Source organism: Malus domestica, chromosome 07, assembly GCF_042453785.1.
Source record: "Malus domestica chromosome 07, GDT2T_hap1".
Lineage (NCBI taxonomy): Eukaryota > Viridiplantae > Streptophyta > Magnoliopsida > Rosales > Rosaceae > Malus > Malus domestica.
The window spans coordinates 13,722,423-13,794,511 of record NC_091667.1 but is presented as its reverse complement, the minus strand read 5'-3'; the positions used below and the strand labels follow the sequence as shown (position 1 = coordinate 13,794,511).

The 72,089-nt window shown below is 37.0% G+C and overlaps 1 protein-coding gene and 2 long non-coding RNA genes across 12 annotated transcripts; 2 read left to right on the top strand and 1 right to left on the bottom strand.

Moving 5' to 3' along the window:
• Positions 1–13,701: 13,701 nt before the first annotated feature.
• On the bottom strand, positions 13,702–16,933 carry LOC103417075 (autophagy-related protein 8f-like). 9 transcript variants are annotated; one of them, XR_003774862.2, is made up of 8 exons: positions 16,733–16,873; positions 16,594–16,611; positions 16,339–16,434; positions 16,141–16,196; positions 15,067–15,119; positions 14,336–14,454; positions 13,887–14,087; positions 13,702–13,779 (listed from the first exon to the last, which is right to left on the bottom strand). XR_003774862.2 is itself a non-coding variant. In XM_070825223.1 (8 exons), exons 3-7 carry the CDS (start codon positions 16,373–16,375, stop codon positions 13,999–14,001), a joined length of 354 nt encoding a protein of 117 aa, XP_070681324.1. In that variant the 5' UTR covers positions 16,376–16,434; positions 16,594–16,611; positions 16,733–16,873; the 3' UTR covers positions 13,702–13,870; positions 13,951–13,998. The 9 variants fall into 9 exon arrangements, 5 of the variants coding, with proteins under 5 accessions (XP_070681324.1, XP_028961457.2, XP_028961459.2 ...); XR_011583030.1 differs by having other exon boundaries at positions 16,339–16,389; positions 16,733–16,856; XM_070825223.1 differs by having other exon boundaries at positions 13,702–13,870; positions 13,951–14,087.
• Positions 16,934–25,671: 8,738 nt separating this feature from the next.
• LOC139197380 (uncharacterized) lies at positions 25,672–26,302 on the top strand. The gene is made up of 3 exons (XR_011582750.1): positions 25,672–25,729; positions 25,886–26,069; positions 26,161–26,302. It is a non-coding gene; the product is annotated as an uncharacterized lncRNA (long non-coding RNA).
• Positions 26,303–46,493: 20,191 nt separating this feature from the next.
• Positions 46,494–54,770, top strand: LOC139197379 (uncharacterized). Of its 2 annotated transcripts, XR_011582749.1 has the most exons (5): positions 46,494–47,964; positions 51,300–51,381; positions 51,641–51,730; positions 52,391–52,441; positions 54,392–54,770. It is a non-coding gene; the product is annotated as an uncharacterized lncRNA (long non-coding RNA). The 2 variants fall into 2 exon arrangements; XR_011582748.1 differs by having other exon boundaries at positions 46,494–51,381.
• The last annotated feature ends 17,319 nt before the right edge of the window (positions 54,771–72,089 follow it).

Below are 72,089 nucleotides of genomic sequence, written 5' to 3'. Positions count from 1 at the left end.
TTTTTTAAAAACATTAATATTATATTTCATTTCGAATAGCATTTATAACCAATCTTGTCACGTCACGTGTTATTATCCGAAATTACAATCCCGTCCTAGTCACCCGACGCTTCATATTTCTATACCTTTTATGATTTTAAAGATTTTTTTATTAGCTGAATTAATATAGACTGTTGGATGACATTTTTATGCAACCCAAGAGTCCAGGCTGTGCCACGTGTTCACAAAATCTTTTTCAGATATTTCTTTTTTTTTTTTCAATTTTTTTTTTCAATCCAATAGCCCTGGTTCGCAATCCTAATTGCCTGCAGCGTGGGCCCCATCGCCTGCATTTTTTCGGACGGTTGGTCATGGGCCCATTGGATTGTCCGACCATTGGGAGTGGGTTGGAGAGGTTTAGGTGTGTTTTGGCAGATTTAATCAATAGGCAATTAGATGGGTGGAAATGTTCTCAGGAATAAAAAAATGAGGGAGTCTCACTTTAAGATCCTCTACGCTCGAATCCTAATCAGTCTGGCTACAATGGAAGGAAGCAGAGCTCGACTGCTCAATCAGGCAGGAATAACCCAACTCAACGACTGAGTGGATCTAATGTCAATCACGTTTTATTTATTTTTACATCAGGCATGTGAATCACATGCGTGCAGCTAAGCGAGTGAGCCAACAAGTTTGTTGCGCTAGGGCCCACATTGCAGCCATCTACGCACACAAACTGTTGAATTACCCAAATCCGACGGTCTATGTTAATCTGACATATTTTTTTAAATTCAAACAAAATAAAAAAATGGAAAATATCTAAAAAAATCGTTGTGGCCACATTGCACAACGTGGGTTGTTGGATTGCAAAAAAAAAAAAAATATTAATTCAACGGTCTATATGAATTCTGTAAAATTCCATTCTCAGATTTCACTATTATAATTTACGTATTTCGTATTTGTAGGATATTATATTATTTCTTTTCATTATTTTGAGAGCTTTAGTTAACTAGTTGCAAAGTTTGAATTCACATAGTTAGTTATTGAAAATTCGTAAACCATTTGATGTTGTTCTTAATATCTTTAGATGGAGCTCTATCCCACGAATGAGCAGGTAAAAACCGTTCGCAGAACAGAATTGTAACGAAGGAGAAATAAGTGAGCAAACATAGGGGCAATATGGTCATTTGGAGCTCTATAAATAGAAGGCCCCAATTTGTTGGAGTAACCTTCCCGATTTGGAAAAGGGACAGCCAGGTTGACTCAACGAATCGGATTCTTGCAACTCGACTCACGATCTTGGTGAGTTTTCTAGGCCGGTCTCCAGTGAACTAAGGCGACGAAAAAGGTGAAAGATGTGGAAAAATAAGTGGAAGAGGAAGGAGAAGAAGAAGAAGTGGAAAAACAAGTGGAGGAGGAGGAACTTCAACCCAAGCACAACTTCAATCCACATGAAATTGAGCCCTCACATGCTTTACCAACTCCCTCTCTCTGCCTCTTGTTCCCGGTGAAGACAACCTTATGTTGGAACTTTACAATTAACAAGAACCCTAAATCACAATCCACATACATGTATCTGAACAAGAGTTTGGTTATCATTTCAACCTAAATGCATTTGATAGAAAGAAATAAATAACTTCTCACCTTTAGTTGTTGTATGTCTAATAAAGCCGTGAAACGGTGAATAAAGAAGAATCTTCTATTCAATGGGGACCTTATATTCTCACTAGAATAGGGCTAGTTTCTGTATAGAACATTTTCCTCTTGAGCAGGGACCGTTCCATATATAGCTGTTAATCCAAACTGCATTCCACCTATTATGGACAGCAGTTGGTAACTGAAAGCACTACTCAATCCTTATAGACGTGGGGCTTTCCATCACTTCAACATGTTTGCCTTAAGGTCATACTTTAAAGGAAGGAAGTTAACATAATAATTAGCTCTAACTAATTATAATTATAATGTGACAATTAATCCTTATCATGATTTGTAGAGTCCAAAAAAGATTCCAACACCTTAATCTTTGCCTCTCTCGATGAGAAAAACACATCCAATGAACAGAAAAAAAAAATTAAAGGCATAAGATTACTGCGTCATAGTTGCAACGCACCCTTAATCCTACTGAAATCGATTCCTCACCCCATCTCCCTCTCTCCACCTCTCTTTCCTTCTTCAATGCGCTGGTAATTCCTTAGTTCCTCGTCTTCCCTTTTCTCTTTGACAAAAAGACACCATTGAATAAAAAAAATTCAAATTTTTTTATTTACACTGAGCCACAACAACCCAATTTTACTGTGAGCTCAACAAATCAAGACTGCCCAATTTCCGTCCGCATGCAGAACCTTATACTAAGGTCTGCACCTTAGAAACGCCCATAGTATTGCCATTTCATATACGCTTTCCATATGATCATGGCATATAGTTTGAAACAATGTAACATGGCCCCATTCGGGGTCTACAAAAATTTTGTATGGTGCGGGGACAGCAGACAAGAGCAGCGTTGACCATCCCTCCTTTTGTTCCCCTAGCAATGAACACGACAAAATATCCTAACCGTCAATACCGGCCAACCTTGACACGTGGTGAGTAGCCATGTGAGGTAGTTAATCACCAGGTGGGTCGTTGGCTCCAGAGTGTCGACTGTAGCTGCCATTGCTAAGGGGTTCGTACTACTGTTTTTTTTTTTTTGGAAACTGCCAAGGGGTTCGGACTTAATTAGGAAGAGGAATGCACAAATTATGCCATTGAAACCTCTTAAATATTGGAGGGGAAAACCATCACCCAAACATCTTAAATATATTGTGCAAATACTTATACTACATACCTATATATTCATTCATTCACTTACTATTTATTTATTTGTTACTATATATTCATTTATTCACTTACGAACAAATATATTCCTAGTACAACACATGTACAAACAATAATTCTTTCAACATTATTTTCCCTTTTATAAAAATGGTAGGGTACAACAAAATTAATCATTTGTATATTCGCAAGTTGACGAACATGACATATAACATACACATAATATGTAAATGGATCAATACACATACTATGTAAATGGATCACACAGCTAGTGGCGAAGCCAAAATTTTACCCCAATGGGAACATGTTTATGTCATACTTTTAATCTTGACCCTTCACAAACATTAAATATGATGCCAAGATTCAACATCAATCTTAGATATCTATTGTTTTGCTAATTCTCTAGTATCTTATAGAAAAATGTCATCTTATTGGTTCTGGGATGTGAAGCACTTATATGGAGGAGGGTGGAGTGTCTTGGGGTAGGATGGAGAGTGATATCTAAGATTGATGTTACTTTTGGGGGTCAAGATTGCATCCATTGCTATGGACTGGTTCGGTTTCAATTAGTTCCTTTTTTTTTTCGAAATTGAAAACCAAACCAAAATTACTATTCGGTTTAGTTTGATTGCAGTTCGGTTTGAGTTCGGTTCAATTTTTTTTACCTAAAAATTGTTTTTAACTAATCAGCTCGTACTTCTTAGTATGCTTGTAAATTTTTTTTTATAACAAACGATATTATATACACTAAGGGGGTGGGGGAGTGGGTTAAGCCTCACGACGAGCTAGCAATAATGAGGTTCAAATTCATATTTGGCGAGAATTAAACCTAATACCTCTCTGTATTAGACATAGTTCCTTTGCATCCTTCAGTCTTTCATTCAAAGACAACTTCTCTGCAAGAAGTGCATATTTCTTATCCTTCTTCTTTGAGTATGAACCTTCTTTTTTATTTGATTCAAGATTTTCAAAACCTTTCTTTATAAGTTCCCAAAGCCCATGAGATTTGAAGATGATTTTCATCCTAATAGTCCAAAACTCATAGTTGTCACCATTGAAGATTGGTGTTCTCAGCTCACAACTCCTGCAACCTGCTACATGCCTGTTGATGAAGTCCTGATCCAAGAACCAAAAACTCACCATTTGAATATGCTGTATATGATCTAAATTATAACAAAAAACCAGAACCCATACCACTGCAACCAAAAACCCAGCACATCCATTAACCTGCCATCATCATATCACAAATCTGTACCCGCATGATAACCCACTCCTGCAAATCCCCGGAATCACGCCTACACCGTTGTGCAACAATTTGAGATCCAATCATCCAATCATTCATGCGCCTTTGTTGTCCGACGAACATAGTTCCATTTATGTTTCACACCACCATTTGCAAATGCTGCTACATGTTTGCCTGTTGAATATTTGAACGTAGATTGACCCAAAACCACCACCTTTGTGTTGAAATGTAAATGTGTTCACTGATTTATGTTGAATTTCCAGGTGTAATATTGTTATTGGAGAGTGTTGGTCAAGTAGCTCCTAAGCTAGAGGAATGACAGATGTAATTAGCTCATAAGCTAGATTAAATGGAGGCTGAGATTGATTGATATGTGTAGCTCTCTCTCTCTCTCATCCAACAGTAATATACTGGTATTGTTGTGAGCTTACAAGCCTAGCATGTGAATGGTCAATCAAGCATCACCAGAGCAACATTCTCTTAGTGAAGGAATTTCTAGATTTTATTCTTCCAATTTTGTGCTTCCATTTGTTCTTTCATTTTTCTACACTCATCACAGAGCATTTAGCTACAAATTATAATATGGCCTCAAAGCCGGTTTCGATCTAATATATGGGCGTTTAATTATGTGAAGAATCACAAGTTGTTTCAAGGCGATCTTTCCTTGATTCGAACTTCGATTCTTAGATATCCAAGTCTAACATGGCTGGCTCTAGTGGGAGTGATCTAAAAGCACCTGTGTTCAATGGTCAGAATTTCGATTTTTGGCAGATTAAGGTGAAAACCATCTTCCGTTCCTATGAACTATGGAGTTTGGTTGAAAATTGGGTTGAATCATCAACGAAGGAAGAAGAACTCACAGCTAATGAGCTGAAACTCAGAATGGAGAATGTTGTGAAAGATGTAAGAGCCTTGGGTATCATACAAAATGCAGTCTCTAATCAGATTTTTCCCAAAATCTCTAATCAAGAATTAGCCAAGGTGGCCTAGGATATCTTGAAGCAAGAGTTCATTGAAGATAAGTAAGTGAGGTTAGCTAAATTACAAGGTCTTAGATGTGAATTCGAGTATACTAGATTGGCTGATAATGAATCTCTCTTTGTGCTTTTCGATAAAGTGTTTGATTTTATTAATCAAATGAAAACTAATGGTGAAGAAATTAGCAATCAATGGATAGTTAAAAAAACTATTGATTAGCTTGCCTAAATCCTATGATATTATAACATTTGTGATTGAAAATACCAAAGATCTGGAGGTTATTGATGCACAAGGTGTTGTTTCCATCTTGAAAGACTATGAGCAATGCTTGAGTAGGTACAAAGAATGTAGCACAAAGAAGGCCTTTGCTAGTATTGATATCCCCCAAACATGCTAACAAGTTTGGTGGTCAAGCTGCAAGTTCCAGATTTCATAAGGGTTTTAAGAACAAAAGGAAACATTGGTCAAATAAGGTGAATAATCTTGTGAAACCATGGCCGGGTAACAATTTTGCTAAAATCCCTTTGTAAGATTTGTGATAAGCTCCATTGTGGTGAATGTTGGAACAAGGGGAAACCCAAATGTCATAAATGCAGTAGTTTAGGCATATTGCGAAGGATTGTAATCTCAACAAACCTTTGCAGCAAGTCAATTATGCTACGCAGATTAAAGATGTTGGGAATCTTTTTCTATGCTAGTTATGATTCAAATGGAAAGAAGCTGAGTGATGTATGGTACATAGACAATAGATGCATCAACCATATGACTTCTAGAAAGGATTTACTGGCTGATATCAACATAAATGTTAATGCTAAAGTTCAAGTTGGCACTGGTGTTTTGGTTGGTAAAGGGTCACTTATGATTGAGAGAATGAGGGGAAATAAATACATAAGGGAAGTTATGTTGGTTCTTGAAATTGTAGAAAATCTTCTAAGTGTAGGGCAAATGACTGAACATGGTTATTTCCTATTATTTTGAGATTACAAGGTGGAAGTCTATGAAGATAGAGAGTTGACAAATCTGGTTGTGAGTGTTCAACAGAAAGCAACAGATGCTTTGCTTTGAAGTTTAATTTTGAGAAACAGTTTGCACTAAAGACAAATATTGTGCAGGACTTAGTTACTTGGATCAAAAGATTTGGCCATTTGAACTACAAGAGTCTGAAAATGTTTGAAGAGAAGAACATGGTTATCGGACTACCTGAAATACAAGAGAAAAGTAATGTATGCCAAGGTTGTGCTATGAGAAAACATCATAGGGATGCATTCTAAAAAAAAACAGGCATAGATAGCTAAAGAACCATTGGAACTGGTTCACTTAGATGTTTGTGGTCCAATGAAGATTCAAACATTGGGTGGCAACAAGTACTTCCTAACATTCGTTGATGACTACTTTCGGATGTGTTGGGTTTATTTCTTGAGGAACAAGTTTGAAGTATTTTGTGTCTTCAAGAAATTCAAATCAATGGTTGAATTAAAAAGTGGATACTCACTGAAGAAAATGAAAACTGATAGAGATGAGAGTTCATTTCTAATGAGTTCCATAAGTTTTGTGAAGATCTAGGGATGGAAAGACAATTGACCGTGGCTTACACTCCACAACAAAATGGAGTGGCAAAAAGAAAGAACATGACAATTGTAGAAATGACAAAGTGTCTATTGCATGAGAAATAGTTGCCCTATTAACGATGGGGTTAAACGGTGCATACCTCCGTATACTTATTGAATAGGTGCCCCACAAAACCTCTAGATAGCATTACTCTATTTAAGACTTTTAGTGGAAGAAAGCCAAGAGTGAAACACTTGAAAATATTTAGTTTTGTATGCTACTCACTGATACTAAGTCACCTGAGACATAAATTGCAACCTACAAGAACAAGTGGCATATTTGTCGGTTATGGTACATGTGAAAAAGGGTACACGATTTATAACCTTAGCACAAGATAAATCATGGTATCTAGAGATGTGCTTTTCAATGAAGATGAGAAATGGAATTGGGCGACTAGCATAACTACAAATGTCAGAATTTCACTGATTGACTCATAAAGTGAAGCATCGACTGAGAATGGTACTGAGAATGTTCCCTTGTCTCAGTAGCTATCAAGTAGTACTCATTCTGGTATTCTGGCATTCTAGAATCTGAAACTTATGATATGACACCTCTGAAGTGGAAGAAAGTGAGTGAAGTGTATGAGCACTATAATTTGTGCATTATGGAACCTGAAAGTTATACTGAAGCAACAACTGATGTGTCATGGAATAAAGCTATGGAAGATGAGCTGAGCATGATTGACAAAAACAATACATGACAGTTAGTTAATAGGTCATCAGATAAGCCTGTCATTGGAGTAAGCTTGGTGTATAAAACTATATTGAATCTTGATGGATCAATGTCAAAGAACAAAGCTAGATTGGTGGCTAAGGGTGTCACGCCCCGATCCCGACATACGTTCAGGATTAACACGTGACGTCAACAAATACCCGTATCTCTGACATACCCCGCCTCCGGGATATGTACAAAGCCTAATTCAATACTAGAATTGCTTTACAATTTTTGTATACTTTATGGCTACATCTAACCTCCTCGTTAAACTGCCTACGTACCCTCATTTAGGATCAAGCCATTTGTAGTTCGTCGCTCACAAAATCAAACATGTATCACACTGAGTTCAAGCAGAAAAGCATAGCTTTCCTCAATCATTTATTAGAACCTGATCAACATAAAATTTCTGGACTCAGGGTTACATAGTAAACCCCCATGAAGAATCACGATTTCTCTTCCATACAACAAATAACGCATTATGTCTCAACATGATATCGCAATTCATAACATATAACATATGAAAGAACTGACAAAGCACAAACCGTTCTCTAGCCACATTAATTAACTAATTTGATCAAAATACTAACAATCATTTCCATATCTTCTAAATTCATACTTTATTAAATCATAATCTAATCGTAGAAAATCCCGAATGAGTCACCCAGACGTCCAACATCTTTTCTGACTCAATTCACAAGATTCTCGAAACCATTGTCACAATATATATAAAATTAAGGCTAGAGTAACATAGTTAGGCCAAGCCTACTTCTCCAAATAATGAGATTTTAGACCACTCCACGAAATCCCACAACCTCGGGCTTCTGACCACTCAACGGAACCAAACTAAATATGATCGCCTATCAAATGTACCAAGTAAAACTAATCATCATCACCTCTAGAATGTGTATGGTCCCCCATCGTTGATATATCAAGCAGAACCATAAACATAATCTCATCATGCAGACAGTGATCACCTATCGCGGATATACCAAGCATGATCACCCTTAGCATATTTATGGTCCCCCATCGCAGGTATACCAAGCAGGACCATCCATGTACCACTACTACATGGTACGATCTCATCATCTCACATTATACCCAATTATACGTATGCACGCTATCGATTCTACATATCAACCAGCATCTAGTCATATGGAGCACAACACAAGGAATTCCCCTAATTACTATTTCTACTAAAAATCTAATAAAGTACCTAACTCATCTCCTGACTTTCATCCCTATCACATACTAGGTAGTAATGCCAAGTTCAAATAGGTATTCAGTTGGCAATCATATCCAAAATATTATCAAACAATTTTTAAATCCCATAATTGTCATAACATTCATTATAATTATCAATCACATTATTAAAAAGATAGTTAAACACATATATATCACAACCTTCATCAGTGCACAAGCCAAATCCTATTTAATAAGCATAGGATGGCTAAATATATATAAATCACATTTCAATAGAAATCATATTTATAAAACCAATTCATTTTCACAATTGATACCAATATAAGAAATTAAGATATAAGAAATTAAGATAATAAGCATATCTCATATATCCAAGTCACTATCTAACCAACATAGGTCCAATGGTCACACGTCGTCGCATGAGCCGCCGCGGGTGGCAGTCGGCTGCCCCGACTCGCTGGAAAAATTCAACTATTTTTAAAAAATTACCAAAAATTACAGAAATGAAGATCTCAAGGAGTAGAACAAGCTTTATACTTATGGCCAAGTCCAATTTGGCCGGGAAGGCCCTCAAATTGGCTCGCACCTGTCGAAACCCTAAAGTGGGTGTCTTTCAATTCGGCTCCCTTGGTGTTTCAACGCCCCAACCACCAATTGGGTCTTGTTCCTGGGTCTAAAGGAAGTTGATTAAGGATGATGGTGAATGGTGATACTTACCTGAATGACGAATCGCCGTCGAGAACCCCCGGTTCTCCGATGGAGTTCTACCCGAATTATACCTTAAAAACCCTTGATTTTTGGTGGAGATGGAAGGAGGAAGGTAGCTGAGTAGGTTGCAGGTGATGAATGGGTGCAAAACACCTGAAAAATGAAGGATTTTGGCTTGAAATTGGCCGGGTTGAAACCCTTTCTTTTTGTGAGTGCATGGATTGACAAAAATTTACCCGGGGGGGGGGATCCTTTCCCTCTTTTTCTTTTCTTCTCTCGCCACTCCCATGGCTTTCTTTTTTTTTTTTTTTAAGCAACACGACTTCAAACATCTGTAACTATACCCTTATAATCCGGACTCACAAACAGCTTTCGCCTATGCATTCGTGACTTCGAGACCTATTCGAAAACGTTTTGTGACCTCGAAAGGTCAACGAGTAATAATGATTTTCCAAACTTCACTCTTCGTAATTAGTTTAATTGAAATCTAATTTCAAATAAATTAATATAATTTCTCGAAAATAATATAAATCTCAATAATACAAATATATAGATTATAACAGTGAAATCCAAGAATGGGATTTCACAAAAGGATATGCTCAAAAGCCTGGAATTGATTACAATGCGACTTTTGCACCAGTTGCTAGGCTTGACAATGTCAAGACACTATTGCTTTTGCTGCTCAGAAAAGTTGGAAATTGTTCCAATTGGATGTTAAATCAGCCTTTCTAACCAGAAGGCTATGTGATTGAAGGAAAGGAAGATAAGGTGTACAAATTGCATAAGGCTCTCTATGGTTTAAAACAAGCTCCCAGAGCTTGGTATGGGGAGATTGATTCATACTTTACAGAGTGGATTTCAGAAAAGCTCAAGTGAGGCAACACTCTATACAAAGTGCAATGCAAATGGAGGAATCATTATTGTCTCCATTTATGTAGATGACATACTCTACACAGGGAATGATTTTGAAATGATTCAGAAATTCAAAGAAGATATGATGATCAAGTATGAGATGTCTGATCTTGGTTTGTTGCACCATTTTCTGGAATGGGAATTATGCAAACTGATACCAGCATATTCATTCACCAGAAGAAGTATGCAACTCCCTTGCTTAGCATGTTTAGATTGTAGGATTGCAAAACAGTGAGCACACCATTGGTTCCAAATGAAAAATAGAGAAATGAGGATAGGAGTGGACTTGCAGATGAGTCAAAGTACAAACAAATTGTTGGAAGCTTGTTGTATCTCACAGGAACTAGGCTGAATTTGATGTATGCAACTAGTTTGTTAGTAAGATTCATGCACACTCCTTGCAACAAATATCTTGGTGCAGCAAGAAGAGTCTTAAGATATGTGCAAAGAACTTTGGAGTATGGTTTAAAGTATGAAAAGGAGAAAGGGGCAGTCCTAATAGGATACTGTGACAGTGATTGGAGTGGCTCATGAGAAGCACATTAGGCTATGCATTCTCATTTGGGAGTGGAATGTTTTCTTGGGCCTCAGTAAAACAAAGTTGTGTTGCATTATCCATAGCAGAAACTAAATATTATCAATGCATCAGAGGCAACCACTCAAGCTATTTGGCTTCGATTTGTTTTGGAAGACTTTGGTGAAATGCAAACCTAAGCAACACCACTATGGTGTGACAATACATTTTCCATTGCAATCACTAAGAACCCTATTTTCCATCAACGAACAAAGCACATTGATAGAAGGTACCATTTTATCAAGGATGCACTGTAGCAAGGAAAATTTGACTTAAAGTATTGTTCTAGAAATGACCAAGTAGCTTGACATCTTTACTAAGTCTTTGTCAAGAAAAAGTAACTACTATTTGAGAAGTATGCTTGGAGTAAAATCAGTGCACAATTTAAAGAGGAGTGTTGAAATGTAAATGTGTTCACTGATTTATGTTGAATGTCGAGGTGTAATATAGTTATTGGAGAGTGTTGGTTAAGTAGCTCATGAGCTAGAGGAATGGCAGTTGTAATTAGCTCATAGGTTATATTAAATAGAGAGTTGACATTGATTGATATCTGTAGCTCTCTCTCCTCTAACGATAATATGCTTGTACTGTTGTGAGCTCACAAGCATAGTGTACGAATGATCAATGAAGCATCACCAGAGTAACATTCTTAGAGTGAAGGAATTTCCAGATTTTGTTCTTCCAATTTTGTGCTTCCATTTGTTCTTTCATTTTTTTACACTCATCACAGAGCATTTAGCTACAAATTTTAACACTTTGCACCCCTTGGCCGCTTGCAAATCTCTAACGCCTATCATGAATTGCCCACATCCAGTGCACCTGATCCATCGTCATCCTTGTTGAACCGTCAATGTACCTGTATGAACCCTGGAACTCGCCCGTACCCAGAAGTTACCATCTACACCTGTTGTCTGACGAAGTCGTAATGCTTGCACCACTTTTGCTGCTGCAATTTTTCAACCTTGCTTGAAACCCAGAAGAAGAAAAAAAAAAAAACTAATTGCTACACTTGCATGTTTGTGCTTTTTAATTTTTTTTTTTTGGAGAAGAGAGGAAAAAACTGAAGAAAAAAAAAAGAGAAAATGAAGAAAAACAACTAGGCCACTAGTTGTTTTGTTTTGAGGGTCACATGGGCTGTTGTGATTTATTTGAAGCTTGTTGTTGGGCCCTAAGTTTTTCAGAATGATTGTTGTGGAGTTTGCTTGCCCGTCAATGCCGTCACTCAAGTCTTGGACTGGTGAGCATTTGAATGACAGTTTTTGGAGTTTCTGAAGGTGTTTTGTTTGTTTGTTGCCGTAGTTGGGATATGGGAATTATGTTCCTTTAGTAACGGGCCATTCATACGCCTTCTTTCCATACTCCCAACATCCGTTCGTTGAATCTGTTTGCTAGAATATGCTTGCATTTTTGCCTATTGGAATCTGCATGCCTGAATCTGTCTGTCATCTGCCATCTAAATCTATATTCATTAGCCACCAATCTGAATATGGAATCTACCTGTCCGCCTAACGGAGCTTGCCTGTCTAGGCCAAACTTAGGTTCATTTTTAATGTTTGGGTTTGGGATGGTTTCTTAGTTTTAGCTCTCTATAAATATAAGTTGTAGTTTAGTATGAGAACAAGTCAGTCACAATGCAATTCTCGAAGTTGTAGTCGTTTCGACAATCTTGTTTATTTATTTTGCATTAATAAAATAATGTTCATAGCCATATTTCGTTTGTCCATTTTTATTTTCAACTTTATGCATTTGTAGAGTAAGAGAAATCTCTCTTTGTAAGAAAAAAATGAGCCTATTTTGCTCCCCACCATTAATTGAGAGTAATGGTTACCACCTCTTTGATTACCGTTAGATGAGTTTGATTTAACTTATTTACGATACAAATATCAAAATTTAAATTCATATAACTACAATCAATAGGGTGGTGAGGCGAAAATATTTCCTAAATGAGACAACATGATCACGTTCACCACACAATTTGATAGGTGAAATGATTTCACACATCTTTTTATTTCTTTTGCAGATTCAGGTTTTCTTTCATGTCCATTCATATTTGATTTATTCAATTTTATAAACAAACTGAAATGCACAGGAAAAAGAAAATGTGCGAAAATCATTTCTTAGCAAGTCACTTTTGAATGGTCTTAAATACTTTCTTTTTTCTCAACCAATAGCAGGTGTATGTGGAGTTACATTTCCATAATCATTCTTAAAAAAAAAAGAAGTTATTTAGCCAAATCACAAAGCGTTTCTCCAATTTGTTATCGTCACCATTATTTGAAGGGAACTTTAACGAAAAGCACCCGGTACTGTTCACTTTTCGTTAAAACTCTCTTTAAATAACTTATCACTTTAGTTTATGACAATGAAATGAATAAAAGTAATCCCTGAATTTGTCCACCATTGTCATCCTATGAAAAATTTGTCAATTTCCTGATTAAATTGTCACGTGAACGACCACGTGACCACCTTTGAAGGTATTTTAGTCAAACCAACTCCACTTAACAAGAATATTGACTAGTTTTTCACAGATAGACCAACATAATTTAAGGTAAACAAACTTATGAACCACTTATATCGATTTTTATTGTCAAAGACAAAGTAAAAAATATCAATCTCAAAACCATTTTAGCTCAAAAACCAAGAAAATGGTTATGAATAGAATGGGTCAGATTCGTACTTCTCGTACCGCAGAATTAGATGATTAAGAGAGAATTATCAATTTAGTTGTTACATAAATCTATGTGTATATTGGCTTTTTGTATAGATGAACCTCAAATATTAGGGACTTAAAAATTGAGACGATCAAGATCACGTTGTTAAAATAACCAAAATATATAACACGATATAAAATGAATGCTCTTAACCATTTGAACTATAAGTTCTTATGGCTCGCCATATATTTGGCAAAGAACATGATCGTAAAGTTGCATTCGACAATGTTTTACTTGTACTGTTCCAGACTCCTAAGACCATGATAGATAAAAAGCATATGATTAGGAATTATTCATTAGATTGGGATCATATAAGTTGCTGAAAAGCTGTATACAAACCATTCCTGTACAGAAACAGAGAAAGCACTTACATGTCATGCAGATTGCGATATTGTAGAAGATAACGTGTTAACAGACATGGGTAAATATAACGATAAAAAAAAGGTCGTACCCAGTGCACAAGGCTCCCGCTTTACGCAGGGTCTGGAAGAGGTGACATGGGTAAATATAACGATGATAGAGAAAAAAAAAATGATAGAGATAAGGCAATATCTGATCATCCGCTACCCAAATGTGTTCTCGCCACTGTATGTAACATAAAGAAATCCATCTGCATCCTTCTTTTCATCATATATGGTAGACATTATTGCTCCTGCAAAAAATATGAAATATAGTCCTCATAATCTTTGAGAAAAAAGTGGGCACGATGTCATAACTTCTACAGATCCAAATATTATTGAAAAATTTAAGATTATCTCTCACAATCTTACTGAACATCTTTCCAATTGACTGTACAGGAATAACACACTTTACCATGACCAATTGACCATAATCCATGATTGGTCATGGATTAAACACAAATCAGAGGGAGGGAGACGGAGTGAAGTGACCACTAGATACCTGTGGCTGGGAGGACATTGTCTACAAATATGAAGATTGCCTTTTCTGCACTCAGTTTAATTCTCTTGCGGATGACATGGACAAATTGACCCACAGTCAAATCAGCTGGAACTAGGTATCTGCTACGTACCAAATGAAGTTATTAATATATTAAAAGCAGTTTAGCATTAAGTACCGAATACAACATATAGATTTGTACTGATAATAATAGAGAGAGCTTTAGAGCAAGTCCACCCATTTGTAAAGGGAAAAGGCACTATTCACAAATATATTTTTTTAATCTTTTTATGCTTTGTAAGTTTGTTCCATGAAAATAAAATGATTGTCTAATTTCAATAATATATTTCAAATCAAAGGAATGAAGAAGATGGTTAGGGTATTTTTTGTTTTTTCAAAACTTTTACCCTTAGAATAATCCTAGCTGTTGAATTTCAAAATTATTTGTTGGATGCCCCAGTTTGCACCACGTGGGACGTGTAAAAAAATAAAAAATTCAACGGTCAACAGTCCATACCACCAACTGACGGTTGGAAATCCAACGGCTCAATTTGGAGGAAAAAGGGGCCACTTGGCCCAATTGCCCTTTGATTTTGCAACCGGTGGAGATGATTTTTTTTGGGTTGGGGGCAATTCAACCCACATGCCAAGGCTTCCATAGCACCGGTGGAGTTGCTCTTAGCCAACTAAGAATATTCATTACAAATAGGAAGTAATGTGAAACTGGTGCTTACTTTTTCCTGTCAATGTTGGGAATATCGCTTCTCTCTGCCTTTTCCACAATCACCTTCAAAGAACAAAAGATATAATTAAATAGAAGCAACGATTGGCATACCACGAGTGTGTTGATGCATTTGAACCGATATTACTAGTCATGTACAATGGTACTATTTAGAAAGAGATGAAGAAGTTCCATAATCTTGAGGGCTAACATTTGCAGACAACTCATATTTTCATACAATGCATCCTGGTAATGTTACTGATCTAAGTGGATGATAGTTCTATGATTTTCAATGACAATTCATGATTCAGCCATTCCCTTTGATATACCAAATGAACATATAAATTTAAATTATAATAAATCCTCACAATTTCCATTACATGCGTTATTAATCCTCTACACTCCAACATTCCATGAAACAAAGCACAATAAGCCCAACATATACCAAAGCAGACCATTTTTGTTATACCACCCTCGATGGCAAAATCGCAACAATATTTATGAATTTTCAAGCTCGCTCATAACAGACCAAGGTATCATCAACATACTACTTTCAGTCTAAAACTTAATCGAGTATGAAGGCACCTCGACACCCTAGTTCTGCTACTCATCATATCCAGGAAATGAAGTAAATAACATGAAAAAAATAATAAATATCCATAACAGGTACAAATACACCATTTAAGTGTTGAGAAAACTACTCAAACAATGACCTTCAGCAGAATTTGTGCATCTTGCTTGAGACTACAATACCTAGAATTTTATGCGGAAGCAAGCACCAAGAAACCTACAGTGCTATCCCACATTTTGATAGGCACGTTGCTAATTGAAGTTTTTACTTGAAACACGAATTCCTTCAATGCAGTGTGAAACTGATTACTATGCGGGTTACAAAATTATAAAACATGATTGGAGCTATGAAATGTCAATATACACCCAACTAAGTGTTTAAGAGGCGGAAAAGAGAACTTATATGATAGAGAAACACTAGACATTAAAAAATAGCAAGGTAATAGCAAAATTCGGTACACAAAGAGAACTGTGAACGAGAATATGTCAAATGAAAAGATAAAAGCTTGGTCCTTACTGGAATTCTGTCTGAATATTTCTCTCTAATCCTTGAGGCCTCAGCCTGTCTCTTCTCTGCATATAAAAGATACAGCACAATTAGCAACTGATTCCGCAGACTTGTAAACATCACAATTATAAATTCTGAAACTGATAAAAATGAATAGACTATACACAAGGCATAAACAAATTCAGCATATGAACACCAAAAACTTACCAAATTCATGTGCTTGCTTGAAGCTGCTTTTGGTCATAATTCTACAATCCACTGCATAAAAGGGACCAAACAATAACGGCAAACTATATATATAATCTGCTCAAGAAACCCAAAAAATAAAATCAAATTAAAAATTGAGTAGAAGTCATGATCAAAGTGGTAAAATTCAAGAAAACATCCAAACCCCAGGAAAAAAGAACAAATTCTTTCAGAAAAATCAAAGAAATTCAATCAGGTAAACAATCAATTAAGTACCTGATTCCCTTGGATGCCCTGAATAAATATAACAATCCAAGATAAACATTAACAGTCCAAAGTTATAATTTTCCAGTTTCTTTCTTCTTATTCTCGGGAAACAAACATATCCAAAAACAAATAATTGAAGAAAACTTACAGAAAATATTGGGGAGGAGTGACAGACAATCTGCTGAGTTCTTCGCTTTGCAGACAAGAGACGGTGCCTTCTCATCGAGTTCATGTAAGTATTGCCCCGCAATTTAATAATCGGTTTTGTCTTCTCTTTCTTCGGTGAGGTTTGGTCCACCGGGTGGCGACCAATGAGATCTTGGCATATCAGACTAGGACCGGCTTCTCTGCCCTCCCATTTTCCATGCACTATCTTTTCCTATATCTTTTTCTATTTTGTGCGGTCACGGTTAAGCGACGTCAACATTTTATATTGATTTTTTTTATAGAGATAATAAGACAAAAAAATAGTAATATAAAATATTAACGTGACTTAACCGTGACAGCATAAATATGAGAGAATGATAATTTATAGGAAGTGGGGGCAGAGAAGTCACGTCCATCAGACTAAGAGATTGGTCCCATTGAAGGCAATATTGGCTATGTGTATTGGCATTTTAATACTACGACTTAGGTGATTTCTAACCGGGCCGTCCATAGGATCATAAATCAAAGGATAGTTTTTTTTTTTTTTTTTTTTACACAAAATTTATATCCAATAAAGGTTTGGGTAAAAAACTCTTGGGACCTACGTTGATGCAATGCACGACATTAAATATAGTTTTTATGTTAAATTTGATTGTTTGTGGCTTTTCATATTTCAAATATATGTTTTATTAGGTTTCTAGTAACTATAATAGTTAGTAATAGGTATTTATCCTACCAATGTTTGCAATCTCTCTATTTAAAGGACTCCATATGTATATTTTGCTTTGTGCAATTGAAGTGAGTGATTTCTCCTTCCCCAATCAAGCATTTGGCTTGATCATGTGAGCAAATCCACGATTAGCGACGTGAGATAGCTCTGTTGCCCCTGGTTGAGTGATTCTCAGGTTATCTATCCCTCGTCTTTTCGAGACCCTTGGTCTTTCCTACATGGTACCAAAATCCAGCCATATGCCCAGCGGACTGGCCATCTTTAGCCAGCTAGCCCCTTCAGTTGGGCCTAGTTAGAATTTTTATTTTTAAAATGAAATTAAAAATTCTAATTTTTTCCTATAAATACCTAAAACATTTATACACCATTTCTCACATCTTTTTTACCGTTTCATACACCATCTTTCTTACTTATTTTATTTCAATTCTTCGCATTCTATCCACTTCAAACACTCTTTTCATACACACCCCTACCTCTTCCAATAATCTTTCCTTTAATTTTTTCAATAATTTTCAAACGGCGACATCTTCAACTGGTACTTAAAATATGTCCGGAACTCTATTTTAATATGATAGTTTAATTCAATTAATCAATAAAATTAAAGAACAAACTTAAAATAATAAATTATTGAGGGGGCAAAAATAGAGACCCCTCCAGTTGGAGATGGTATATAAATATGACATGACACTGTTTATTAAAAAAATATTTTTTTTTATTTTGTAGGGCTATAATCTGGATGGGGACAAAATATTGCTCCTTTGGTTGAAGATGACCTTAGTATTACGATTTGAGCACTTAAGTTTGAATTTTGTGGATCGAGAGTTCTTAATTAAATCTCACCCCTTAGTTTAAATATCTAATTGGTGTGTGTGTGTCTATATATATATATTACGATTTGAGCACTTAAGTTTGAATTTTGTGGATCGAGAGTTCTTAATTAAATCTCACCCCTTAGTTTAAATATCTAATTGGTGTGTGTGTGTGTGCCTATATATATATATATATATAATTGGTGGAAGTTTCAAGTTGTGTCTAATTTTAAGATCGAAATATTTTGCAGAGAAGGTTTTAGTGTGAGGCACTCGAGGAATAGGTAAGTAACATTTAGAGATTGTTTGATAATTATTTTATTTTTAACTTTTCATTTTCATTTTTTTTAAATTTAAATAGTTACTAAAAAAGTTTTTTTTTTGTTAAATTGGAATTACTCCAAAGCAAAGCTAAAATACACCAAAAAAACCCACACTCATATACCACCCTGGGCCTCACCACATCCCGAGCTCAACTCCATCGTAGCATGATATTGTCCGCTTTGGGCCCCGACCACGCCCTCACGGTTTTGTTTCTGGGAACTCAGATGATAATCTCCCAGTGGGTCACCCATCATGGGATTGCTCTCGCACGAACTCGCTTAACTTCGAAGTCCTAATGAAACTCGAAGCCAGTAAGCTCCCAAAAGTCTTCGTGCTAGGTAGAGATGAGAATATACATATAAGGCTTATAGGATCCACTCCCCTGGACGATGTGGGATGTTACAATTCACCCCCCTCAGGGGCCCGACGTTCTCGTCGGCACAGATCCGACCAGGGATTGGCTTTGATACCAAATTGTCACATCCCGACCCGAGCCCCTACCACAGCTCAGGCTTGACTCCATCTTAGCATGATATTGTCCGCTTTGGGCCCTGACCACGCCCTCATGGTTTTGCTTATGGGAACTTAGACGAGAACTTCCCAGTGGGTCACCCATCATGGGATTACTTTCTCTCAAACTCGCTTAACTTCGGAGTTCCAATGGAATCCGAAGCCAGTGAACTCCCAAAATGCCTCGTGCTATGTAGAGATGAGAATATACATATAAGGCTTACAGGATCCACTCCTCTGACCGATGTATGATGTTACACACATAGAGGACAAACAACGCTACAAACCAGAAAAATAACATACAACATAGTGATACAGGGTTAAAGACTGACACAGTCAACAAATACATGTCATCCTAAATCACTCCAACACTGACTCTAATTAATGTGGACAAGGTAGACCATCTTTGTTCAAAATATGTACAATCGAAGATGGGGGTCTTTCGACCCAAGTATAATTGCTCATCGCCGAGTACTTCGCATAAGCTAATATGTGAGCCACCATATTGGCAGATCGAGGAACCCAATACCATCTACACTGTTGGAATGACCCCTTAAGCTGCATAGCTTTCCAAAGCATTGGAACTGCCTCCCACCTTCCCTAATAAATGGAATTGCATAAGCTAGAGACAACTTTCCTTGAATCTGATTCAATTATAACCTTCCCTAACTCCAAATGATTAGCAAGCTTGCACCTTTCCAAAATAGCTTTTGCCTCAACTTCTTGCACTCCCTCTGCCAAAATACTTTGCTTCCTAGCAGCAATAAATTTGACATTAGAGTCTCTGATCACCGTGGCCACATATCATTTTTTCGTTGTCGAGATCCAACTTGTATCAACATTTATTTTGTACCATAAAATCTTAGGTGGAGACCAAACCGAGATTGATTGAAAATCTCGAATCAAATTTGCTTGATTACCTGGAGAAGTTCCCGATCCCAAAGCAACCATGTTCGACCTTTTGTTAGCCTCCATGCAGGCAACACGGCCACAATTAATTTTATGAATTACCTGCAAAGACAAAATAGTTTTCTGATTGAAAATAGCATTACATCTCTCCTTCCATATATTCCAACATGTGAAAGCCACTTGTGATAAAATTCGGTTCTTATCTTGCTTACTTCTCATATTAGCATTAATTAAAGAATATAACCAATTTTCAAAAGTGTCAATTTCATTTCGATTCACCTTGTAATTAAGTTGACCTCCAAACCAGACAGGCTGAACCCATTGACACAACAAGAACAAATGCTCCACCTATTCCTCTTCCTCATTACATATAGGGCAAGTAGGAGAGAGAGCAACATGTCATTTAAAGAGATCCAACCTGGTTACCAGAGCTCTATGAAGGATTTGCCACATGAAAATTTTGATCTTTGGAGGGACCTCCAGCTTCCAAATACTCTTCCAAACTTGTTTGTTTATCGAAACAAGTAAAGATGATCTCCTATGCCGAATAGGAACCTCCCTGCTATGAATCCAATGATAACCAGACTTAACCGTATACTTAGCCTCTTCTCTGAGGCCAAGTGAATCAATCATACAGGAATGGTCTCCAATTTGTACCTCTTTTATCTGTTCCATCTCATGTTAAGCCACACAATAACTAATGGGTTGGAGGTCCCATTCATGAGAAGATGGCTTAATTATGGAAGTAAAAGTTTCAGTTTCCAATTTTAACAAAAAGTAAAAAATGATGACGAAATGGCTCCTAAGCAAATTGTTTTAACTGGCTATATGTTTTGAAAGCAAATTTAGGATTAAACACTTGGAGGTGAAATTCTATGGTAGCCTTTAATAAATATTAGGTATCAATATCATTTAAGTTAAACGATGATAGTGTAATGCAATCACGTCAAGTATTTATAATATTTTACCTTTACAATGTAATAGGATTATGGTAAGGTTCTCATTACTAAAACCTCATGACATTACTTTACTTTAGTCTAAAGAAGGGATTCTAATTGCACTGGTCAAATGAACAGTGTTTTGTGATGGATTTTGAGTTATTTACAAAATTGCCATCGCTTCTACACTTCAGATTGGAAATTTCAATTTATTTACGAAATTGCCACCACTTCTCCCATGCACGTGTCGGCCATCGTAGAAAGGGTGTTCCGTCGGTCTCATCAGAGTGGGTTGAGGGCAGGCAGAGTGACAGAGGGTAGGTCTAGGGTTTATCTCTCTCCCATCATCTTCTTCTTCTCCATCAAAACCCTGATTTTCCCTATCCGATTTTTCCTATTTCTCAACACACCCACCTCCCCTCTCAAGTCTCTAGCTTTAGCCGGCCGCAACTCGACCAAACTAACCCAAACCCTCAAATGGGCAGCCCACCCGAACCCATCACTGTCCATCCCCATCATCACCGCTTACTCCACCGACCCACCGTCCCTCCACCACCTCTGCACCCAAACCAACGTCCAAATGCATTCTCTTGCTTTGTTTTTGGAATTCGTTTTTAAATTTGATATCTTTTTTGAAGCGGCTGGAAAGAGGTCGCATGAAAATTTCTCTTCTGGGAGTTATGGAGGAGTTGAGAAGGAAGAACAGAGTCTTCAGCAAAGATTCAAAGCTGCTTCGCTTTCTTTCTCAAGTGTTTCATCAAGGAAGAAGATGGTCAGTTAGTTCTCTATTTTTCAAAAAAAAAAAAAAAAAAAAAATCATGATTTGAAGAATTTTTGGGAAAGTTTTGAGAGTTTGAGCTTATGAATTCATGTTTTGCAGAAACCAAATGAACCCAAGATCCGGATTCCCAAAACTTCAGGACCCGTAGAAGAGGAATAGGCCATTGAGATTATTCTTAATGCATGCTGAAACAGAATCTCAACAAGACATTACTCTGCTGATTTAATCATCAACTATAGTATTGTGGCCTGAATTTTTTCTTATTAAATTCAGCTGATATTTTACCCATCTTGGGAGCAGCCTCTCCATAAATGGGGGTAAGGCTAGCCGACATTCACCTCTCCCAGACCCTGCGTAAAGCGGGAGCCTTGTTCACTGGGTACGACCTTTTTTTTTTTTTAATTTTACCCATATTAAAATCTGTATGTGCAGCATTCGTTTTTGAGGTCTCTAATCCCAGAGTCTTTTTTGTCAAATCCTTTCAGTAAATTAGCATGTCGAATCACGTTTGTTGATCTTTTTTCGAAAGCATGTTCACTGAGTACACTACCTGCATAATTCAGGCTTATATAATACAAGCTTAAAAAGATATCAGAATTTATGTTTGGGAATGAGCTTCCTGCCAAAAGAGAGGTAATTGTCTTATATCTTCTTCTTTCTTTGTGTTTATATTTATTTTTCCTGAGTTGTGTTCAAAATTGACAAACAAGAACTACAAAGGCAGCTAAGAATATCCAGCAATCCATTAGCGGTTGAAGAATTAATTGGCTGTATATCTTGGATTTGTAGCGTTTTCGTTTCAGAAACATGTGAGACTTTATTCACCATGTATATCTGTGCAATGTATATCCCTTATATATTTATTGTACAAAATATTAGTTCACTTACAATTTAATTCTATTTATCGTTGTCGTGTCTTTTCAGGGTAAACAGTTAATGTTGAAGTCTATTGATACTGCAATTTTTAGTTCTATTCAATAATACTTTTAGTTATGCCTGCTCAAATTTTGGTTTCTAGAAACGCTTTTAGCCTTACCAAAGCATTCCCAAACACACTCTTTAAGTTGATCAATCATTTGTTTTGTTCAACATGGCACGTTGCTCTTTAATATTTATGTGTATTTGTTAAAAATTGAATCACTTGATTAGGATGAGAACTTCAGTTTTGGGTTTTGTTCCATAGGGACCCTGGTTGTTCATTTATATCTTTGTGAATTTTGCAGTGAAATTAAGGAGAGGATTAAGAAGACCAAGTAAAGAAGAGGTGTGGTTTTGGCGTGGTTTTGCAATCTATGACTGCAGCTGTGACAAAGCTTTTCGTAGTGGTTAGGATGGTAAAAGTTTAAAAATGTCTAATTTTATTCACATGTGTATTCTTTTTCATGTGCATAAGCAAATGTACGTGCATAAGCAAATGTACGTCCATAAGCAAATGTACATGCATAGGCATGGTGTGTCTGTTTTTCTTCTTTGATTTGCCTTTATTTTTATTGAGATTTGGTCAGTATTAATTGGATATTTGTATTTTAGACTTTACTCCTTATGTGGTTTTAGGAACCCAACATGTGAAGGGTTAATTCTATTTTTAGATTGAAGTAATATAAAGGGTGTATAATTTGGGAAGTGCCTTCAATTCTACTCTCATCTCTAATATGAATATATATTACAACCTTGGCCCTGAGTAATCCAAAAGCTAAAATCACACCCTCTCAATCTGAACTTCATCGTAGATGTACTCTTTTTCCCTCTTAATTGCTTCTTAGGGCTTCTCTGTTTTGATTTTCATCATCCAATTTGTTAAATTTGTTGTTAATTTCAGGGTACTACCAGTTTGCTGTTGACTCCGATTCCACACTTCAGAAAGGTACGCCTCTAATTTATGATAAATTTTGCTAATTTTCTTCTATTGATTTGGAAAGGTATGACTCCAATTACTTTGTTTTCAACAGCCATCTTAACATCTGCATCCCCAATTGTAGAACAAAAGCTAATCCAATTGCTAATCTTAGCATTTACATCACCACCATTATCTTTCGATTTTGAGTGCCTTTATTGAATAGAGGACAACTACACAGATTTATATCTTCAATATACAAATATCAGCACTGATTTCTTTTGTTTACTAAATACGTGTATAATCTGTGGTTCGTTTGAATTTTGATATATGTCAAACTTATAATACAGGTACTGTTGTGAATTAAGCTGCATACTAGCTTAAATTCAACCTGCAAATGGCAATCATGCAAAATGGAATTGAAGAGAATGAAGAAATCGAAGGAATAAAGAACTTGCTAATTTTAGAAATAGCCGTTAGACTTAAAATTGCAATGGCTAGTTTAGTTTCTACTTTTAGTAATTAGAGCTATTATTCTTATCTGTTTTTGGATTGTACTGTGCCATTCGATCCTCTCCCAAATGGAGAGGATCCTAGCCTCCAGTGGCGTGAATGGCTGGAGATGTGTCCTTTCTCCCTGAAATGTAGGATCTGGGCATTTGATTGTTTTTGGGGTTATAGACTTGTATTTTCTTCTTCGATTTCAATTTAAGAAAATCTACTGAGCATTCACTACTCTCTGTGTTCATCCTTCTCTACCATTTTATCTACCATAAAGCTTCAACCTTTATTTAGACTTGGCATTCGTGTCGTTTTCGTGTTATACCCAATATCTTAACGGGTTGTGTCGTGTAACAACCGTTAAAATAAACGGGTAAAATGACTCGATCCGAAATCGACCCGATAATATTAACATGTAATATGATCCGATCCGTTACCCGTTAAGGAAAATATATTTTAAACCAATAAATAATCAAATGAAAAACATAATACTAAATAAGTATATACATATCATATTGTCACATCTAAAACATAAAACACATTTTTCTTTTAAGTATATTTTCATTTACCTAAAGTCTTTAATAGTTTATTGAAACGTGATATCAAAGATCTGAACCGTTTATCTTCTAACATTTGCCATATGATCATGTTTTCAAAAAATAAAATTTAAAAAATAAAATTCAGTAAGAAGAATAAAAGCGTAAATGGCAATCAACGGTTAAATATAAATTTAAGGTTTATGAATTATAGTGTTGGATTTCGAAGTTGACCCCTTCATGAAAGTTGTAAAGTTTGTCACTATGAGTGATTGTATATTTTTTTTTTACATTTTTTACACTTCTACAATAATTATTATTAATTTTATTATTTCCCTCAAATAAAAAACATTATTCATGAAGGTTTGGAGGATTTTAAAAATCTAAACGATAATATAAGTGTAAATCATGAGTGTTTATATATTCTTTCACATTTTTCATACTTGTATGTATGTCTTCTTAATTCTTGCCTATACAAATACTATATTAGTTTATTTTAATTTTGGACAATAACAAGTTAAGTAAAATTTATCCTAGTAATGATAATAAAGAACTCTCATAATAAAAATAAATAATGACTAAAACTTTTTTTTTAAACTTATATAGAATAATTATACAAAACTATATATTTAATATAGAATATATTATATATATTAATATGGCTATTTTATTTTATAAGAAATCTTTTAGTAATTAAACTTTAAAATTATCAAAATAAATTTTTTCTTAACGGGTCAAAACAGGTTACCCATGTGTTACCCACGTGTATACCCGTTAAGAACCCGTTATTAACGGGTTCTTTATGGGTCACCCGATAATGACCCGATAAGTTATCCTGTTGACCCGAAACCTGTTATTTTCGTGTCTTGTCAGAAACTGCTGGGTCTACCTTTATCTGTTAAACAACCTAAGAAACCATGCCTGATACCATTTGAACAGGTACTAGGACGTTGTTTGGAACAGAGTTGGAGGTGACGATGTGGTGGAAAAGTAAGTCCTCTTACTTTCCTCTCTACCTAGCATATTACATAATCTTTCCAACTTTGACTAAAATTCATATCCGCAACTCATTTGCAGGCTACAAGGACTGGATATAGAGTAATGGTCCAATAAAGGTTTTAGAATGGTAAATGATTGCAAAAGCAACATGGAATTCAATAGTTGATATTTTGACTATAAGATGATTTTCATCCCTGCCTTAAAATTTCATGCCTCTTTTTGTTCTGATTCTGAGAGTTTGGGATGGATTGTGGTTTAAATTTTTGCTTTGATATGCCTCTAGACAGCCACCACCACCACTGGTCCAAATCTGACGGCTCGCGCTGTAGCATCTGCGTGAATGTCCCCGCACAACTGGACTCCGGGACGTTTTCCAAATAAACTCCAGACTCCAAAGGGTGCGGCTGAAAGGGTTGAATCTGAGGCAATCAAATCCAATCCAGGGAAGAAATTGGATAGTTTCTGAGGTGTGGCTTTCTATTTTTAATCAAGTTTTTCTTTTTACGAAATTGTAAAACCACTTCAATTTTTCAGCAATGGTGCTTGCAAACTGCGCAGGCTAATCCGGAGAATACAGTTGGGGTATTGACAATGGCAGGCATAGGGGTTCGGGTTTTGGCTACTCCAACCTCTGATCTTGGCAGGATTTTGGCATGCACGCAAGGTATAGTTCTCAATTCATAACTAATTTGTTTGTGTGATTCGATTTGAATTCGAAAGTTTATATGTTTATCTTATTTGTAGAGTTAAATAGCTGATGAATCTTTATCAATGAAGCAGTGTGAATGATCATTGTCTAGGGGGAACATTATAATCCAAAGCTGTAACTTGAGTTTTGGAGTGAAACTCAAAAAACCTTTAGTACTAAACTAGAAATTGTAACCGCGCGTTGCTGCGGGATTGAAAATTATATGAAATGTTATACAGCTTTATTCTTCTCATAAAACAAATATAACATAAGTAAGTTTTTGATAATTAGATAACGGAAACTGGGTGTAAAAGTGGCAAAGTAAATGTAAGCGGTGCTATCCTAATTATGTCCCTAATCATCTTTATTCAACACGGCCTTGAACAAAGAAGCAAACATTTCAACTTTGGTGATTGAGCATGAACTTCAGCACGGTAATTAGAAACTGAGGGCCATTTCCTTGAGTTGGCTACCTACAAAATCTCCAACTTAAAAATAAATGACATGATACAGCAACGTACTTTCTAGGTGACACCATATAAACGTTGCTAGTCCAAACGCAATAGTATAATATTACAGTATAGAATATGAATTTAAAATGTTCAGTTTACCCCCCAACCCATTGTCAGTCTTCCTTTCGCGTATATGTCCTTCCCAAAGTTTCCCATATTATGATCTCAAACTACTGCATCAGCGTATGGCGTATCTTTCTAATTTCTAGACCATCTTCTAAATTCATGAAAAAAAATAGATACATAAATAGAAACACTTAAAAGAGGGTAAGTAAAAATTTTAATGAAGATGAAACGCAGAAGTAGAACCAAATAAGCCACATTCCAACTTTCACAATTTTACGTTAGAAAAATAATCATATAATCATGAATGGAAAGCTTAAATTTAGAAATGGTGCAGAATTAACACTTCAAAATATTCATTAAAGAAACTCAACAAAGGGTAGAATGTTTCTAATATTTATATTTTATACCAAAAATTAGTCTTCTGGAAAAGCGAAAAAACACAGATCGGGACATGAAATATATAAAATTTGAGTAATAGGTACGCAGAAGAGTCATTTAATGGTGATTGTTCGACCAAATTTTGTTAAGCAATCACATGGATTATGCATGTGATAATAAGTATCATGTAGAGCAATGTCTATCCCATAATTTCCTAGGACTATTCTAGTGAGTCTTCCTATGGCGAACAAAAAGATGAACCCTAAGCCAAAGCTAGATGATTGTAACAGTCAGATAATATACTCACTGGAATGTTGAACTTCAATGATTCAACTATACGCCAAATACTTAAACAAATATATATATATATTTACTGAATACAAATATAAAAAGGCAAGTAAAAGAATCCATGAATATCCATATTGTGTACCAAGTTAGTAAAAATATACTCTAACATGACCAACTCAAAAGAAAGAGATTGCTTCACTCAATATGTTAGTAGAGAAACAATTTCTTACATATTTCAATAAATCCAGAAAAATGGTTCATACATTGATTCAAAACCTTAGATCATCACTGTAAAGGACCAGTGGTATTATGTGTGTAGATGTAGAGACTAACCCAAAATTAAGACACTTTACCTGACCACCGACGAAACAAAAGGCTCAAAAATAGGATTTGAACGATGACTACTACCTCGCTCTGAGCTCAAACCTGGCAATTAAAGAAGATACCATGAATTTTGAGACATGCAATTCAATTATGAAATAAACGACTGAACTTTCAGACATGGAATCCGAAATTAAGCTTCACCATAGTAATATGGGACGGACTTAAAGACTTATTGAGGTTGCAGAGACTAAATCAGAAATAATTTACCAAATAAATAAGCCATCAGTTGGACCATGGTGTAATCATAGCATATATTATGACCACATTAACTGAACATTGTTTGTAAACAAAATATGCAACGCAAATAAGCTTACACAAAAACCTTCCAAAAACAGCAAGGTGTCATTTAATTGTGAAGTAACAAAATTATAATACCAAAAAAATAACTTATTGAAGACCCATATCTATTTATTTCACCCAAAATAATTAAAAAGAAAACTTATGAGCGAAAAAATCCCTAATCTAAAAAATTCAGCCCCTAATGTTACAGGCCAAATTAATTGATGTGAAAAAAACCAAAAACTGAGAATTGGGTTTGAGGATTTTACAGATGAAACATTGGAGTAGTGGACAAACTCCTATGCTTCCTCTTCCTCTAATTAAAGTTTAGTTCTCTAGTGAAGTGGTGTTAAGTTTAAGTAAATGTCAAAAAGGAAAAACTTTGCAAGAGAATACAATATTATTATGATGAAAGTCAATAATTACACATTGAAATTATATAGAGGAAAGAAACCGTACTAAATTTGAGGCCCAAACGATCAAACTTTGGAGCCCTTCCTTTCTCAATATTTTCCAGCAACCAAACAAACTTTAAAAGAGCCTGTAGAACCTAGAGCAAGCATTAAAGAAAGTCAACAGTGCAGGGCATACACGTTTGCCAAAATAAAAAAGGAAAGATGTTTCCCTAGCTATATTTCAGGATAATCTAAATATGTCTCCTCCGTTGATATGAAGAATATATAGTAATAGCTTATAATTTGTTTAACAATCTATAGGTTTTAACAAACAATTAAAATCAATCGTTTTTAGAGATGAGACTAATGCTTCAATTGCATCTTTCTGTGTAATTGAAAGTAGAAAATGGGAAAAAGTTAGAATGTTTACCATTTAACCTGAATAGCAGGCCTCGTAAATTTCCCTACTTATGCTAAAAGATAATCAACAAAATCAACTTTCATCACATTTGAACCTAAATCATGGTTAACTTATGATAGTTACCATTTCATTCTATCATTACTGAGATTTGCAGATTATGAGATTAAATAAATACTTTGCAGATTATGAGATTAAATAAGTACAGATACCAAGGAGAAATACCTTTGGCTTGCTTTCGGGTTTTACAACGGCTGCAAGTACATATTTCCCTTGACAACTTCATATGTGCTACTTTGTATTTCCTTGTAGAAGTACAGGATCGGATAATTTCTGGCACATCTGTAAATGGCACAGGAATTAATCCTAAACAATATTAAAGCAATAAATTGAAATCCCCAATTCCCCATCCACAAATAATTGGAACAAAAATCCCATCTCTGATTATGTGATTATCCTAAGTTTTATAAAATCTACTCTACTAACATCTGAACATTGACAATAAGAACTTACCAACTTTTGAGCAACTGACATCTGAAGAAAAAAAATGAATTGAGAAATTAAGGTATTGTAATGCAAAACTAAAAATTCTGAAGGAAAAAGGTGGAACTAAGAAATCATGCCATCAAACAAATTTGAGAAAAAAGGGGAACTAAATTTAGGTTGAATAGAGATGAGAGTGTTCGTGGCTAGAATTTCCGTTGGGGATGTTTCCTAGCCGACGAGCACATAGCTTTCCGAGAGGTTGGCGCCAGTCGATGCTTTCTGTCGGGCTTCTGCTTCACTGGTGGGCTTGTTGGGCAAGGCTGAAAGAGAAGGACAGAGTTAACTTTGAAATGTGCCTTTGTGGGGCCTTAGGTATAGGCCTTAGGTATAGGCCTTGAGGCTCACAATCAAGATTAACTTTTAAGTGCTCAGGCGTGCCACTGCCATCTTCAGCATGGCAGATGTAAAATGGATGTTGAGTTTTAGTTGTATATATATCCGAGAGGCTGTTTTAGTTATGAAAGGTGCCTTTGTGGGGTCTTAGGTGTAGGCCTTGAGGCTTCCAATTAGGAACTAACCCAGTACTTGAATATATAATGTTTGTTTCATTGATTACAGAAGTATTATGCCTATTATACTTCTGATTACCCGAGCCCGAAAAGTCGAAAGAATCCAAATAGGTGCCTTTGTAGGGCCTTAGGTGTAGGCCTTGAGGCTTCCCATCAGAATTCATTTTATGTTCAAACGTTCTACGATAATCATAATATAATAGAAATAACACTAAGGGATAGGTAGATTACTTGCGCCCCAAGTAACATCGGACTTCTTGTTTATCAAAGACTGTCGTGGATGGGTTAAGTCCACATAAGGTTCTTTTTTATGCCTTGAGACCAAGGACTTTTAAATGATCAATCTTACATGCCCGAGGGCTTAGAACTTAGATCTGATTTAATCTGCGAAGACATATTTAAATCGGATTCAAGAACTGAGGAGCCTTTTTAATCATCAACTAACCAAAAATAACTTGGATACAACTGGAAGTATACAACATATTGCTAGACTATTGAATGAAAAGACAAAAACAAAGAGGGTCAGGCAAGGTTTCACCTTGTTAGGCAAGGCTGATCATCTTGCAACTTCCTATCTTTGTGGTTTATCAAGGGGTTTGAGAGCTTAGAAAGAGGGGTAAGGAGATGGGTTTACAAAAGGAAATCGATATTACAACAAGTTCTAGACAAGGTAGCAGAGCTATTACAAAGGTTTTGGGTGAGGGTTGATCCCGAAAGGGATGAAGACTTGGGCTAACTACAGCTTCGTTGAAGGCAAATCTGGTTTGAGCAGAGTTTGTGCTTGTATTTGTTTGTTTGATTGAGTGTCTTTATCTCTGATTTCTCTTTCTTCTTTTATAGACACTTTGGCTTGGCCTCCTGTAGCAGTAATCTTGCCCGAATGCAACTTGAAGGGCAATGACTCATCAGCTTTTTATTTGTACTGCCACTATAAAGTGCTTTTGAGCTGATTAGCTGGCTGGTCTATACCACTTGACCTCTAAGTAGGTGAGCAAGTGGTTTAAATGGTCTGCACCTAGTCAGAAAAGAGCCTCTCCTGCTTTATGGGCTTTGGCTGGGCTTCGGGCTTTTCTCATTCTAGACTTTTTTCTTTTGGGCCAACTCTTTCTTGAGCCCAAAGTTCAAGTTTTAACCCAAACAATGCCTCCTTCAATTAATATTCAGACTGGAACTCCAGGCGCCAATATTAATTAAATAGCCGCATGCGCCTGTATCCTTGTTCTTGGAACTTGTATCTTCTGGTTGAGATCAACACAACCCTGAGTCTCTTGATCTTCCCACGACTCTTGAACTACCTTCTGATATTCCTATAAATTCAGGCTCAAATCATCTTCAACCTTATCTGTTATCAACCTTGAGCGTTTCTGCCTCCTTAGTTTTCTTCCCAAAACTATGAAATGAGTTATTCAGGATTCAAGTGGGGTTTCCTAAAACTTCCTTTTTGTGAGAAAAAGAGTTTTCATCAGATAACTACTATCTCCAACTCCTTTGGTTAAACATCCCGCTATCCCCAACACCCTTGGTTAGGTGGTTTCTTCATGAAGGCTTGCCTTCCTGCTCGTTGCCATGACAAGTCAGGCTTCACCATCATATATGGTGATGACTCTATCTGAGGATCCTCTACCAAGCTCATCTTGGCCGCACAACCCGATCACCTGATCAGATTTTATCCATGAAGACATCGGAAAACCAGCTGAGACACCATTGCATTCAGAAGGAATCGAACATAGCACATCGGAATTGAATCTGTTGTAAATTTCACCAATTTGTTGAAATGAAATAAACATTATCTTTAGCAGCTTTGTGTCTTTCTGTCTTCTTGAATGATTGATGAACATACACTGCACTTGGGTATCCCGAAGCCTACTTTACCTTGCATCCTCTTCAATATAACAATCTCTAACATCCCATAATGTAGGATAATACTTTTTCAAGAATTTAACATTAATGGGATGTTTCTGCCAATTTCCTTCGAGGTCTGCCAAGTAATATCCTCTTTTGTCTAATACTCGACTAATCATGAAATGACCTTCCCATGTCAGGCTCCATTTTCCAAAGCCCCTGAGCTGAGCTCCTAGAGGAAAGACTGTTTTCCACACTAAATCTCATTCCTTGAAAGACTTTATCTTTACCCTTTTGTTATAAGCTCGGGCAACAACTTTCTTCCCTTCCTGAATTTGGTTCAAGGCTTCAATTCGGGCTACATCTAAGTCTTCAATCCCTTGACACATGGCTTCGATGTACTCTTCACTGTGTAACCCAAACTGATTTTGAATTCTGACAGAACTTACATTGATCTCCATGGGAAGCATTGCATCTTGCCCGAAAGTTAAAGCATAATGGGTTGTCCCTGTTCCTGCCCTCTTAGAAGTTCTGTATGCCCACAGAGTATTTCCCAGCTTTTCATGCCACTTTTCTGGATTATTTGTCACCATTCTTTTGATAATGTTTACCAAAATCTTGTTGCTGGATTTTGCCTGGCCATTTGACTATGGGTAGTAAGGACTAGACTGGATCATATTTATTTTGTATTTGCTTGCAAACTCTTCAACTTCTTTTGAAATAAAAGACGGCCCACGATCCGTTACTATGGTTTCGAGCACACCAAATCTGTACAGAATCTTGGTCTCAATAAAATTCTTGACTGTAGCTGAGGTTATGGATTTTACGGCCGAGACTTCTACCCATTTGGTGAAGTAATCCGTTGCTACAATTATGAAAGTGTGCCACTTGCTAAAAGCTGGATAGATCTGCCCGATGAAGTCCATTGCCCATTTTCTGAAGGGCTAAGGCTTAACCACTGGATTTAAAGGCACTGAGGGCACATGTTGGAGGGGTCTGTGCCTTTGACATTCTTCATAGCCTTGAGCATAGGACTTGCAATCTTTTTCCATGTCGGGCCAAAAATACCCATACCTTCTAAACAACCACCTCATCTTCGTTCCAGCCTGGTGTGCTCCGCATATTCCTTCATGTACTTCGGCCATCACTTTCATGGATTCCTCTTCGCCTAAGCATTTCAATAGTAACTCGTCTGGAGTTTTCCTTAACAGGTTCTTCGCCTATAAGACATACTTGGTTGCTTGCTGTCTATTCTTCTTGATTGTGGGTGAAGAGGGATCCTTTAAATGATGAATGATGGGCGACCTCCAATCTTCTATCTCCATTTCTAGAATCATTACATCCAGACTAAATCCTCTTTCCAGGATAGAAGGAAGGTTTCTTCTTTGAATCTCGACATCTACCCCATATTTTCTTTCCTGTATTGGCACGCCTGAGGCTAATTGCGCCATCTCGTTGGCCGCTAGGTTGGATCCTCTGGGAACATGATTAACTAATATCTCAGAATCCCAATAACTCAGAAATTGTGTGGCCGCCAAGTAATACCCTGCCATGGTGATATGTCTGCACTTGAACTCCCTATTTAGCTGGTTTATTACCAACTCTGAATCACCAAACACCTCTACCTCCGCTGCCCCCAGATCCATCAAGATTTCCAAACCAATTATTAAGGTCTCATACTCTGCCCGATTATTGGTGTTCCCTTGGTAATCTAGGAGAAATGAGTAATAATGATAAACCCCTTGAGGGTTGATAATTACAATCCCAACTCATGAAGCCTTCTGAGTGTAGGAACCATCAAAATACAGCTTCCAATGAGTAACCCAGAGGCCAGTCACTCTTCTTATCTCTTGCTAGATCCACTCTTCTTTGCCCAAGATATCTTTGCTTGGAGGGATCCAAACACTAGTAACTTCCAGGGTTCCCAGGATATTGATTATCTCATTTAGAGACTCTTGATGCTCCGCCAAGAAGTCAGCAATTGCTTGGCCTTTGACTTCCCTTTGGGGTACATATTGAAAGCTGAACTCTGATAATGCTAGAATCCACTTCCCAATCCTTCCTATTAGCATTGGTTTTGACAACATGTACTTTATCACATCTGTCTTGGCAATGATATGCACGTGACAAGGTAACATGTAATGCCTCAGCTTACTGGCAGTAAAATACAAAGCTAGACACAATCTTTCCACTGGAGAATATCTTGTTTCTACCTCGGTCAGAATTCTACTGAGGTAGTACACCGCCTGCTCTTTCCTGCCTTCATTGTTTTGAGCTAGCAAACTCCCGATTGATTTCTCTGAAGCAGAGATATATAGCTTTAAGGGTTTTCCCCTTTGAGGTGGTACTAACACTGGTGGAGAAGTCAAATAGGCTTTGATACTTTCGAAAGCCCTTTGGTGTGGTGGTCCCCACGCAAAATTCTCTTTATCCTTCAGTCTTAGCAAAGGAGTCAACGACTGGATTTTGCCCGCTAAATTGGCAATGAATCTTCTCAAGAAATTAATTTTGCCTAGCAGCCTCTGGAGTTGCACTTTGTTGGTGGGTGAAGGCGACTCCATTATTGCCCGCGATTTGTTTTTGTCCACTTCTACACCTCTTTGATGAACCAGGAATCCCAAGAAGTTGCTCGCTCTTACTCCAAACGCGCACTTCTTTTGATTCATCTTCAATTTGTGGATCCTCATTCTTGTCAATGCTTGCTTGAGGTCTATCAGATGCTGCTCTTCTGTTTTGGATTTCACCACGATGTCATTAATATATACCTCTATGTTATGGCCAATCAGATCATGAAAGATGACATTCATTGCCCTTTGGTAGGTTGCACCAGCATTCTTGAGCCCGAATGGCATGACCAAATATTCATATGCCCCCACATGCCCGGGACACCTAAAAGCTGTTTTATGTATATCTTCCTGGGCCATCTTTATCTGATTATACCCGTCATTTCCATCCATAAAAGATAAAACTTTGTGTTTTGCTACTGCATCTATGGATAGATCTGCCATAGGCATGGGATACTCATCTTTTGGTGTAGCGCTATTAATATTTTTGTAATCAACACAACATCGTACTGCTTTTGTTATGGCCTTTAAAATGGGTACAATGTTGGCTAACCACTCTACATATCTGGCTGGTCTAATGAATCTAGCTTTTACTAGCCTCTCAATCTCTTCTTTGACCTTCTCTTCTATCTCCTTTGACATCATTCGCGGTGCTTGCTTAACAGGTTTATATCCTTCCTTGATGGGCATTCTGTGTTCCACTAAGGTTGATTCTAAACCTGGCATCTCAATATAATGCCAAGCAAAACAATCTTTAAATTCTTGCAAAAGAAAAATAATCTTTGCGCGATCATTAGTCTCTAATAAACCACTGATTTGTATTGGTCTTGGATCTTCCTTTGTCCCTAGATCAATAAATTCCAAAGGATCCTGAACTTCTGGTGGTGGCTTATCAGGTTCTGCACACAAAATTCAACCAACTCCGGGCTTTCGGGCAAGTCATCTGGCCCATCTAGGTCATATATGCACTCGGCCATTTGTATGGCCCTCTCCAATTCTTCTCTACAAGATTCTTCCCTGTTTTCATCCTGGCTGGTCGAAGCTCCTAGCTGCCATTCCTGCTCTTCTTTTTCTAAGAACTCCCTTTCTTGCCTTCTTCTCTCCCCATACACCAACAGCCTTTTAATCAGGGACCTGACTGCCATTACCTGATCCTTCCTTTTTTATTCTGTCATTGATGATGTAAGGGCGTTGGGACAATACAAGGCCTATCCCACTCCTCTCTAGTAAGGAGCATTCCTTGTTCTAAAAGCTTTTGGGCCGTCACCTTGGTAGGGCGGCCGTTCTCATCTGCTCCTGAACATTTCAAAATTCCTATGTCGGGATTGTAGAAACTTGCTCCTGCAACATTGGTTGTAGGGAGAAATGGCCGTGATTCGGCCTCTACCATCTCCCAAAAACCTAGTCCCTCTGTGTCTGCCTCATGATAAATAACCACTTGTTGATGTAGAGTGGAGGGTATGGCAAGACTTTGGTGGATCCAATCTCTTCCAAGTAAGGCTCCATAGGTGGAAGTGCAATCTACCACAAAGAATGTCAGCATGATCTGTTTGGACCCCAAATCCACTTCTAAAGGCAATATCCTATAAGTCTTGGTGATAGCGCCCGAGAAGCTTGAAACCGTGAGGTCTGTAGGAATAAGATCTTCTGTGCCTCTCCCCAACTTTTTCATTTGTTTGGCTGGCAGTACGTTAACAGCCGCTCCTTCATCAATTAAAATTGTTTTGAAAGGAACCCTTTCCAAATGGGCTGTAACGTATATTGGCTTAAGATGATTGGCAAGCAAAATGTTTGGGCGGCTGAACACCATCTTATCTGTATAGATCCTTAAAGGACCATCCTTGGATGCTTCGGATGATTCAGCTCTTCCTGACTCTCCCTCTTCAGCTACTTCAACACTGACATGGGCCATCATTAGCTCAGTTGTCACATAGTCACTTTCCATAACGACGGATAGCACATACGCCATGTTGATATGAAAATTGCTAGGCTCTGGCAATTATTCTTTGTTGCTCCCGATCTGGTCTATGAACTCATCTAACCAAGCCATCGCATTTGTTGGAAGTAGTGGTTCTGGTGCCCCCTCTTGTTGATTCATGCTCGAATACGGTGTTTGCTTTGGAACTTCACCGAAAGGATCCACTAATGATAGAGAATGTGGTTTTCTTTCAGGCGAAACAGTTCTAAAACATATAGGCTCTGTTTTCCATCCAGGAGTTGGCACCATGATCATATCTTCTTGAGCTCTCCTCAAGATCCTATATTTCCCAGGGTGCAGGCTTTGCGGTACATGGTTTCCCTTGCCTTCTGTCTTGCTATTAGCCTTTTCTACCTCTTTTTTACTCCTCCAGCGGAACTGACTACTCCCATCAGATGACGTTTTCTCCAACTTTTGATTCTTGGATGCTTCAGACGTCGCATGAGTCTTTAAGGAGTTCATGTAGGCTTTGTGTTGCCTTTGGACCCTTTTGACTATGGAAGCACCCATTTGTTTAACGGGCTGTCCATTTTTCCTAACCACGTACCATTTTCGCCCGAGGCAGGCAGGGTTATCTTTTTTGACAGGATTTGTTATCCTATCATTCCTCTTGACTTCCCTCCCCATATGACCGTATTGAGAATGCTCTACACCTCTCTCTTTTGGCTTTTTGACATCTTTATCTTCTGCCTCCTTAGAAACTTCATGATTGCGAAATATCTCTGATAAAGCTCTAGGTTGGGAATCGCCTCCTAACCACTGAAAAAACTTCGGGAAGTATCCCTTCCTGCAGTTCACCTAACTTTTTCATAGGCCTCTTTTCTTTTTTCTTCTTCATTCCTCCTGATCAGTTCATGATCCATGAGGACTCCTGCGGGTGGTATTTCGAGCTCACACTCGCATTGGCATTACTGTATAGAACCATCCCTTTGATTATGGCTGCTTTTGGATGTTCAGGCAATTTGATCACCCCTCTTGTGGATTTGTCAACCAATCTTCTTTCTTCTTCCCTTGTAACATTTTCTTTCCCCTTCTCAGCCCATGCCATACTGATCATATTTATTGGGGCCTCTGAGAAGGGATCCGCAGGTTTGTCCATCACTACTTCCTCTGGCTGGTTGATTTTAAGTCTCTCATTTTTCCTATCATCTTTTTCCCCAAGTTGTGGTAAAGATATATGAATAGTTGGTCTTATAACCAGGTCAGCTTCCTGTTTGAAACCCGCGAAGGCGTTCTCCAGTCTTTGCAACATTTGTAACAAAGTAGTTTGCAAATCTTCTGGTAGTTTTGACATATTTCTTTTGATCAAGTAGATATCCCACCGGGCGTGCCAAAACTATGTTCGTGGCTAGAATTTTCGTTGGGGATGCTTCATAGCCGACGAGCACACAGCTCGCCGAGAGGTTGGCACCGGTCGATGCTTTCTGTCGGGCTTCTGCTTCACTGGTGTGCTTGTCGGGCAAGGCTGAAAGAGAAGGACATAGTTAACTTTGAAAGGTGCCTTTGTGGGGCCTTAGGTACAGGCCTTGAGACTCACAATCAAGATTAACTTTTAAGTGCTCAGGCGTGCCACTGCCATCTTCAGCATGGCAGATGTAAAACGAATGTTGAGTTTTAGTTGTATATATATCCGAGAGGCTGTTTTAGTTATGAAATGTGCATTTGTGGGGCCTTAGGTGTAGGCCTTGAGGTTTCCAATCAGGAACTAACCCAGTACTTGAATATATAATGTTTGTTTCATTGATTACAGAAGTATTATGCCTATTATAATTCTAATTACCCGAACCCGAAAAGCCGAAAGAATCCAAATAGGTGCCTTTGTAGGACCTTAGGTGTAGGCATTGAGGCTTCCCATCAGAATTCCTTTTATGCTCAAACGTTCTACGATAATCATGATATAAAATAACACTAAGGGATAGGTCGATTACTTGCGCCCCAAGTAACATCGGACTTCTTGTTTATCAAAGACTATCGTGGATGGGTTAAGTCCACATAAGGTTCTTTTTTTATGCCTTGAAACCAAGGACTTTTAAATGATCAATCTTAGATGTCCGAGGGCTTAGAACTTAGATCTGATTTAATCTGTGAAGACATATTTAAATCGGATTCAAGAATTGAGGAGCCTTTTTAATCATCAACTTGCCAGAAATAACTTGGATACAACTGGAAGTATACAACATATTGCTAAACTACAGAATGAAAAGACAAAAACAAAGAGGGTCGGGCAAGGTTTCACCTTATCGGGCAAGGCTGATCGTCTTGCAACTTCCTATCTTTGTGGTTTATCAAGGGGTTTGAGAGCTTTGAAATAGGGGTAAGGAGATGGGTTTACAAAAGGAAATCGATACTACAGCAAGTTCTAGACAAGGTAGCAGAGCTATTACAAAGGCTTTGGGTGAGGGTTGATCCCGAAAGGGATGAAGACTTGGGCTGACTACAGCTTCGTTGAAGGCAAATCTGATTTGGGCAGAGTTTGTGCTTGTATTTGTTTGTTTGATTGAGTGTCCTTATCTCTGATTTCTCTTTCATCTTTTATAGACACTTCGGCTTGGCCTCCTGTAGCAGTAATCTTGCCCGAATGCAACTTGAAGGGCAATGACTCATCAGCTTTTTACTTGTACTGCCACTATAAAGTGCTTTTGGGCTGATTAGCTGGTTGGTCTATACCACTTGACCTCTAAGTAGGTGAGCAAGTGGTTCAAATGGTCTACACCTAATCAGAAAATGGCCTCTCCTGCTTTCTGGGCTTTGGCTGGGCTTCGGGCTTTTCTCCTTCTAGACTTCTTTCTTTTGGGCAAACTCCTTCTTGAGCCCAAAGTTCAAGTTTTAACCCAAACAGAGAGTTGCTTACCAAAAATCCAAACAAAATCCCTAAATATTTACACACCAGAAACCCTAGGAATCACCATGATTGATAACCAATGGGCCATTGGAATCATCCACATGCCGATGAACTCCGATCATCGTCACTCGATCTTCATCTCCTCCCAAAGTCAAAACCCTTTTAAATTCGCGCCCGCTAACCAAAACCCACCCAGAAAATCTCAGGGATAGGCAAGAATTCCCAAGAAAGATTCAAGTATTGGCCAAGATGATGTTTTTTCGATTTAATGGAGGGCTCGAGGGTTTTTGGAATTTGTTGGTTTTAGGGTGAGATTAAGTGTGAAAGAATTTGTAAAAATCGATTTGTTGTTTGTGGTTTCTGAGAGAGAAGAACAGAAGGGTAAAGTGAAGAAAATATGGTCGAAAGCTAAAGGTGAAGAATGATGGAATTGTGGCCGGCATACAAACCACGCAGGGGCAAATCCGTCGTTTCACTGTTGGTCAATGGGCTTTCTCACATGATGAACAATGTTTTTCTTGAACTTTAGTATATATAAATATTATCGTGTATGAATATGATAATTAGGGATGTTTTCAAAAAACCGAAAACCGAAATCTGAAAACCGAAAACCAAACCGAACCGAATTGAAAAAACCGAATTGAACTGAATTCTTTTGGTTCGGTTTGATTTTAGTGATCTAGAAACTGAACCAAACCGAACCGAACCGAACCGAATTAATTAAATTAATTTTTTTATTTAATTATTTGTTTTGGGTATTATTTTCTAAACCCAATTTGTAAGTTAAAATGTGCTAAACTCAATGTGTTGCCAAACTTTAAGCTCAAAATATTTTTAAAAGGCCTATAAAAACTCTAAACCCTAACCTATTATTTCTCCTCCATATAAGGTTCCGGAACCAAAACTCCTCCTGAAGTACCTACATCCATCTCCATAGCACTGTCTACTTCTGCCCCAGCTTTCTTTTCCAAATACACTCTCATATAACATGTAATAGAATCCATAAACATTTATTTCGGGTAAATTACTTGAGAGTAATTTGTGATGGAAAAAAATCCAACACACACTAAATAAATCCACCCACACATTACTTTTACTAATCAAGTTGTCAACAAGCAGTTACAAGCAAACAACCTTGATCTTTGAAAAACATCATACAATTTAAATTTTCTAAGTCATTTGTATGATTTTTGTGTTGTGAGGTTGTTAGTTTGGACTTTGGAAGACTTGATTGATGATTTTAGTTCAACTTTAAATGTTTATTTTCATTGTTCTTTGATTCTAGTTAGAATGCTTATGTTATGATTGTGTTGGATATGTTAAAATTTCAATGTTTTTCATTTTTTGAAAAAAAAAAAACAAAAAACCGAAACCGAACCGAAAAAAAACCGAACCGAAAAAAACCGAAAAAAATGAACCGAACCGAAATTTCGGTTTGGTTTTGGTTTTGGCAAAAAACTGAACGATTTAAACCGAACCCACCCCTAATGATAATAATCTAAAGCTGTAACTTGAGGTTTTGGAGTGAAACTCAGAAGAGCTTTAATACTAGGTGATGAGTCCATATTATTTTATATACCTTACCCTAATCTTACTCATAGTTTATTGGTTACTTTGGTAGAATTTTGATACTTTGTTATGTATTTTCAATGTAGGAAATTCGACTTCCTCTTAAGCAAAAAATGATCAAACGGATGGATTTTGGAATGATTCCAATTGGAGGATGTCCATGATTCTTTCAAGATGATTATGACAAAATTCTAGATTTTTCCACCGAGCTGTTTGACCGTGGCGATGAAATAAAAGTCTAGTGCGTAGCTTTCCCAAATGGCATATTTTGAGGAAGATTATTTTTGAAGATTTGTATGGGACGTCTTCAGTTTTCAAAAGAGACATTTTGGGACCAAATCTGAGTTGATTTGGTTGGTCAAAAATGTGATTTTCTGAAAAGTCTGAATTTCAGTTTAAATAGGAAACCTTTTATTTCCTAGTTATCTTATTCTATGTGTTTCCTAGTTTTTAGAAGATCTTTTCTAGGTAGGATTTTATTGTGTAGTAGTATAAATAAGGCGATTTAGCCATTAGAAAAGAACGAATGCATCATTTTGGAGAACTTAGCTAGACTTTGATGATTTGTATTTCAAGATGTTTTCTATCTTTTTTCTATTTCAATAAAATTCCTTTTGTTTTATGGTTGTTCGTAACTAATCTCCGTTTGCTAGGGCAATGCCTTGAGCCTTAGCATGAATATGTAGTTTTTCTTTAATTGCTTATGAAGACAAGGGACCTAAACCAAGTGAGGTGCATCAATGATGAGGATGGAAAGGTTCTTGCTACCGAGAACTCATTATTTTCATAAGCTTTTCAATGAAGGACATGAAAGGGGTACTTCTTTGGGGGAGTGGTTGTATCTTTGAAAAAGATGAAGCACATAAAAGTAGTGGGTCCAGATGATATACCGATCGAAGTGTGGAAAGTCTTGGAAGAGACGGGTATCGCATGGCTCACAGACTTTGTCAATAGGATTTTGAAAACGAATAAGATGCCAAATGAGTGGTGAAAGAGCACTTTGGTGCCTATCTACAAGAATAAGGGCGACGTACAAAATTGTATAAACTATAAGGGTATTAATCTAATGAGTCATACAATGAAGCTTTGGGAGAGTCATTGAGCATATATTGAGGCAAAAGACACGAGTTTCAGACAACCAATTCGAGGTCATGTCAGGGCGCTCAACCATGGAGGCAATCTATCTCTTACAAAGATTGATGGAAAGATATAAAGATAGAAAAAAGGATTTACACATGGTCTTTATAGATTTGGAAAAAGAGTATGATAGGGTCCCAAGAGACATTTTATGGAGGATTTTAGAGAAGAAAAGAGTAGGAGTAGCATATATCCAAGTTATAAAGGATATGTATGATGGAGCAAAGACTGCCGTAAGAACTCATGAAGGACAAACCGAAAGCTTCCCCATAACTGTAGGGTTACATCAAGGCTTAGCCTTAAGTCTTTACCTTTTTGCATTGGTAATGGATGAGTTAACGGGACATATTCAAGATGATATTCCTTGGTGTATGCTTTTCGCAGACGATATAGTGTTGATAGATGAAATTTAGAAAAGGGTAAATGCGAAGCTTAACCTTTGGAAAGAAGTGTTGGAATCTAAAGGTCTAAGCCTAAGCCAATCAAAGATAGAATATATGGAGTGCAAGTTCAGTGCAAATGGAGGCCCAAATGAGTTAGGGGTGAGGATCAGAGATCAGGAAGTACCAAAGAGTGACTGCTTTCGCTACCTAGGATCTATCTTGCAAAAGAACGGAGAATTAGATGGAAACCTCAACCATAGAGTACAAGTTGGATGGATGAAGTGGAAGAGTGTATCCGGCGTGTTATGTGACCGCTGTATGCCACTAAAGCTCAAGGGAAAATTTTATAGGACGACAATAAGGCCAGCGATGCTGTATGGCAAGGAATGTTGGACGGTGAAGTATCAACATGTACATAAAATGGGTGTAGCGGAGATGAGGATGCTTCGTTGGATGTGTGGGCACACGAGAAATGATAAGATTAGGAATAAGGATATCCGAGGTAAAGTAGGAGTAGCCGAAATTGAAGGAAAGATGAGAGAAAATCAGTTACGGTGATTTGGACATGTGCAAAAAAGGCCTACTGACGCTCCGGTTAGAAGATGCGACCACGGGACAGAGGTCCAAGGCCGAAGGGTAGAGGAAAGACCTAGGAAAACTTTGGAAGAGACTCTAAGAAAAGGCTTAGAGTACTTGGATTTAACGGAGGACATAACACAAAACTGAGCGCAATGACGTTCTAGGATTCATATAGCTGACCCCACTTAGTGGAAAAAGACTTTGTTGTTGTTGTTTGCTTTGAATTACTAATCACTGTGTTTAAACTGTCTCTATATCTTAATGCTTAGCTACCATTAGGATGTTTAGATAAGTAATCGGATGCAATTCGGTCGGAATGCCACCGGAGGATTGAGTATTGCTTCTTGTGATTGATAGTTGTAAGTTCACCTAAGGTGAATGCCATGTCTTAGGAGTTGCATGGTTTTCAAAGGGTTTTCACAAAGCGTAATGAGTCATGGATGTTTATATTTGATTTGAATGCAACAAACAGATTGTATGTTTGATATACGTTCTAACTTGAATGCCACAAGTACAATATGCATAAGGAAAACCTAACGTTCAAAGTTGCATGTGTAATTCATAAATAATTGGTAAAACTACATAAGATTGTTCAGGTGATGGCGGAACTCTAGTGTCCTTTTATCATTATTTTCTAAGATTGTTCCCTTTTCAAATTGGTTTCTTTAATTGTTTTTATTTAATTATTAATTAAATTCGTTTTTAATATTTTAGGTCATAAAATCAACATCTTCCAAACTTTGTTTTCAAATAATTAATTAAGATTTGGTATTTACATAAATTATTCATTCAATTCTTGCGGAAAACGACATTACTTGAGCCGTTTATACTACAACTACCTTGTTCTCTTGCAAGTATTTTTAAGTATTTTTATCCCTACTTTTGCATGTGGTAAACAACCCTATCACTAGATATTATTGTGTATGAATGTGATACTTGATCTTACTATACACTGCGAATAATTAAGAGATGCTGAGCCTTTTTTTTAACTGTTATTTGTCTTCAAATACTTAAATGTTGACTCTTTTGTATATATTGGTGGAAATGCAGAGATGGGTGCTCTTTGCTGCTGTCCTTACGGTGAGGAATTCGAAGAATATGCGCTTCCGAGCAATTCATTATAGGTATTGCTTATTCCTGAGATACTTTTTCCAGCAGTTATTCACTGGGGTAGGTATAAAAGCCATGATGATCTCAATAATTTGTCGGATCTTCCATTTAGGAACTCTCCTAGGAAATTTACGCAGTTTTCTATTATCGGATGCATGTGGTTATATCAATGTTTTAGATTTATTGTCTGAAAAAGGAAAGGATAGTGGACCATAAATTGGCATGTCACTTGGAAGCTGAGGAGCCTGATGCACCTAAAACAAATCCGTCTACATTACTTCTAAAAAATTGTAGTGTTAATGATGGCTACAAAGTAAACTGTTCGAAAGCATCTATCACTTTTAATTTTGGGACAACATACTTTTGCATGTGGTAAACAACCCTATCATTAGATATTATTGTGTATGAATGTGATACTTGATCTTACTATACACTGCGAATAATTAATAAGAGATGGTGAGCCTTTTTTTTAACTGTTATTTGTCTTCAGATACTCAAATGTTGACTCTTTTGTATATATTGGTAGAAATGCAGAGATGGGTGCTCTTTGCTGCTGTTCTTACGGTGAGGAATTCGAAGAATATGCGCTTCCGAGCAATTCATTATAGGTATTACTTATTCCTGAGATACTTTTTCCAGCAGCTATTCACTGGGGTAGGTATAAAAGCCATGATCATCTCAATAATTTGTCGGTTCTTCCGTTTAGGAACTCTCCTAGGAAATTTACGCAGTTTTCTATTATCGGATGCATTTGGTTATATCAATGTTTTAGATTTATTGTCTGAAAAAAGAAAGGGTAGTGGACTATAAATTGGCATGTCACTTGGAAACTGAGGAGCCTGATGCAACTAAAACAAATCCGTCTACATTACTTCTGAAAAATTGTAGTGTTAATGATGGCTACAGAGTAAACTGTTCGAAAGCATCTATCACTTTTAATTTTGGGACAACATACTTTTGTATGTGGTAAACAACCCTATCACTAGATATTATTGTGTATGAATGTGATACTTGATCTTACTATACATTGCGAATAATTAATAAGAGATGGTGAGCCTTTTTTTTAACTGTTATTTGTCTTCAGATACTCAAATGTTGACTCTTTTGTATATATTGGTAGAAATGCAGAGATGGGTGCTCTTTGCTGCTGTCCTTACGGTGAGGAATTCGAAGAATATGTGCTTTCGAGCAATTCATTATAGGTATTGCTATTCCTGAGATACTTTTTCCAGCAGCTATTCACTGGGGTAGGTATAAAAGCCATGATCATCTCAATAATTTGTCGGTTTTTCCGTTTAGGAACTCTCCTAGGAAATTTACGCAGTTTTCTATTATCGGATGCATTTGGTTATATCAATGTTTTAGATTTATTGTCTGAAAAAAGAAAGGGTAGTGGACCATAAATTGGCATGTCACTTGGAAATTGAAGAGCTTGATGCAACTAAAACAAATCCGTCTACATTACTTCTAAAAAATTGTAGTGTTAATGATGGCTACAAAGTAAACTGTTCGAAAGCATCTATCACTTTTAATTTTGGGACAACATACTTGAATAGAAAAAGATTTTCAAAGTTATTTTTAAATGAAAATGTTCTTTCCAAAATGCTTAGCTTTTATGAAGGTAATCCCAATAAGATCCATGGGTTTGATTCACTTTAATTTTCATAATTCTTATTTGTTCGCATTTCCTCATGTTCATGCAGTACTGTGCACCTTTCCAAAGGCTTGATGGACGACCACCTTCGTTACCTATTCAAATGGCCACTTTGGCATCACCAAGAGTAGGCACAACGCTACATAATAATCCCTTGAATGATACTCAGCTCTCATTTCCAAGCCAACCCTCTTCAATGCTGATTAGAGATACTCACGTTTACAGCGTGATGGCATGGTTTCTAGGCGTGAGAAGTCAATGACTCATTTGTAAGAAGATAATGCAACAACTGAGAAGATGCAGTTCTGGCACCAAATCCCTAGGTTTTGGGAAGAAATGGAAGGCAGATGATACTGAAAAAGATTGTAAGTTATGCTTGATCACTAAGTACATTAGCAACTTTAGTGATTGGTCTGAGCTCACCTTATATATAAGAAGACATGCTGAAATAATGATAAGAATATGGTAATTCACAAATGATTAGGATTGTGTGAATGTTAGTTTAAAATGAAGTTTCTGTGTTAGAATTAAAAGAAGTATGCATGGTGGATTTTTATAGGTGTCATGAAATTTGTATACTGGTTTTTTTTTTTTTTTTAATTTTTTTTTATTATTATTATTTTATGGGAATTAAGTCCAAATTGTTAAGGATACTGAAGGACCACCTACTAATCATGAACACAATGTATCAGATTAATACCTAGATATTTAGCTTAGTTGTTAAGTTTTGGTTTGTTAGAGTTTGTTGTATTAGAATGCTTAGTCAGCATTAGTGAGTATTTATGTATAACATACACTTTGTACTGGAGAATGAATTAATGAGAATTATTCTTCAACAAACTCAATCTTTCTCTAGATTTTTTCTATGTCTAAACTCTCTCTAGAATCTTGTTTTCTTTACAGATCTTTAATCTTCAACATGGTATCCTTCGCCACTGTCTAACGACTTCTATCCTTTGCTTCCGTTTGTGTGCATTTTCTTACTTCCCAAACAGATCTTTCTTTTTTTTTTCCGAAAATTGTTTGCTGCTTTCATGGTGACTTCCTCTGATTCACCTTCTTTTGGCCATAATTCTCATAGCGAGGTGTCTAATCTGCTTCACCCTTCAATTGCATCGATTACGGTTCAGAATGTTGCTGGAATGATTTTGATTAAACTCAATCGCTAGAATTAGATTACCTGGCGTAGTTTGTTCCTTTCTGTTCTGAAACGATTTAAGCTTCTAGGTTTCGTCAATGGCGACGATCTATGTCCACCGGAATTTGTTTGTGATTCTTCTGGATCTCAAATTCTCAACCCTGCTTATGACTTTTGGTGTGAACGTGACCAGATTCTGACGATTTGGATTAACTCTACCCTTGCTGAGGATCTTCTTCCATTGACAATTGGGATGGCGGCTTCGCGATCTCTTTGGCAATCTCTTGAGCGTCGTTTTGCTGGTGCTTCATGCACTGATGTTCATAGTCTTCGCTTCAAGATCCAGACTATTCAGAAAGGTGACTCTTTGTTGACCGACTATTTCAACTCCATCAAAGAAATCTCTGATAAATTGGTCGCTGCTGGTGAGCCGATCTCTGAGAATGATCTTGTAGCTTATATTCTTTCTGGCATGCTTGATGAGTATGAATCATTTGTTGATTCCATTGAGACGCAATCTGAAGATGTGACTACTGATGAACTTCACGGGCTTTTCCTTAGTAAAGAAATCTCGCTCCAGAAACGTAAAACTCGATCCTCTTCTTCCTCCTCAGCACATTTTCATGCTTATACAACACAACAACATTCTTCTGGTTCCAATTCTTTTCGAGGAAATTCTAGAGGAAAGTTTCAGAATCGGAATCGTTCTCATCAGACTCGTAATTTTAGTGTTAATCGTAATTTTGGTGGTGTTCTTGGCTCTGCTCCGAATCAGAAATGATCTTTATCCTCTGGTTTTATTCCTAATTACTATCAAGCGGGCTCATCATCCTTTTTCTCTGGACGTTCTCTTCCTTGTTAGTTATGTAATCAGTATGGTCATGGTGCCTTTTGTTGTGGTCGTCTTTCTCAATTTGCCTCTCAGCAATCTCCAGGCTTCACCAACACTCATGTAGGTATGTCTGCCATGACCGTTTCCCATTCTCCAACCTACTGGCTTACTGATAGTGGTGCTCCACATCATGTGACTTCCGATCCGGCCTCTCTCAACTCAGTAATTCCATATACTGGCACTGAACAACTAGTTATTGGTGATGGTAAAGGTCTCTGCATTTCTCACATTGGATCTGCCCTTATTCGAACTATTAATGTTGTGTTTAAACTAAATAATGTCCTTTTAGTTCCTAAAGCATCTCATAACTTGCTCTCCGTATATCGATTTGTTCATGACAATTGGTGTTATCTGACATTTGATCCGTTTGGATTCTATGTCCGTTTGGATTCTATGTCAAGGACCTACGTACTGGGAGGATGCTTTTTTAGGGCCCTAGTGAAGGAGGCCTCTATCCTTTTTATTGGAATGCATCTAATGGCATATCTGGGGTTGTTGTTTCTCCTCATGCTCTTATGATAGCTCAAGCTGACATTAATATATGGCACAGAAGGCTTGGACATCCTTCTAGTGTTGTTTTTAAATAAGATTGTTAATAAAAGTCAACTGCATGTTGCTGGTTCAGTACATAAACAATCTTTTTGTTCTGATTGTCAATTTGGGAAAGCTTCTAGGCTTCCATTTTCTGTTGTACCATGAACCTCTACTAGGCCATTTCATATCATTCATGCTGATGTATAGGGTCTTTCTCCCACTCCTTCATGTACTGGCTATAAATACTATCTTGTTCTGGTTGATGATTTCACCAAATATAGTTGGTCTATCCTTTGCACTTCAAGTTTGATGTTTGTTCTGTCCTTAAAACATTTGTTTTGAAAGTTCAGAATTGGTTTGATAGTAAGATTCAGTGCTTGAGATCTAATTCAGGGGGTGAGTTTCTCAATTCTGTTTTACAAGGTTTTCTTAATGCTCATGGCATTATACACCAGTTGAGCTGTCCTCACACTCCACAGCAGAATGGTTGTGCAGAAAGGAAACACAGGCATATTGTTGAAATGGGTAGGACTCTGTTATCTCATAGTGGTTTTCCTTCCAAGTTTTGGGTAGAAGCTTTTCAAACTTCTGTGTATCTCATCAATAGACTACCTTCTCAGTTTTCCTCTTGTCCCTGGGAGTTATTGTTCAAGGTTGCACCTAAGTATCATACCTTGAAGACCTTTGGTTGTGCCTGTTACCCTTGGTTGCAACCTTATAGTTCTCACAAACTGGACACAAAGAGCAAGCTCTGTGTATTTTTGGGGTACAGTTTGAATCACAGTGGATACCGATGTCTAGATCCAGTTACCAACAAGCTGTACATTTCCCGACATGCTGTCTTTGATGAAACTTCCTTCCCTTTTAAGCAACTCCCTGCTTCACCTACTACTTCTTCTTTGTCATCTCTTACACCATCAGCTTCTCCCTTTTCCTTTACCATACCAGTTCTTACTTCAACAAATTTACCACCTGCCTCTCCCACTCCCTCTTCTTCTCCATAACCTACAGAACCTGCATCCATTGATCCACCTCCAGAATCTGCATCCATTGATCAAACTACAGAATCTTCTATTCCCGTTAATACACATCCCATGGTTACAAGGGCTAAGGCTGGAATACACAAGCCTAAAGTATTCACTGCAACTAAACATCCTCTTCCTACAACGGTTGATTCCCTTACTGTTATTCCTCCTACTCCAACCACCTACCTACAAGCTTCTAAGAATGCAAACTGGTTGGCAGCAATGCAGGCTGAGTATCAAGCTCTCCAGTCCACCGGTACTTAGGTTCTAGTTCCTTATAATCCTCAATATAATTTGGTAGGCTGTAAATGGGTGTTCAAAGTCAAACACAAAGTTGATGGTTCTATAGAGCACTACAAAGCTCGGCTTGTGGCCAAGGGGTTTCATCAATAAGAAGGGCTTGATTTCTCTGAGAATTTTAGTCTCGTAGCTAAGCCTACTACAATTCGCATTTTCATCTCTATTGCAGTTACATATGGTTGGTTTATTCACTAGTTGGATGTGAGTAATGCCTTCCTTCATGGTTCCCTAAAAAAGGAAGTCTACATGGTGCAACCTCCTGGTTTTATTGATCCAACCAACCCTCATCATGTTTCTAAACTGCAAATATCACTCTATGGTCTCAAACAGGCACCCCGAGCCTGGTATGAAGCATTTTATGGTGCTATTCTCTCATTGGGATTTACTCTTTCCTCATCTGATACTAGTCTTTTTATCAAGAAAGACTCTACTATTACTTTTATACTGGTTTATGTGGATGATATTATCATCACTGGGAGTTCTACTATTGTTTGTCAATCCATCATTTCAAAGTTGCAATCTTTGTTTCCTGTCAAAGATTTGGGGGATATCCATTATTTCCTAGGCATTGAGGTTCACAGATCCTCTACCAGTCTTTTTATTCATCAATCCAAATATGCCTTGGACTTGTTTAAGAAGACAGATATGCTTGGTGTCAAACCTTGTTCTACTCCAGTGAGTTCCGCCAAGTTGGATCATTCTGGCACTATTCTTTCCAATCTTACACTTTATAGATCAATTGTTGGTGCTCTTCAGTACTTGACCTAGACTCGCCCGGCTTTTGCAGTGAATCAGGTGTGTCAGCACATGCATGCTTCTAGAACTATTCATTTACAGGCTGTCAAGAGGATCTTACGTTATCTCAAGGGTACTATTGACTCAGGTTTATGGTTTAAACCAGGCAAACAGTTTCTCACAGCTTGGTCTGATGCTGATTGGGCCGGTTGTCCATTTGATAGACGATCTACTAGTGGCTATTTTGTTTTCCTGGGTCCAAATCTGATTTCTTGGAGTGCCAAGAAACAAACTACTGTGGCATGATCATCCACTGAAGTAGAGTATCGGTCTTTAGCCAATACTACTGCTGAGATCACTTGGGTGTGTAAAATTTTGCAAGACATCTCTTTTCCTCTTCTTCGAACTCCTGTGATTTGTTGTGATAATCAAAGTGCTATTGCATTAGCTAAGAACCCAGTTTTTCATGCTCGAACAAAGCATGTCGAGATTGATTACCATTACATTCGAGAAAAGGTTCTTCAAGGTCATATCAGCATTCATCATGTTCCTACTCTCTTCCAGATTGCTGATATTTTCACTAAGTCCTTATCTGCAAATCGTTTTGCTACTCTCAGTCACAAGCTTTTAGTTTGTTCTCCTCCCTTCAGCTTGAGGGGGTGTGTTAAGGATATTGAAGGACCACCTACTAATCATGAACACAATGTATCAGATTAATACCTAGATACTTAGCTTAGTTGTTAAGTTTTGGTTTGTTAGAGTTTGTTGTATTAGAATGCTTAGTCAGCATTAGTGAGTATTTATGTATAACATACACCTTGTACTGGAGAATGAATTAATGAGAATTATTCTTCAACAAACTCAATCTCTCTCTAGATTCTTTCTCTGTCTAAACTCTCTCTAGAATCTTGTTTTCTTTACAAATCTTTAATCTTCAACACAAATTTGATAGGGTAATATAAATTACAAGAAGAAGAGGAAGACTGAGCACCGATCATGGCCTTCTCTTCCTGCCTCTTCCAAATCCAGACATGGTAATTACTCATTTCTCATTTCTCATTCAACTCCTATTTTTTTTCTTTTTTTTCATTTTAAATTTTCTTAAAATTTATCAATTAGCAAATGGCATAGTTTGTGATATACTGTAATATGATTTGAGTGATTATTATTAATTTTAATATTTCATGATCAGAGAGATGATGAATATGCGAAAAGCTTTGCGAGTTTTAGCTTTGAATAAATGAAAGCTAGGGATTCATGGATTTTTTTATATTTTTCTTTGTAATGTTTTAGCTATGTGGCGTTGGAGTCATTCCTCAACAGGAGCGTGTTATTTTGGTCTATTAACAAAGGAAGCGAGTTGCTCTGTGCTAAAGGAGGATGGTGAGTCGAAATTCTTGGCCCTATTTTATGGTTATGAGAAAAACCATAATGAAAATTAATATGGCATTCATATATGTAATCCTCATTTTATCAATACTTAAATATATCCAGTTGAGCATGATCAGTTTCACAATTATCTCAGTAGTAACCGCATCATAACAATTCCTTCCTATAAGGAACTCTCATGCCAACTGATAGTTTGTTCAGAAGTTTCCCTTATTTTAACACTTACAATATTTATGATCCATTTGACATTCCTACAACAATGCGCGGGCTTAATGTGTTGCATATCAATTGTTCCTGCTATATGGCTCAACAAATGAGACAAATACATGATGGTGTACCTGTATATTTGTCTAATCTGTCTTTTATTATTGTAAGCAATGTGTTGCTATTGTATTAAAATAGTACATCTACTATTTGGATAATATGTAACAGAACAAAATTATGTTACAAATCTGGGCTGACAACACGATACAAAAATCTTACCTTAAATGTCTCAAAGTCACTTCAATTATTTACCCTACTCAACTTAAATTTAGTTCCCTTTTTTTCTCAAATATGTTTTATGGCATGATTGTTTGATCTTTTACTGAATAGTTGTTAAGAAATGGTGATTAAAACGCGGCTCATATTTTTTGCAATTTTTTTGTTATGCAGAAATATGCGTCGTATGATAGGCGAGAATTCTTCTTCATTGTGAGCATTTAGGTAAATCCTGTCTTTCAATATTTTTCTATTATTCTGTGCATTGTTCTTTCTTGGGTTTTCTGTGAGATTTATTGGAATGGTGGTTGTTTAGTGGTTTTCTAGGTTGCTGATAAAAGAATTTTTGGGTAACGTGGTGGTTTAGGGGATAGCTATAGTCTTTGACGGATTTCAAATCAAGACAATATTTTAGTTTAAACTATCAGTAACTGAAGGCAGAGGAAAATTTAGATTTTTGCCTTCTTTTTCTCGCCCGGTCTCAGAAAAGCATGTAATAGAGACACCACTTTTTTATAATTTTTAGAAGTATTTGGTGGTCGGCTGGACGATCCTATTAGCTTATCCATTGGAGGTTGTTTGGATTCATATTTCTACTTTTTCTTAAATATGTCTATTAATCATAAAGATGCTTCTGAAGAATGATAAGTAACGATTTCCAAAATTTTATTGTAATGTTTTTTTAATGTTGTCAAAGAGCTAAAATTGAAAGATGGGTTCTTTTTTAGTTCTGTCTTTTTGTTTTTGTTTTTGGTTTGCTCTTCTGGTTGAAAAAGGATGAACATTCTTTTTTATTTTCTCGCTCATTTCATTTTCTATTTCAATAAAATCTCATACTCATGAATATCATCAAGGCGGATAGCATGAAATGTTAATGCATTTTCCTCTGCCAGTTTATCAATTTGAATTCCACTTTATTTGTGGTTTGTTAATTGAAATATGCACCGAATTCATTATTTTGAGTATGTTCTTACTTGGCATTTGTAAGCTTTTGATTACTTATGAAAGGTTATATATTTTATGTGAGTTTATAAACTTATAACATGGAATTAGTTTCTTGTCAGTTGGGTTAAAATGATATTGATTGTGGTGTTATAAAGCTTCTTTTTAAAGTTAGGTTAAAATTGTGAGTGAGGAAAAGAAGAGAAAAGAAAATTGTGAGTGACGAATAGGTGCCTGCCCTGCAAGACACATATTTTGCCATCTTAACTACAAGGGCAAATGTGTGAACTGCATGTTGCTTCTGTTTCTTCTGTTTCTTTAGTTTCTTATGGAAGCACAACTTTTTTGGCAACCATGTCTTTGTGATCAAGAACGTTCAATTTCTTCCTACTAATTGTGCAATGTCTTTACATGTCAGCTCAGTTGAATGTATATAAAAGCCAAGATGCTTATCTTATCGACCTCATTCACTCATGTGTCCTTCTATTCATTCATGACTGTGTTGAATTTATTCAGGTTAAATGTGTCTAATTCATGCAGTTATGCCTGAAACAGTTGGTTCCCACCGAAACGCACAAGCTTATTTTCTAGTTATTACTATAATATAGTTAGTGATTACATTATGGACATTCTATTACACTATCAAGGTAAATTATTATATACTTAGATGTGATGCATTACAAAACCAATGTTTATAAAAACACCATGTACGTCTTATTATGCAATATAGGCGTAGGTTATTACTAGGGAACGTCATAAAATTAAACAACATCGTAATTCACTCGTCCTTAACTTATAACAATACAATGTGACTATAAACATGAAATTTCCTATAACGAATAGCAAATGAACATGTGTACAAAATAAAATTCATATTAAATGAATGTTTAGGGTTACAATCTCTGTGGTTTATTCTCTTTAGGAAAATTTCTCTGATCTTGAGATTTGATCCAACAGTTGTAAGAACCTGATCTTGAATCGGGACGAGATTTCTTCAAGGGTCGTCGATGCTTGATATTAAACGAAACAAGAGTGATTTCACATTGTGGGTGGTCATCGTCTTTAATATGGATGAATTGGCACGTATGTTTGTTATGCTTGTTGATTCTCCATGAACTTGATAAAGAACAAGAGTGTTTGGGTGTTTGGTGTTTGCTTTGGCTATAGAGCTTTCTACTTTTCTCCAAAAGTTTGGACATAATTTGTTTCTTTGAAATTGAATCTGATTCACAGGTGGTGAACACTTGATCTTGAATTGGGATTGCGATTTCTTCAAGGGTCATCGAAACTATCTGAACAAATTTGGACCACGAGTAGTGTCACGTTGAAGATGATTTTTGGCTTTCATGGTGGATGAACTGGCACGTGTTCTTGTTGACTCTCAACGAGCGTGATGAAGAGTGCAGAGAGTTTTTAAGTCTTCTGTATTTTTTGTGTGTCTGAGCCTTCTTCTTTGTCTTGGAGACTCGTATTTATAGGCTTCTATATGATTCTTTGCATTGAATCAATTCATTTTCTAGGTCTTGATTTATGTAATTTGTCTACATAAATTGTCTGACTAAAGCTTGATTTAAACTTGATTTGGTATTAGTTTGACATAATTTACGCTTTATTTAAGGGGAACTTTAACGAAAGGCTCCCGGTACTATTCACTTTAACGAAAAACCATATTTTTATACTAAAAAGTCAATCCTGGTACTATTCACTTTACCCTTTATTTTGTTCTTATCGTTAAAATTCAAAGTTTTCAAGCTATTTTCATTAGTTTTCATTTATTTAAATCAAGGTCCATTGAAAGGTAATTTTCCCAGAAGGTGCTGTCCAATTCCATCAGACTTGATTTGGATGTAAGCAAGGATGATGTAATTTGAACTTTATTTGGTACTAATTTGAGCCGAATCAATTAAGTTAATTGACATGATTTATGTTTTGATTTAAATCAAAGTCAATTAAAGGGTAATTCCTCAATTGCTTCCACCATCAATTTAATTTGGTTTTTTTTTTTTTTTTTTTTTTTTTGCATTTCCTAGAGGTCGACACGTTTTACTTTCGATGACTTGTTCGATTTTGGTGAGTCACATACCATGTGTGCAATTTGTGAGACCATGACGCGCGCCTGGAAGTCAAAACTTAATTTGTCGATTAGTATTTATTTCACAATTTACATGTTTACAAATACCTCAACTTCAAAGTGTGTCGTAAACAACTGTTTGTAGTGTGTAGGAGGTGTGACTTGAAAACCCGTTGGGCGAATGTATTTTTTTGCTTCACTATGTCGAATGTTGATGCCAATCTTGAACCAATCAGTGCATTTTTTTTTCTTTTCTGAAGCCAATTGGAGCATTAGACGATAGCTACTCCAATCTCGTCTCATATGGCAAGAAATCCCATATTTTCTTAAACAGACCGTTCAATCCAATCTACAAGTTTGACTGATGCAGGGAGTCCCAACCAAATCAACCTGGATGAACTCCTAATCTTGTATGTTATTGGAACTCCACAATTTTTGCTGTTGTGGGATTGACTTGGTAAGTGAGTGTGCAACACTCCTTTATTTCTTCATTGGACACCATCCCCATCATTGTGATAAAAGATATTGTATTTTGTATCTTGAAAATGTTACAAGAAAAACCTCCATATATAACAATGCTGGAGTTCTAAACAATAAAAGGCAGCAGCTGCCCCAACTACACTCAACCATATGCAATAAAAGCTAGCCTATACAACACTAAGTGTCTATAAAATAGACCTCTTGACTTTGTGATCAAAGGCCTTATTTTGTTGGATCTTGTTTCCTGACCTTTGTGTCCACAACAGATAAACTTGCTAACTTTTCTCCATCATCCCCCCGCAAGCTCATGAGCGGGCAGCGAACGAGCTTGGATTTTAAGAAACAAAAACGATCAGCGGACAAACCCTTAGTGAAGATATCTGCGATCTGAAACTGAGTAGAGATATGACGAACATTCAACGAACTCGCCACAACAAGCTCATGTACAAAATGATAATCCACTGCAACATGTTTTGTTCGAGCATGGAACACAGGATTAGACGCCAATGCAATAGAGCTTGTATTATCACACCAAATGAAAGGAGTGGAAATAAGGATGCAAAGCTCCTGCAACAGCTGATGTAGCCATACAAGTTCAGTTGCCGTGATTGCTAATTGCCAATATTCAGATTCGGTACTTGACCGAGCAACTGTGCGTTGCTTTTTGGAACTCCAAGAAATCAAATTTGGACCAAAGTACACGCAAAAACCACCGGTAGAGCGTCTAGTGTCGGGATCTTCAGCATAATCCGTGTCAGAAAATCCAACCAAGTCAGTACCACCACGACGAAACAGAAGTCCTTCTTGAGGGGTGTCTTTTAAGTAACCAAGTATTCGCTTGATGGCAATCCAATGAACAGAGGTGGGCTTATGCATATGTTGACATACCTGATTCACTGCATATGTGATGTCAGGCCTCCTGATGGTTAAGCATTGTAAAGCCCCTACCACACTTCGATATGTAGTAGGATTATCCAATGAAACACCATCAATAGAGCGAGGTGGGGAGCCAGATTGAACTGGAGTAGCACAAGGCTTGGCATCCAACATATCTACACGCTTCAACAAATCAATAATATATTTGGTCTGCTTATGATGCAACCCATCATCACCACGAGTTGCTTCGAGGCCCAAGAAGAAATGAAGGGGTCCCAGATCTTTCATAGCAAAACTCTGACCAAGTGCATAATAAGTGAATCAACATAAGAAGACTGATTTCCTGTGATAAGAATGTCGTCAACATAGATCAGTAGAATCAAATACACTCCACGGTTATTGAAGATGAAGAGAGAGTGATCTGCTTGTGATGCCACAAACCCCAAATCAATAAGATATTCAGATAATCTATGAAACCAGGCCCTTGGAGCTTGTTTCAAGCCATTAAGGGACTTGCGCAAACGACAAACATGATGAGGATACTTGGGATCTTCAAAACCATGAGGTTGTTTCATGAATACTTCTTCAGAAAGATTCCCGTGCAAAAATGCATTTTGAACGTCAAGTTGTCGTATAGGCCAATCATGAGAGATGGCAAGGGCAAGAACAAGACGGATGGTGACATGCTTAACCACCGGACTGAATGTCTCGGTATAATCAACCCCCATCTGCTGATGAAATCCGTTTGCGACAAAACGAGCTTTGTCCCGCTCCACCATACCATCGGAGGTTCACTTTATGCGATATACCCACTTACAAGGAAGAACATGAGTAGCATATGAGGAGGGTACGAGACCCCACGTACCAGCATCTTTCAAGGCTTTAAACTCCAATGTCATTGCATCACGCCAATGAGATAGTTGATTAGCCTCTCGGAACGACGTGGGTTCATCATCAAGAGCCTGCAATGATGTTAATAGAGCATATTTTGGGTTTGGTTCTGGATTTAGAAGGAGTAAGCATGGGATGTGAATTAGGAACTGAAGAAATTGAAAAAGATGGAGGTCCATCAAGAGAAAGCGAACCATGAGAGTGATCTTGGGTAGGTTGAGAATGAAGTGGTGACGAAGTTGGAATTGTAGAACTTGAGGAAGGATGCAAGGGAGAGAGAGGTGCTGCACTAGAAGTAGACGTTAGATTATGAGAAATAGAAATATGAGAAGATGAAGGTACCTGAGTAGTTAGAGGCAAAGGAGAAGGCGTGATAACCACGGGAGAGGCTTCGAATGGCGAGACTGAGAAGGATTGTGTAGGGTTGTCGAAAGGAAAAGTGCCCTCATCAAAGACAACATGGCGTGACAAATAAACCCGTCCATTTGACATATCATAACAACGATAGCCCTGATGATTAAGGGAGTAACCTATAAAAACACATTGTTTTGAACGAAATTCCAACTTATTTTTATTAGAAGGTCGTAAATATGGAAAGCAAGAGCAACCAAAACACGAAAACTGAGATAAGAGGGCTTACGACCAAACAATTTTTCATAAGGTGAAACATAATTCAATTGACGTGCAGGTAGACGGTTAATTAAATAGATGGAAGTGTTGAAAGCATCTATCCAAAAGGAAGAAGGCATTTTAGCAGTAGCAAGCAAAGTAAGACCCATATCAACAATATGTCTTTGTTTCCTTTCAGCAGTACCATTTTGTTCCGGTGTATTAGGACAAGTTAATAGATGCTCAATTCCATTATTAGTTAAAAATTGTTAAAATTCATTACTCATGATTTCACCTCCCCTGTCAGTTTGCAAAGATTTTATCTTATAAATAGTATGAACAAATAGAAGGTTTTCAACAAGCAATTTGAATTTTTGAAAATAATAAAAAGCTTCATACTTAAATCGCATAGGATATATCCAGGTGTAACGGGAATAGTCATCAGAAATATTATAAAATATTTAGAACCCTTAACAGAGGCAATTGGTGAAGTCCATACATCACAATGAATCAATTGGAGACCAAAGAAAGCCACAATCTTGAAAGGAAACTTTGACGAACCCCCACGAAATGGATATAATCCATTCTCACTCTTGCCATGGAAAAGCGTCCTTCCCGTGGATAAAGCCTTCACAAAAAAAATCATTAGGAGTGAAAATGAAGTAACAATGATTATCACAACAAAATTGATGAACGCTGAGTAGATTGGCGGAAGCAGAGGGACAATGCAAAACAGAATGTAAAGGAAATGTAGACAAGGAACCGGAACCAATATGTTTAATTGGCAAACCTGCACCATTGCCAACAGCAACTTGATCATGACCGGTATATTCTGTCGAGAGATTAAAATTAGGTAAACCATTCGTGATATGCGACGATGAATAGGCTCTAGGTGCCCACTGTCGGGCATTCCCCATCCCCCGACAATACGTCTCCGGCTTCCAACCAAGAGTTTGATCCAAGGAGGCTGTAAGGATGTGAAATCCCACGTCCTTGGGGGATCCATGGACTCAATCAAAGTGTTGTGGGGAAGCTGGGAGGCCGACTCCTGAAAAATCGACTGTCTCTTCTCCACCATCGTGCCAGTGTTATATAACATGAAATATTAATAATAATATTGAAATAATAACTATGATACTTGAATGTGTAAGATAGTAATTAAAATTGAAGAATACTTACATGAAGGGACTCGACCCACTTATCCTTGGATCGAACATAAAAGTTTGCAAAGACGTCGATCTCCAGGAATTTTGAACCCCACCCCCCCCCCCCCCCAAGAAATAAAACAAGATAAGAAAAATGTTAGTACGAAAAAAAAATTAATATTACTGACATATTAAAATTTGAATATTAAAAGCTTTATTATTATATGCCCTCGTACCTCCATCCTATATGAGAAGGGCCTTGAACCCGAATGGTGGAGAAAAGTCTTCTTCTCCCGATTGATTTTGTTGGCTTTCGCCTTCTTTTGTTATACACAAAATAAACATATTAGTTGTAATTTAGATGACATATAAAAAAATTAATAAACATTAATAAGAAACATATAATACATTTAGACTTATTAAAATACGTACCACATAGGTGGGCTCCTGAAAATGACTGTAGAGCCATGCCCAATTTTCTTCCCGGTTCTCAAACTCCTTTGGGCAATCCTTCTCAAGAGCAACTTGCAAATCATCAAACATCTCAAAATGTTGGTGCAGGTCGCCGTTCCACTGGTTGTACCATTCAGGGAAGAGCTTGTTGACGTACGCCAACATATGGTCGTTGATGTTGTCGAAATTGTAGTTTGTCCCAATGTAACAAATATTTAAAAGAAATTAATTAAATACATTTATTAATATAAATATATAAACTTTAAAGGAAAAGCAATAAAAACTAAAAAGTCAGGATACTTATTGACAAATAATCACGCACCTTCTTCCTCACCTCGTATCGCCTTCCAAGACTTCCATTGCATAGGGCAATAAGTCCGAACGATGTGGCCAATGCGCTATGCTGCTCGCCGTTGGTGTAGCCCGATGCCCGTCGTCGTATCCGATCGTGATACATTCATTGGTCACCCGGGTGATCTTCACCGTCTTCAATTGGCGACAAGGACCCCGGGTTTTTTTTTTTTTGCTGAAAAAAATACTAAAAAAAAGTCAAACAAGCACTATAAGTTCTACTGAAATTTCGACAAAACCTCCCCTAAAGTTATAACATTTCCCAAACCTTTGACACTATAATGAATAATATATGATATCCAACAACAATCACAATAGTTGAAAAAGCCAAATTTGGACCAAACGCACAATTGTAGTATGCAACAATTTTGATTGAACTTACAATATGAATAACTAAGTTAACAAGGAAATAAAGGGAGTTTTTTAATTTTACATGGCTATGACCCTGAGGCATCAGTGGTAGATGCCGATGTCGTGTCGGGCATGCGGGGGCGACGGTGAGCACGCCTGGTGCTAACAGGTAGCACAACTGAAAATGTCGATGATGCCAGCGTCTGAGAGCCTAGGAGACCCGAGGACCAACCGAATCAACCAGATTAACTGTACTAGGGTCCATTTCCACCAAAGCAATGGCAGCTGAAGTAGGAGGCAGGGGAATCAAACGGGGTGCAGTGGTCACTGCCTTACAACTTCTAATAAGATGCGACATCTGCATAATTAGAAAAAAAAATTTAGTAAGTATACATAAACCCTATCACATGCCTATTTATGTGGCATATCACTCACACCAACCCCACTCATAACTAAATCAAGCAAATAAACCATATACTGTTAAACATTAACTAAATCCCTAAATCTGAAATCAAGCATAAAATCGGTTTTATCCTAATTTCGAATATCACAATCCTTAATGTTTTTGAGAAATGAATGGTATACAATTAAGTCACCAATACCATATATGCATGAACAAGATCAATAATTTCTCAACTCATAGAAATCTAATTCCTAAAATTTTCTAGAACCCTAATTCCTAAAATAAGCTTTTGTTTAATATAATTCACGACAGTTTTAGCAACATCATCACCGACATGCTCACTTGATGACCATCTTTTTTGTGCGACTAGTGATACCTAAACAAAATAAGCAAAATAAGATACAATTACAAAGTGGCAAAGCATCTCAGTAGCCATGGCTACCACTATGAACCCTAATTCCTAAATTTTCTAGAACCCTAATTCCTAAAATTACTAAATCCTAAAATTATGAATTCCTAACCTTAATTTGAAATTAAGAAATAATCCTACAATTACTATTTCCTAGAACCCTAAGTACAAGTATAACATTAGAATTAAGTAAATTGAAAAATTATCTCGGATAAATAGTGTATTTTTTAGAGAGAGACGAAGAGAGAGAGCGAGAGGGTTAGACGGCGAGAAGGTGAGAGGGTGAGAAGGCGAGAGGGAAAGAGGGTGATAGAGGTTAAGTGAGAGAGAGAGTTGTCGGAGGAGGAAGAAATGAGGGCTGTTAGAGGGAAAGAGGGTGAGAAAGGTTGAGGGAGAGAGTTTGCATCGTTGGGAAAAAAAAGGAAGAAGTGAGGGGAAAAGGGTTTTTGGTAATTTTAAATCCCAAGATTCTTGCATGATGAAGAGAAAGGTAATTGTCGAGCAAAAAATTCAAAATTTCACAAAAAAAATTTAATTTGGTGCCCATCCAAAAAATTGTGGCAGCCAAATTTTCAGAGACTTGGGCGACGAACAAGAAGGTATTCGTCACGCAAATGATGTTTCAACAGTGAATATCTTTCTATTTGTCGCGCAAGTCTCTAAAAATTAAATTTACCCGGGTAAAATTTATTTAATTTTATTTCATTTAAATTTATTCAAATAAAAACAATTTATCTATAATTTAAGATAAATAAATTACAAAACAAATATCATTTAATGTGTTTTACAAAGCAAGACACAAATAAATTGCATTATTCTTTATCCAAACTATAATAACTGTCACTATCGTCGATATCATCATCTTCAGTCTCCCATTCATCCTCGTCGATAAGTACGTCACCATCATCATTCGGGTCCATACAGCATCGTATCGAGGAAGATTACCGAGGTTAATTGTAATTGACTCAATCAATATTTCAATTGAAGCTACTCCTTGAATCTAAAACGAATCTTGGATAAGATTTGTATCTCGAAGTGTTTCCGCATCATTTTTCATCGAAGATTCTAGACGTTGATCAACAATGTTATCGACATCGTCATCAGTAAGGTCTTGTTCTGGTATAGCATACACGTTCCTTTGATCCATCTTATGAACAACTTTCCAACCTCTCCCAGCTTTAGGGTCATCTAGATACAAAATTTGTTTTGCCATGTTTGCCAAAATGTAAGGGTCGCCATCATACCAAGTTCTATTAGTGTTCACAGATAGTAAGCCATGGTCAATTTTAACACTTTCTTGCCTATTTGGGTTTGTATCAAACATCGACACTTAAACATGATCACTTGGCATCATTCTTTGTAAAGAAATTGCACAACACTTGTTAGTTTGCCATAGAAATCACTGTCTGTACTTTCACCTCCACTTGGGACATGGACATCGCTATTTTGCATACACAACTTGTCATTTTGCACAGCCCCGAAGAACTTGACACCGTTAACATGGCAACCTAAGAACCATTCAATGCGAATTGGTTCAAACGCCAAGTTATATAACTCTTTAATGTAAGTGGGAGAATTCGATGTTTTCTATTGATTCACCTAATGTTATACAAAAACATACACCTATTAGTTTGAGAAAATTAATTACTACAATATACATGTCAACTACAAAACACTTAAAACTTACATATTCGAGAAACCACTGTGGAAACAATTCACGGTGTTTCTTGGCATACGAATGTGATTGATGTTCTCGCTTCATAATCTCTTCATGCATTAGGTGTGCCATTGTCTCGTCACAATTGTTCAGTACGAACAAATGCACTTCCTCCCTATTATTTTTGAAAAACGACACGCCTTGTACTGGATCTCCAAAAGGTTGTGTGCTTTGGGCAAAAACAATTTCTCCTTTCTCACACCCCTGTCATTATTGTGCTAAGGACGATTGAAAGTTGTCTCCACATCTTAAATACATTCCACAAAATGTAAACGACTCATATGCCACCCAAGGCTCTATAATTGATCATTCGGGCTTCGCCTTATTTCGTACACTATTTTTCAACTCTCTGAGAAGCCTGCCAAAATAAAACGATATGATACAAATTAGTAAGCGTCAATTAATGAAGAATAAACAAAAGACAAAGATTATATGCCTTTCTATTGGATACATCCATCAATAGTTGACATGACCAGCAAGGAATGCCTCTTTCGACAAGTGAACCGTCACGTGGATTATACTTGTGAAGAAAGCTGGAAGAAATATCATCTCAAACTTGCATAGGACCTGGACAAGGTCATGGTGCAACTGATTAGTGTTCGTCTTTTGCAATGATCATGACGTCAGTTGGGAAAAAAATCTAGACAACAACATGATTGTCTTCACTGCATCTTCTGGCACTAGGTGTCGAATACCCACAGGAAGTAGGCATTGCATAACCACATGGCAGCCATGGCTCTTTAGTCCAACAAATTTACCCACAACAATGTTCACACAATGCGTAATATTAGAAACATATCCATCAAGAAACTTTATAGACTAAAAACTTTAAAAACACTTTTTTTGTCATTCAGTTTCATGAAAAAAAAATGCAAGATCCCTTCTGGCTTTATCACTATCCCTATTCATACATAAACCACTTCGTATTCCCATTCGTTACAAATCAAGATGAGTTTTGATCTTGTCCTTTGTCTTGCCTTTGATATCTAGAATTGTGCCGACCAACGTGTCAAATACATTTTTCTTAACATGCATAACATCAAGGTTATGTCTCAATTTAAGTTTCGACCAATATGAGAGCTCAAAAAATATAAACTTGTGCGCCCATTTCATATGTGTAGAAAGTCTGGTCCTACTCACAGTTTTCTCGAACGGAGCAAAATCCAAACAGTTAAGCTGTTTCAAAATCTGAGCACCAAACCATTCTCTGGGTCTGAAGTTAGGCCATGTTTTCCCGTCGAACTCTTTATCTCGCCACTCATGGTCTTATGGCAACCATCTCCGATGACGAAGGTAACAAATTTTTCTGGCGTGCCAACCAGATGTTACATCCTTCTTGCATATAGGGCATGCCATATAATCCCTAGTGCTTCACCTGGAAACCATTGCATATGCGGGAAAATCGTTCACAGTCCACATCACTACTGCCCGCAAAATGAACATCTTGCCAGTACACTTACCGTATGTGCACATACCGTTTATCCATAAATCTTTTAGCTCATCAACTAACGGCCTTAAGTAAACATCGATTGACCAACTAGGATCCTCAATTATCAATAAAGTCATCATCATGTTTTTTTTTTCATGCATTTCCAAGGCCGCAAATTATATGGAAATGCGAAAAATCGGCCAAGTGATGTGGTGTTGGTTTAGAACCCCAAACAAATTGAATTCGTCAATGGCAAGTCCTAATCTAATGTTCAGGGGATCAACAACAAAATCGGGGAACATTCGATCGAACTCTTTCTATCCCTCCTCATCTGCAGGATGCCTCATCACATCGTCGTCTACCCATTTTTCCTTATGCCATCTCATGTCCGTGATAGTATGCGTCAACATATACAATCACTACAACCTAAGCTTCAAAGGCAGATAAAGCATGACTTTTTAAGGGATCTTAGTCGTTTTATTCTGAGATGTCATTTTGAACCTCGACTCATTGCATATAGGGCATTTATCTAACACTTTATTTTCTTTATTGAATAAAATATAATTGTTTTTGCAAGCATGAATTTTTTTATAACCCAATCCGAGACCATTCAACATCTTTTGAGCATTTCTAGGTCTTTCAGCAAACAATTGTCCTTTGGTAGCATTCTCTTGAAACCCCTAAAAAGGTACATAATGTCCAAATATATCTTATTTCATAAACGAAAAAAAAAAACAAATAAACTTCACTCCTCCTTTGGGGCATCAACAGGGGCATCAGGAACTCGCATGCGCTTCGCAGCCCGCTGCACATCGAGCTTCCACTGCCGGAAATGCATATTGAAAAGGTCATCCAGATACTTCTACTATTTCTCATCGGTTTCATCAACATCCCAATAAACTTGTAATGCCAATAAAAATAAATTGGTAATCACAAAAATATTACTTTTTAACAAAAACAATTATACATTCTTTAATACAAACTTACCGAGAACTCTCGCACCATGGACTTCTTCAACTCCTCAGACACCATTTTTCAAGGCTTCAACTCAGTAGAACAATGGTTCCGCACCAGACCCCCAATCTCAAACCTAAATTCGGCGTACGCATCAGTCCTACTTTTGTCTTCATATGAGGGCAATCGCTTACAACGGAACCTCTCTATTCGCAGATTAGCTTTCCTCATTTTTTTTCTACCACAAAATTATAAAAGTAATAGACTATTAAAAATAAATAAATAAATAAAACTTCCAACAATATCAAATATAAGACAACTAATTCAACTATAAATTTCTTTTTTACCTTTCCCTTTACAAGAGCCTTCTCCCTCACAACTTTTCGTTGGAGCAGGAGCCAAATCGGCCGAAAACTATAGGGTTTTGAAACTGTATTTATATAAACCCACAGATTCTTTGGTTTTTCTTTATCTGGCAAAAGGGTGAACTGAAGGTGTACAAAAGGGTGATGCTAAAAGACAAAGATTGTGTTATTCCCTCAAAACCATGGCCTCGTGGATCAATCCCAAACTTTTTTCTCTCTGCTTTCTTTTGTTTAATTTCTATGTAGATGTATGAAACATCAACGCATGACCTGCTGCCTGCTGCTTGCTCTGTTGCGTCTACCTGCTAATTCCTCCATCCCTTTTGTGTTTTGCAGTTGTGGTTGTGTCTATGTCCCTTGCGGCCTGCTTACTTCGTCTCTTTATGTGTTCTACGGCGTCTTCCTTCTCGGCTTATGTTGTATCTGCCTGCTGCGTCTTTGGTTTCGTCTTCGTGCTTGCTTTCCCATGTTTCCTTCGCCGAGTGAAAGTTCAACAGTAGCTGACCTCTCTTGCTTGGATCCTATGACATTTTTTATATATAGTATTTGTTAAAGGACCCGCCTTGAGCACTTGGGGGTTGTGCTTATCTGCAACAACGAGAAGTGTGGCGAACATTGTCGACGAAATAAAGCTAAATTGATGGACTCAGCTTGGCCTTCATAATGCTTTCAACCTAGCGGCATCAACCCGGCATAAAGCAAAATGGTGGTCAACTAGAGGTGGTGCACATCAAACTCTACCGGCAACCTGCTCCTCAATAGCATGAATTTCATCCAACTCGTGACACAACAAACCAAGGAATAATGAGGCTAACGGAACTATATGGCCCTGGGCAATCGCCATAGCCGAAGGAATCATGCGTCTGTGGAAAGTATCTTTGCTCTCGCAGAAAACAAAGCGACCAAGCCACAGACATCACAGCCTCAAATCTACAGTTCAGCTCTTGAGACTTCTGCCATAAGTGTTTGATCCAGTCGTTAAAACGAAGGGCCTTACTTGGGAAAGTGGGGGCTCCCTTCTGCAGCGCCTTGAAAATTTCCGTATCGGCCAGAGGGATGTCATAATGAAATGGACCTATGTTCCCTGCGATAGACAGATGCATGACAAAAGTGTAAGTCTATGTGTTCCAGCGCCTAACCACATGCATGAGGAAGTCTGATTACATGCAGACTACTTGCTTCTTGGTCAAGAAGACAGAGTCCAGGACCTTCGCTCTCTTCAAAACTTTGCACTAATTCGGATTCCAAGCTTGGCATCTACGCACTCAGCCCAGTCGGTAGCCTCACCGCACAAGAACTCGAAGTGGATAGGAACCACAGTGAACAACCCATTCTCTATACAACAGCGTGAAATGCATCTAGGATTAACAAGGGGTGCCGACTCCAGAAAAGGCTCATCCTCCTTAAAAGCTTTATTCTGAGGATCGAGAGAAGGACGTAGCTTGCCTCGTTGAAGCCGGTCCTCAGTGGTGAAAGATCCATCTACAGCAGTCAAACACTTTGGGGATCCCGATACCATGGTTCACATATAAAACACGAACGTCAAACTATAAATTCACAATCCATCATGTCTGCGAGACAAAACATCCAAACACATAGAAAAGAAGCATGGCAGCAGGAAGTGAAAGTCTAGCCTAAGAAGGCATATTTGCCCAGAGGAAGCAGAACTTCTAGAAACTCAAGTGTACGCAGGCAAAAGCCTAAGGCTTTAACATGGAACTATGTCATGTCTCGACCTGCGAATAAGGACTATTCACGAGCTAAGGTGTGAGAGCCATATCTTAGCTATAGAAATATATTCTACGACCAAGACATGGTAAGAAAAAAAATATTTATTTGTAATTGAAACACAATACATCGTATAACAAAATTTACATAATAAACACTTGAGTTTACCACATATAATTTATCGCAATGGAATAAAATAGTTCAGAAAATTAGTTTACAACCGAAAGTACAAACAAATTAATTGAAATGAGTAAAACTTGAAATTCATAAAGTATATGCAAATGAGATGCATGAATGTACTCACTCCCTTCTAATCCCACTAACACATACATAAGGCACCCAAGCCTGCACGTCCCATACCATGCTTATACCACTTGGCTATGAGTATCTTAGAATATGAGTTAACTCCCGTTCATCCCTTATGCCCAATTTTTATATTTTAATTTTAGTTTCACTTTGTATATAGACACCTCCGCCAATGCCCATTGTATATTCAAGTCCTTACCTGGACGCCTAACATATACAAGATTTCATTATTTTATAATCAACCAATTGTATACTCAAGCCCTTCCCTCGATGCCTGGCATATACAAGTTTCAAGATTTTATATTCAAGGCATTCTCCAGTCCTTGAACATCGTCACAACTCCACACTTAACACAAACTTAATACAACTCGACTCTTTTTCTTGCTTCACAATGCATATATGTCATGTTCAAATAGATATCAATAACCACATTTTATCTAATAAGTCTGCAAGTTTCAACATAAATCACACTGATTAGTAACACAAATAATATTAGACTACCACTAATGAAGTTTTGATAGCTAGCAACAATATAAATGAGAAAATATGACTTACCATTGTCTCCCTCTTCATTCTTATCTTTATTTTCTCGCTCTCCACTGGTTTACCACTCAGGCCGTGCTCATGTCGATCGAGAACCATAAAGCCTAAACTTGTAGTCAGCGATACAAGGATGGCAGCAATTACAGAGAACTGCCTGTTGCTTACGGTGACGATCTTCTTCGTTGTGGTGGGAGCGGAAAGTGCACATGGATTGGTTCTCTTGGACAATGAGAGCTTGATGGTTGGTTTGGTCGTAGAAGTCTTAGCTACGATGTCATCGTTGTCTCTCATGGCTGCATTAGTGGGTATGACTGGCCAAAGCCAACATAGCTGCTGCTGCTGCTGCTTGGCGGTGGCGCTCGAACACCGGTGACGAGATGGAGAAAGACGGTTGGGTGCCTTGATCAATTTGGTGTGAAGTTATGGTTGCCTCCTATTTAAAAATCCAGTTTTCTATGAATAATAGTTTACGTAACTAAATTTAATTTGGGGTTCAAGTGAGGGAAGAAATATAGATTCACGGTGATTACTGGGATTTCATTTCTTTGGCTTTAGGTTTTTTGAGGAGATTGCCATTGTTGGTTGAAGGTGTTTTTCATGGTAATGATCTCAAAATATACATAAACACGGAATTTAAGTGGTTCGTCAATTCGGCTACGTTCACTAGAATTGTGTTTATACTTGTAATTCACTATAAATGAGATTTAAAAAATATAATGAAAGTAGCTTAAAAGCCATTACATAATCTACGCAAATTGAATGATATGAAAAGAGGATCTTTAGTCACACTAAACTTATTCCTTCAGCGAGGGTAAACAAACACACCATAGTATTCTAACTATAATGGGTTTGCATGATCACTTCAATATCAAATTGCATGATTGACAAGTCTATATACTTACAATAGTTTTTGCATACTACAAAGTGGAATTATTTTCAACATTTTTGCGTGAAAAATAGACTTCGTCAAGATAAGACAGCCTCTTCTCTATTTTTATTTTTAAAAAACTCATTCTGAAATAATGATAAACATTGCCAATCATACAAATAAAGCATGGAAACTTTGCCTTTTGTCATGCCCACAAGCCAATATGGACTTGTCAAGTGAATGATTGAACTCTGACTGCATGAAAGGTTTCACTGTCCTTAAATCGTACGAAGGAGTCCATACAATTGGGCAAGGATTGTCTGCTCTCCTACTTTTGATGTCTTTCCGTGCTCTCCTGTTTTATGTGATCACGATTAAATCATGTCAATATTTTATATTGTTTTTCAGAGATAATAAGACAAAAATGAATAGTAATATAAAATATTGACGTGACTTAATCGTGATCATATAAACAGAATGGCATGGGAGGGCATCGAAAGTGAGAGGGTAGACAATCCTTGTCCCATATAATTTTGTAACTTTTTTTTTTTCAGACTGTTATACCGTTGGAGTTAACTTTTGTTGGAGAATTAAACTTTTGGATTAATTCATGCAAAACAGAGTTTCCCGAACTAGCTCGTTTCATTTGTGTAGTATCCATTGGTATCAATTAATTTAGACCTAATCCAAAGTTGAGCATTTCACCGGTACACTGTTATAATATTAGTATATAATTTCACCGGTACACTGTTATCATATTAGTATATAATTTCATATATAAATTCTTTTTTATTAACATTACATTATTATCACAAAACGTCACAATTAATAACGATGTATATTTATTATGAAAATTGATCACAATAACTGTGATTCATATCTTAATATTGGTTGTCTTTTCTATTTCAAGTACAAGGGACCAGAAAGCCACAACAATGACAACTCATGGAGAAGGCCGGGTCCAACATTATTAGAAGAAAATAACCCAAAATGAAATCATTATTGAAAGAATCAGACTTTGCAGTCACAGTTCATTTGGTGTTGCATGTTGTTGGCAGTAATCATCTTTTAGATCTCCTTGTTTTGGCATGTCAAGATTTTCTTTCAAGATCTTGGCAATGCAAACTTCGGCATGTCCACAGATTTTTTTTTTTTTTTTTTTGTGGTGGCCAATTTAGCGACCTATAGTCTTGATTTAGATTTAGGTAATTTTTATTTTGATACTCCTCCTTTTTGTTCAGTTAGTTTTATTCATGAGGTTCGACTTGTGATGTTCCAATCTAAATTTATTATTGAGTATGTTTGTTTGGGCTCTTACTTTTAACCTCATTTTTCAACCAAAAATGAAAAGGGAAAGTAACAGTACAATCATTATTCTATAAACATAAAAGAGTAGTGTAATGGAGGCCATCAAAATTAGGTCTGGCAAACGGGTCGTGTCTGTCGTGTTCGTGTCGTTTTCATGTAACACCTGTTATCTTAATGGGTCATGTCGTGTCACATCCGTTATCTTAATGGGTCCTTAACAGGTCGGGTCACTTTACCCAACGGGGTAAAGTGACCCAACCCGTTATGACCTATTATGATCCGTTAAGAAAAATATATATTTTTTCTTAAATTTGCACATACCACACATTACCACATAAATATTACTTCAAAATATTAAAACACATTTTTCGTTTAAGTACTACATCTACACTCTAAAATAAGAGCCTAATAAACAAACATCCATATACTACTAGTCTATCACAAAATATTAAATGTGCAAGGATATGCAAAATGAAGGAGTTTTTGTTTTCAAGGTTGTGAAGCTTTTCTCAAAAGTTTAAACCTTGCCAATGGAATGCAAAGCTTGAATGTTATTCCTTTTACAAAATCCTCAATTTTCATCGATCATCATGACATAAGATTTTGTGGTATCCACTAGTGTAAATATTTTAAATTGAAAATCGAATTCATTCATTGTATTCATATAGGGGTCAATGAGTGTAACTGTAAAAAATCATCAAAATCGAAGTTAAAATAATCGTTAAATCGTAATTTTTCGTTGATAGCCGTTGAAAAGTTTTGTCCTGTTACTTGATCTCTGAATGTTTGTTTTTTGCAATTTTTGGCATATGCGATCTTGAAGTCTATACAAATATGTTTGACGGTTGGATCGTTAAAACTAGTTTCGTAGAATGCGTATCGCATCAAAACAATGGATTCACTAACACTTAAGAGTTTATTCATACTTTCATTAATAATAACATAAGATTTTGTGGTATCCACTAGTGTAAATATTTTAAATTGAAGATCAAGTTCATTTATTGTTTTCATATAGGGTCAAGGAGTGTAACTATAAAAAAAAATCATCAAAATCGAAGTTAAAATAACCGTTAAATCGTGATTTTTCGTTTATAACCATCGAAACGTTTTGTCCTATTACTTGATTTCTGAATGTTTGTTTTTTGCAATTTTTGGCGTATACGATCTTGAAGTATATACAAATATGTTTGACAGTTGGATCGTTGAAACTAGTTTCGTAGAATGCGTATCGCATCAAAACAATGGATTCACTAACACTTACGAGTTTATTCATACTTTTATTAAGTATAACATAATGTTTTGTGATATCCACTAGTGTAAATATTTTATATTGAAGATCAAGTTCATTCATTGTATTCATATAGGGTCAAGGAGTGTAGCTATAAAAAATCATCAAAATTAGAGTTAAAAAAAACCGTTAAATCATGATTTTTCGTTTATAACCTTCGAAAATTTTTGTCCTGTTACTTGATCTCTAAATATTTGTTTTCTGCAATTTTTAGCGTAAGCGATCTTGAAGTATATACAAACATATTTGATGGTTGGATCGTTGAAACTAGTTTTGTAGAATGCGTATCGCATCAAAACAATAGATTCACTAACACTTAAGAGTTTATTCATACTTTCATCAAGTATAACATAAGATTTTGTAGTATCCACTAGTGTAAATATTTT

Bases quoted from the DNA above. Each gene is read 5' to 3' on its own strand.
- LOC103417075 (XM_029105625.2), bottom strand. From the start codon at position 16,375: ATGACCAAAAGCAGCTTCAAGCAAGCACATGAATTTG. The intron at 15,120-16,140 runs GTAAGGACCAAG...TGTTCTTTGAAG, and splicing joins AATATTCAGACAGAATTCCA to GTGATTGTGGAAAAGGCAGA. The intron at 14,455-15,066 runs GTAAGCACCAGT...GGTACGTAGCAG, and splicing joins CCCAACATTGACAGGAAAAA to ATACCTAGTTCCAGCTGATT.